The 72089-nt window shown below is 39.4% G+C and overlaps 2 protein-coding genes across 10 annotated transcripts; one reads left to right on the top strand and one right to left on the bottom strand.

The window, feature by feature from the left end:
* Window positions 1–20371: 20371 nt before the first annotated feature.
* Window positions 20372–39434, bottom strand: nmur1a (neuromedin U receptor 1a). 2 transcript variants are annotated; one of them, XM_039598609.1, is made up of 4 exons: window positions 39383–39434; window positions 32224–33083; window positions 23886–24824; window positions 20372–22169 (listed from the first exon to the last, which is right to left on the bottom strand). In XM_039598609.1, exons 3-4 carry the CDS (start codon window positions 24796–24798, stop codon window positions 21790–21792), a joined length of 1293 nt encoding a protein of 430 aa, XP_039454543.1. In that variant the 5' UTR covers window positions 24799–24824; window positions 32224–33083; window positions 39383–39434; the 3' UTR covers window positions 20372–21789. The 2 variants fall into 2 exon arrangements, with proteins under 2 accessions (XP_039454543.1, XP_031615181.1); XM_031759321.2 differs by lacking the exon at window positions 39383–39434 and adding an exon at window positions 34324–34489.
* A 3265-nt stretch (window positions 39435–42699) lies between these two features.
* Window positions 42700–48633, top strand: hykk.2 (hydroxylysine kinase, tandem duplicate 2). 8 transcript variants are annotated; one of them, XM_039599447.1, is made up of 7 exons: window positions 42703–42775; window positions 43543–43644; window positions 43979–44033; window positions 45616–45924; window positions 47215–47357; window positions 47520–47700; window positions 47919–48633. In XM_039599447.1, exons 4-7 carry the CDS (start codon window positions 45621–45623, stop codon window positions 48332–48334), a joined length of 1044 nt encoding a protein of 347 aa, XP_039455381.1. In that variant the 5' UTR covers window positions 42703–42775; window positions 43543–43644; window positions 43979–44033; window positions 45616–45620; the 3' UTR covers window positions 48335–48633. The 8 variants fall into 8 exon arrangements, with proteins under 8 accessions (XP_039455379.1, XP_039455383.1, XP_039455380.1 ...); XM_039599450.1 differs by having other exon boundaries at window positions 42711–42775; window positions 43524–43644; XM_039599445.1 differs by having other exon boundaries at window positions 42700–43644.
* Window positions 48634–72089: the final 23456 nt, after the last annotated feature.

Genomic DNA, 72089 nt, shown 5'->3' with positions numbered 1-72089 from the left:
TGCAGTAATGCTGAAAATGGGTCATTTTAGCCCACTGGTAACACGGTGACATTATAGTATGAGTTAAACAGTACCTTTAGTAACCTTCAGGAGTACGAAGCTTGATTTAGAATTCTGTGGGAAATCTACATCCTACCTTATGTAGTAATCATTTCATCCTTACACTGCAACCTTCCACACCATTCAAGTGGAAGGCCATTCAACCTGGCATGTAGCTACATATCTCAGGAGGTGCAGCTTCTGTAGGTTTAGGTGAATGTTTAAAATGGGATTCCAATCCCCAACATAGATCTGACACACATGTACATTTATAATAAGATGCAGCTCAACTGCTGAATGTGTAGGAGGAGTTTGTGGATGAATAGGCGAACAGATGAAAGTGGTGGCTGTGCCTCAGGAAGTAGATCAGCGGGTATTTTAATTGGAAGGCTGGTGGTTTCATCCCTGGCTGCTCCAGTCTGCATGCCAAACTATCTTTGGGTAAGATACTAATAGAAAGCTCTTACAGTAGAAAGATAGGGAAAAAAAGACATAGAAAAGGTGTTTGGATGAATGTGTGAGGGAATGATTTGAAAAATACTATACAAGAGCCAATCCATTTATGACTACAGAGGGACACAGATGTACAGTCTATATCAAATAAAAAAAAACATATTATAAGTATATTTATTTAGTAATAAAGAGTTATTGAGGAATCCTCCCCATATTTTGTCTGTTACATATTAAAGCCTTCAAAAAAGGGAAAAAAGGAGTTGCTAAAGGGCTTTAGTAGATGCTTGTTACTTAATAACAGATTAATTATGAGAGATTGTTCCTGGTGATATCAGGAAACACTCAACTCTAAGCTCTGTCTTTAACTTGCAGTGGCTGGTGGTGGTTAAATGGTTGGTAGTCCCAGTTGCAATGCAGGTGAATGCAATGTGCATGTAAGTTCAATGAAGCTGAGTGCATTTTTCATTTATTTGCTTACTTTGTCTCCTGATTGACAGACGTTATTACAAAGAACAGCACCAAATTCTCCATACAAAAGGCAGCTCAGAGCACAACCTTAAAGTGGTTTTGTCAGGCTTCCTTTTTCCCATTTTCAATACATACAGGACATCAGTGATGGCCTTTGAATTGAAAAATTAGATGCCAATTTACTAAACATTACATTCCCAGAGGGCAACGTAAGGAGGAAGCATTACCACAGAGAGCTATTTACTCTTTTTTGTTATAGATGGCTGTTTGAAGGGCACAGTGAACAGGTGCATTTTTCCTTCACCTTAGAGTTTATTGAAATATTGTCCGGTTTCTACAGCAACCATGATCTCTACCATTATCTGTTAGCCAGAGACAATGCTGTGTAAATTGGTAATCTTTGAAGTGTTAAAGAGAGGTATCTAGGGAAATATTTATCAGGATTAGGAGCTTCTTTACAGAGATGCTTTTGGCATGACTCATAATCATATCAGTCAAGACAAATCCACACACAGTATTGTGTAAGTCTTGAGCCATCCTGTCAGCTCTTTAATACTTTCATACACATCCTGAACTTTCTCAGACAAGTTTCCTTTAAGTAGTGTTCAGGAATAGTTCTCCAGGCTTATTGAAGGACATTCAAATCTCTTCTTATTTTTCTTTTTTGCGCCTCTCTGCATTCAGTTATTTACATTGTCTTCCACAGCATGTCTTTTGTCCTGTCTTCATCCCCTAACCCCAACCGGTCGCAGTAGATAGCCGCCCCTCCCTTAGCACGGATCTGCTGGTTTCTTCCTGCTAAAAGGGAGTTTTTCCTTCCCACTGTGGCCACAGCTTTGCTCATATGGGGCCATATGATTGTTGGGGTTTTCTCTGTTTTCTTTGTATTATTGTAGAATCTTTACCTTACAATATAAAGCACCTTGAGGCAGCTGTTGTTGTGATTTGTTGTTGTGATTTGTATAAATAAAACTGAATTGAATTGAAATTTAATTCTTTGGATGTCGACTGCTTTTTGTTCTGTTCTCTCAAGATGATCCCACACTGCTTCAATAATGTTGCAGGCTCTGGGGGAGGATAGTGTTCCAGGTATGCTTTTACTGCACTGGCAGTTTGTTTGGGATCATTTTCACGCTAAAAAATAAGGCTGTTGTCAAACAGATGTTGTACTAAATGTTGGATGAAAATCTGACATTAGTTTTCTGCTTTCATAAATCCATCAATTTTGACAAGATCCCAACACAAAGTGTAACAAAGTGTCTAAAAGTTCAATTTAAAACGTCTTTGGAGTTCATGCCTTGTGTTAGATAAACAAATAAACGAACAAAACTTTTTGGTGAGAAGCCGACAAGAAAACTCACCACTGCACTAGTGCCTTGTTTTACTGGTAACCTTGGTAACGAGACATTTAAGACCTTAAAGTTCAGTGTGTCACGTTCCATTTGTACCATGGTTTGATTTTTATAGCAGCAAGAGTGTTTTTTATTCAGTCCTGTTTTGTAGTCTATCTTTATGTGTGCCTGCCGAGTCAATAAAGTGCATCATTGTAATTATGTATAATGTAACTTAATTTTACATGACCAAAATGCAAAATAGTCTCTCAAAAACACAGTCGTTAAAAGATAGCAAAGAGGAAACCATACTTTCTCTTGCTTTGCTGGTTTTAGCCAGACTAATTAGTCTATCCTGTAGCATAAAGGTATTGTAAATGTTTTAGTTATTTATTTATTTATTTTTAGCCAGTGTCTGGGTCTGTGTCTGAGCAGGGGTGGGTTCAGTGTCCCTCATGTGGACATTTTGACATCAGTCACAGCCTATACTGAGGGACCCAGCTTGTCTCCTTGATGCTGAAATGTTGAAAGTAGGACAGGAAAATAAGCCCCTTTCACGATTCACCAAATTATCTCCTTTTTTGGTCCAAGATGCACCAGATGTTATTACGGCTTCTTAGTTCTCAGTGTCTTTTTCTCATATCTCTGCATTTTGTTCCTAACTCTTGTCTTAGATCATAATGACATCTTTAGAGCACATAAGGGGTGATAGGTTTGTAGCTTGAACCTATTCGCTGGAACGTTGAAGGCAATGTGATTACACAGCAAGCAAGACACGAGTAGGCAACATTCTTTATGTTTCACGTGCACGGGAGAGAACTGGACAGGCGCCGTTCCTTCGCTTGACCCCAGTTGCTCTCGTCCGCTCTCCCGTAACACTGCTCTTTTATTGTGGTTACATGAATATGCATAGGTTCATTAACATATGACATCTTATATAGGTATGCATGTGAACAAAGAATACCCTGTGTGTGTGTGTGTGTGTGTGTGTGTGTGTGTGTGTGTGGGGGGTCAAGATGTAACCCCAGGAAGACTCCCCAAAGCTGGTGCCAGGAGTCTAGCGGTACATCACAACAAAAGGCACTTAGCCTAAAACAGATATACGTATGTTTGCTATACCATATATCAGCAAGAGAAGATACGACCTCTCCTAGGAGGTGTGTGATCTATGCCAGAACACTCTGAAGAGGAGTGAACGCACTCCCCTCTTCATGCTACACAGAGTTGTTACAGACCTCCTAGGATGAGACATTCTTTCAATCTACAAATGATTATATACTTCTAAGCATATATGAGTAAATATTTCTAAGCATAAATGACAATCACAATACAAATCTAACATTTCCCCCCTTTTGGCAATTATGCTAGAAAAGTCCCCAGTTATGATCACCTCATGCCTGACAGTATCAATGCAGCCATTTTACTAGCCATTATACTCAGCATATGTAAACGTACACAGGTTCACAAATGTATTAGCAGTTATCCAAGTTCTCACCCAATAGTAAACTGCATCCTACGAGCAAACAAATGAATTGTTAACAGTCAGAAGAGAAATTAACATTTTCAAGATCACTCCAGCTTGGTGGTGCTCCTCTGCGAGACATGTAAATCACACGTCTCTCTGCAGAGTGGTTTAAGTTCTGCAGGGCGTCATGTCTCTTCCAGTTGTTTCCATCACTGTTCATAGAACCAGAGTGTATGTAGAATAGACATTCAAACATACCAGTTGAGTTTGCCGTTTGTCAACATGGGTCTCAGCTATTGTGAGAGCTGCAGACCTCTTCAGCACTCTAGTTTTATGGCCTCTACCAACCCCCATCACCTCACTTCAGGCCTCTGTCCTGTGGGGGATATATATGACTCCTCCATTGTCCATCCTCTACAGGAAAACCCTCTGTGGAAAGGGTGCTGGATCCAGTTATCTTACTGCTGTTATGGTCCCAGCAGTCTTCACTGTGCCACCGTATGCACAGTACAGTGACACAGCATTAGGTGATGTTCATAGGAAACTGCTGTCATCACCACCATAGCTTCTGGCTCCTGTGCTTTTCACAGAATCATGATGCCATCCTTGAACTCTGCCTGCGTTGTCACTTTTGGAGCGTGGCATGTTCCCCTCATCCTTCAGGTGCCCGTCTGTTGTCCACAATCTCCTCTGTTGGCCTCTGGAAAGCCCCCTTGGCACAGCTCTCATTCCAACGCAGCTTCGTGGTCCTTGCTGTGGCTGTGGAATCTGATCTCCCAATGGGCCCCAAACAGCTTGACCTCTGACCTCAACCACTGCCTGGGCTGTCAGCTCTGCCTGGAATGGGTTCTCGTTTCTCACTGGGCCTCTGAAGATTTCTCAGGAGATTCCTTTCAGCAATACTTTAACTGCTGCACCTGTATTTCCTTGCTAGGAGGAAAAACTCCTACTTGGAAAGCATGTCAATCATCATCAAACCACATTCTTTAGTTCAGTGAGCTTCATTTATGGACCATCAAAGCCTCATCTGAACACAGATGCACCACTTGCATAGGTTTAATACCTGTTGACTAACTGTTAATCACACAAAAATCATAAAAACATAGTTTAGAAAACATAGAAAACATAGTTTCATGTAATTCTGGACCCCTCCTCTTGACGCATGGACACTCCCATGAGTCAACTCATCAAAACCAGATTCCTGTCTGAAAGAAAAAGGTTAGCTAGATCATGTCCCAGGCAACATCAGGGCATCTCCTCTGGAGCAGCACCATAACCCTGCAGTAAAAGATGTTAGTGTGTTTTGCATATTAAGTTTGCTTAAAACCTGGCTCTGCCTGGAGCCATCATACACACCATCATGGCCTGGAAAACAAGATCTGGAAGTAAAATCAAACTTCACACTTATAAACAATTGTATCATTAGAGTAATAAAGCATCAACAGGACAAGTATCATGTGCAGGTTTTCTCAAATCAGTAGACTACAATTATTGGCATAATTCGCCCCAAACATGGATCATCCCATGTACTCAGTTAACAGTAATGTAATCGGTGACTTCCCTTAAGCAAAGTCACTCCATGTATTTAACACTAGGAGCTCAGTAGTGGCCAGCTAATGAGCCCCATATCAAACTATTCCACAAACACTGCATCTCTTAGTTGCTTTCTCATGTTACTTGTCCATCTCTGCTGAATCCTCTACATGCACTTTTAGAAAAACAAACATTAGCAACACACATGGATAATCCTGGTGGTCAGGCACAAATTGACAGGGTCCAGAGGTGATATAAAAAGACCATAAAGACCATAGCTGTGGACAGAAGTGGCACTAGTTTCAACACAGGGAATGTTTTACATGTTATTCACATCGTCAAAGTAACCTTTAACATTTCCCCAACAACACAGTGTAACAGCATCACCAACTCATAACCTGTAAACACAGTTTTCTTCACACATGAACCCAGAAATCCTGTAGTAGGAAAACATCAACCAGCTATCCTGGTATAAATCACATGATCAAATCACATGAAGAACTGTAATGCTGTAGAAATGTTAGCGCTCCGCAGGTGTATACACACTTTCTCACAGTCACCTCCGTGAGCAACACAAGGTAGTGAATAACACCCCTGGTAGATGCACAGACACAGAAAGTGACATTTAAAAGGTTAAATCGGTATGGCCAAAGCTCATGCAACCTCAAATGTTGTTGTCATCTTTCTGCTCCAAAAAAGAGAAACACACATAGATTCATCTGCACCTTTGTCAGGTGGGGGTTAACTTCGCACAGTGATGTCAGTCAGTCTGTCAGCTTCTGTCCGCTTTTACCAGTCAGTCAGTTTTATTTTCTCTCACTCATTCATTCATTCATTCATTCATTCATTCATTCATTCATTCTTTGCTGACAGTGGAAATTACCGTCGCATTTTCATTTCCACTTCTCAGCAAAATGACGTCATTTCAAAAAGAAAAGAAGAACTTTATATTGGATTATCTCGCTTAATCCTTCTTTGGGTAGGGACCTATTTTCTAATTGTCCCATATAAGTGGCTTTCTCCAGAGCCCATTGCAATCTTTTGGAGAAACTCACTTGCAACAATTTTCTTGACGACGCGTCGTATAGCGCTTCAGTTCTAATCGTGCAGATCTGCTCAAACAGAGGTTATCAACCAAAACTTTCAGTGCACTGTGAAAGTATCAAAATAAAAAGGCCTCGTTAAGTCATGACACACGCTCCTCATCTCAGGAGGGTAAATCATACCATTAGCATGGTTTATCATACCATCATATTAATTGGCAGGCTCAACTTCACAACAAAAGAAAAATCATCAGCTAGATAAACTCCAACCCAACCATCAGCCACACAACACACAACATAAGCCTCATGTCTCATTAGCTATGAATTTTAATCCCCAGGACTGTACTTTTTACTCATTTAGGCCACAAATTTTATTTAATTTTCCTTTTTCCCCATCATCATAAAACATGTGACATGTTGTCATGCATTTCGCAAAAGAAGTTTGTTCTTATATATTCAGAGTTGTGTATCTGGGTACAGGATTCACTCACACATCACAACAGGAAACTCAGTGTTTTAGAGTCTCCACTCCAACAAACTCCAACACATCCCATTCACTCGTGCTAGAATTCAGTCACCTTTCATTAATCTAAGAACCATCAACTAATTTGCATATCAGCTATTAACCCACTAAGATGACAGGACAACAGAAATGCATGTTCAAAATATTATCTCAAAAATAGAATTTTCCCTCATACAGTAAATTACTTGTGCTGCATCAGTCAGGCAGAAAGCATCTCCCAATTTACTATATTAACAACTAAATTTATTGTGTGATCACTGGTTGGTCAACCCAGAATCTTTTCTTTTTTCCCACAAAAATTAAACTGTTGTCCTGCAACCTAGAGAGTTAACTGTCATCATTGGATAAATTCAGCATTTGATAAGTCTCTGCTAAATTGACACTATTTTAACACTGATGAGAGATAACAAGCTGATTTTCATTGCATGTGTGTTTGTGTTATTAGGCAGGTTTAATCAATGTCTCTGGAGCTGCATCTCCAGCAGGGCATGTTCTTAAAGCTGCCTTTCCTACACACTTCTCTGCTATTCATTGATCCTTTCTTAACCAATGTGCTATGAGTCCACTGGTCTTTGCATCACACGAGGTGACTTGGACAAGATGATAAACAGACTCACATGCTTAAGATGGTGTCTAATCTTCATGAGCTCTCTTGTTTGTGTTAGTAGGGTTAATGCATGTTCTGCTTGTGTGTGTGATTTTGTATATGTTTCTTTTTGCAGTGGTTCAGATTCCTTCACAATTTTCCACTTAAGCAGTCAGTTTTCTTTTCCCCAGGTTTGCTAACCCAAATTTTGATTTCCCACATTAAACAACAGCTTTCCTCTGTGTTCTTACCTACTGCTCTCACTCTGTTGTCCTCTCCCACTTCAACAGTCCAACAGCCGGCAGTTCTTCTTCAGCTTTGTCCTGTGTTCCACTGTCTCTTCTTGCCATTTTCTCCAAAGGTGGCAAATGTCAAACTCCAACAGTCTCCTCAGTTTTCCTCAAACGTTCTTTTCACAAGCACAGTGACTTTGCAGCCAGTGTTGCCAACTCCTCAGTAAGGAAAATCGCTATTGGCTGTCCTAAAAGTCGCTAGAAGTCGCTAAATGACGTCATCACCTAATTTGCATAATTGGTCACGCTAATGTAATTGTTGTTGGAGAGAGAAATAACATCGCGGAAGAGACATAAAGTGAGTAAAAAACGTCCTAAGTGCATTTAGAGTTTATTTAGAACTACAAATTAAATTTCTTTTAGCAATTATTGTTTTTTAATGTCACAATTCCAACCTTGCTCCTTCACCCGGGCTTGGACCGGCAAAGTGACCGAAATAGGCACTCTGGTGGCGTTACTTTGTGTGTGTGTGTTTATAAGTAGTTTTAAACCTTGTGATCCACAAAACAGCATAAGAGTAAAAGAGTAAAGAAGAACTGAACTGCGTTACAGCACCCGCTGCTTGTTGAGAGTAAAAGCGATATGCACTTTCACGTCTTTTTTTAGCGACTTTTTATAGAAAAAAAGTCGCTAGGGGGTCTGAAAACTCGCTAAATATAGCGACAAAGTCGCTAAGTTGGCAACACTGTTTGCAGCTTGTTGGAAACACAGTGTCATTCATCCAATCAGTCAGGATGATGGTTTGCTCTTCTTCTCCGATGCTGTTTGTCCACACTGCTGCTGCTTGCTGGGTCTCTTTGCTCAGGACTTGCTGTTGTCTCTGTATCTGCCATATATTGCTCTTGGAACTGCATTCCTTGTCTTCAGGGAGGAGTGAGAGCTCGCTTGTGAGGTTGAGGGACACATGGAGCTGTACATAAGTTAGCCAAAAATTGGCCTGAACATTTCCAATGGTCTTAAACTATAACTTTATTCTGACCGCTGCATATGGGAAATTGGTCCAGGTCTGCTTTAATCTGAAAGTGACAAAACTAAGCCATTTTCATTATTATTATCACTGCTTAACCAACACACAGAACTCTCCTTTCTTAAAAGCAGAAAATGAGATTATAGTTGTTCTTGGCTAATAAACACAAAACCTTTTTCCTATTATTTTTCATCTACAATGTAGATTTTGTCTCTTTTTTACTCTTTCTTTCTTTACACTAGCTGGTGACCTGCAGAATCACCGCTCTCACAATTTGTGACAATTACATTTACACAGCGCACACACACTGTGACGTCAGGCACATTCACACTCACTTTTTCATCTGCATAAATAAATCATATGGCTGATGATATGTGCCATGGTGATCCATAAGTATGATCACAAGTTTATTTAATTATTTTTCAACCTAACAAAGCAAATAAACAAAAACATGATGCTGATGCTATGAACACTCTACACACATGAATCAAGATCCAGGAAAACTGCTGCGCATCTGAGAGAAGAAGCTGAACTCACGGATACGCTACATACTCAAGTTATCATAGTTCTGTTTCTCTCTCTTTGATGAGTTCTCAGCCAGCTCCTGATCTGATAATGTGTAGCTTACTCATCAGCTCAGAAGAGACAGCAACACAACCTCACACAGTGGTTGCGTGCTTTGCCCACAGTGGCAAAGACTTACATTTTCATATTAAACTCAGCTTCTCCATCATGTAGTTTTCAGCTGTTTCACACAAGGTCAAGCATAATAGTTGTTTTCACAGGCATGCTCTACATCTCAACAATGGCTCATATTAGGATGACAGTTTTCAAACAGGTCAAGTGCCTCTATGCACGTAATGAGGTAAAATATTTGCCTATTTTACTTTATCTCATATGTCATTGTACTGAATTTGAGCAACCCTAAGCTTAATGCAGATTACTTTTAACAGCTGGTTAAAGTAATGGTCTGGAGCACAGGCTGTTGTTGATCAGGGCAATCTAAAGAATCATCTAAACATTTTGTGTCAGCACGGGGTGGGGGAAAGCCATTCACCAGAGCATAGCTTAACTGCTGCTGATGTGGGCTGGCCTTCTCCACACGCTCTTCGAGGCTGCTGTTTTCCTGAAAACTTAAACTCTTCCATTTATAAGCCTGCGATTAACCGCACGGCTCAGGTCCGCGTGAAACCCGCGCAGCTAAGGAGCCGTCACTCTTTTTTTCTTTTATAAATACTGTGCGCTCCCAGGAGTGAAGTCCAACATAAACGTCTGTCACGCTCGGACGCACTCTTGGTTGCTTAGGAACCCATGATAACAACAACAACCGTGTCACAGACCATGCCTGCTTCGCAGCATTCACACAAACACATCCACCCAACAGCACAAAATAGGCCTACTCCGGACCCACACCGACCGCTGGGACACCAACCCAGGTCTGGGACCCTAACCCAGTTCTGGGACACTAACCCCGCCCACGACAAAGCCCAATGAAGGGACGCTTGGGACACAAACCCAGGGCGATTTCTCCAAAACCTTCTCTCTCGACCCTAACCCAGTTCTGGGACCCTAACCCAGTTCTGGAACACTAACCCAGTCAACTCTTCCAACTTACTCGGCGTTGCTTAGCGTGTAATATCAGCCTCGGATCCCGCCGATCGTCATTCGTCGGGGAGAGAAAACAGACAGCTAAGCCACCGGCCCGATGACAAATTCTCACGTCTCGCTGACGTCAGGGTTCTCTCCTCGGTGAATGCCGACTCCAGGGATCCGGCTCGAAGGACCAATTAATGATAGGTTTGTAGCTTGAACCTATTCGCTGGAACGTTGAAGGCAATGTGATTACACAGCAAGCAAGACACGAGTAGGCAACATTCTTTATGTTTCACGTGCACGGGAGAGAACTGGACAGGCGCCGTTCCTTCGCTTGACCCCAGTTGCTCTCGTCCGCTCTCCCGTAACACTGCTCTTTTATTGTGGTTACATGAATATGCATAGGTTCATTAACATATGACATCTTATATAGGTATGCATGTGAACAAAGAATACCCTGTGTGTGTGTGTGTGTGTGTGTGTGTGTGTATCTGTGTGTGTATGGGGTCAAGATGTAACCCCAGGAAGACTCCCCAAAGCTGGTGCCAGGAGTCTAGCGGTACATCACAACAAAAGGCACTTAGCCTAAAACAGATATACGTATGTTTGCTATACCATATATCAGCAAGAGAAGATACGACCTCTCCTAGGAGGTGTGTGATCTATGCCAGAACACTCTGAAGAGGAGTGAACGCACTCCCCTCTTCATGCTACACAGAGTTGTTACAGACCTCCTAGGATGAGACATTCTTTCAATCTACAAATGATTATATACTTCTAAGCATATATGAGTAAATATTTCTAAGCATAAATGACAATCACAATACAAATCTAACAAGGGGGATGAAATGAGCCCCTAATACACTGTGTCCACCTTGTTTTCTTTTTTGAACTCAAACAAGATCTAAGCTTATGTCAGCTGTGTGAGATTAATGTTGTTCCTATTTGACAGGCCATTTTCAGCCGAGGGTTCATCTTTTGTTTCCACGCTCCCAGATGGGTTAAGTGGTTGCGTTTAAGGTTGTGCGTTTGCATTTTACAATCTACTGACAGACTGTGTGTTGAGAGTTGTGGCGATGAATTCATCAGGCCTTGTTTTACTTGTCTTCACCTCTCCTCCTGGGGATAGCTGTCTATAGCCGTTTTCACACATGCACGGGAGCCGTGAACCTTTCTAGGCATTACCTGGCAGAGCTGCGTGTGTCGATGAATATCTTTGAGCAGTCTTTGCAGCACTAGCTCCCTGGTACAAAGTCTGTTTAATGTCTGACTGAGCCAATATGGGAGAATAGCAGATAATATATTCAGAAAATTCAAAGCTAGCGGGTGTGATGTCCTGCCTCCTGCACGCTCTATCCAGGCGTCACACCGTGGCTAAATCAAACAGAGGATTTCAAGTGGTGAGAACATGCCTGATGTCAGTCTACTCCTGTGTGTGATGAAAACCAGTGCCCACATCTGTCCCAGCATCAGGTCTTCAGCCATTTTGATGTGTCAAATGACACGATTTCTGACTTTTACAGGATAAAATCAGTGACACCAAGTAAAAAGGCCTAATTAAGCAATCATGACATAAGATTTTATTTGAGTTTGTGCACATTTCAGTGACTATGTTGTTAGATATACATTACATTCGCTACACAAATTCACAGATTATTTCATAAGAACATCTGTTTAGCTGCTTTATAATATGTCATTTAGCCAATCACATGGCAGCAGGTCAGCGCACTCAAGCATGTAGACGTGGTCAAGGCAAACTGCTGATGGACTCAGCAGGTTAAAATGAGAATCAGAATGGGGAAGAAAATGTTATTAGTGCCAGACAGACTGGTGTGAGTGTTTCTGAAACTGGTGATCCTCTGCCACTTCCACACACAACAATCACTATGGTTTACAAAGGATAGACTGCAAAGGAGAAAATGTCCAGTGAATTGCATTTCTCTGATTTAAAATGACTCGTTGGTGGACTAATTGCTTTGAGCTGATTGAAAGGCAACGACAACTCAACTAGCCACTTGTTACTGGAGAACATGTTGAAGCTTGGAGCGGATGAGCTACAGCTCAAACTCCTTAAGGAGGCAGCACAGTGGTACAGTGGTTAGAAATGTCAACTCACAGTAAGAAAGTTCTGGGTTCAAACCCTTAGCTGGAGCCTGACTAGGTGCAGTTTCCATGTTTTCCCTGTGCAGGACCTTTCTGGGTACTCAGACGTCCTCTTAAAGACATCTGTATGTGTTAGGTTAACCAGTAGTTCTAGTTTGGTCGTGTAAATATGAGCATGAATGGGGCATTAATCCTCCGATCCACTGCCACTCTGTACAGGGTTCGTCCTGCCTCTCAGCCTTTATGGCATATGGCATCTTAAAGTAGGCTCCAGCCTAGTTTAAAGACATTTTCAATCCCCAGTATGCAAATTTAGAGTCAATGAAAAATGAGCATTAAAGAAAAATGAGCAGCAGGCTTCTTTGGCAGACAGGTAGTGCTTTAATAGACTGTGCAAGGGCAATAGAATAATAGAATAAAAGTGTTTCCTTTGATCTTCAAGATGCATTTTTAAGTGGCTCATTCAAGTTGACCTCGTGTCCTGCTGAGATTTCATTTTCAGTGATTTTCAGACATTTTTATTGAGGGGGAAGGTGAAATTCTGACTTCTCTAACATGCATAATTTGAGGCCTTTACAAGCTTTAAGGGATTTAAGCTACATCCTTCAGAGAAGTGCCATCATTACTCACCTCGCCGGGGGGCAAAAAGATAAAACAGGCAGCATCCAAGATGGGTATTTGTGTCAAGGAAAAGTCCATTTCTTTTCAGGAGGCATGTGCAATAGTATCAGAATTAAATATTTAGTAGAAAAATACATGTGCACTGCTTAAGACTGAGGGTTTATCCATGCGCTGTGTCTCATTAGCTTATTGCAGAGACAGATAAATCTTCCACACATATCTAGTAATCAGAAATGAAATCTTCAGATGTTCATTAGTCAGTAAGTTTATTAGCATCATTGTTCATTCTGCAAATGAGAGAATTTAAACTGATGGTGTGATTTACTTTTTAATTTCCATTGTAAATTGCGACAGCTTTAATAGAATGGTAAATGGCCTGTATTTATATAGCGCTTTACTAGTCCCTAAGGACCCCAAAGCACTTTACACATCCAGTCATCCACCCATTCACACACTGGTGATGGCAAGCTACATTGTAGCCACAGCCACCCTGGGGCGCACTGACAGAGGTGAGGCTGCCGGACACTGGCGCCACCGGGCCCTCTGACCACCACCAGTAGGCAACGGGTCTTGCCCAAGGACACAACGACCGAGACTGTCCAAGCCGGGGCTCGAACCGGCAACCTTCCGATTACAAGGCGAACTCCCAACTCTTGAGCCACGATCGCCCCAGAAAATGTAAAATTGATAGCATTTTAGTGAATGGCTTTGCTTGTTTTTCTTTGAACCCTCCAAAGACGTGTGAGCAACAAAAAGTGATTACTTCAGTTTGAAGGAGGTGATAGCTGCATGTCCATTATGAAATAATTTCAGGTTCTTCACTTTGTCATACAATTTAAATGTAAAACCATTACAAAATGTTTTACAGGTGAGGCAGAATGAAACAAAAATGACTAAAAAAAGTCAAAATCGTGGAAAGCTTTTCATAAAAGCATCTTTTCAAACATGACGTGACTGACTCTGACATCCTATAGGTTGATACAGCGCTTCTGAGGTCTGATTGCAAACACTCTGTCCCCTTCTTTTCCCCCGGGCCGTGGAAAAAGACAACAAACCTTTGCTCGAGGATCTCCAGGTATGAAGTGGTGTGGTCAGTAGATCTTCTTATGCTTCTGCAGAACCAGAAAGTGTATTTAGTTAGAAATAAAAGATGTGATTGTGAGACATGAATCATTTTAGTTCTGTTGCTATGAAACAGATGAAACAGATGTAAGAGCAAAGCAAAGTTAAAGATGCCTCCTTAGTGTAGTTATCTTGTCATCCACTGCACCAGCCTCCTAATAATTTTTGCATGACTGAGTGGACATAACTATTTCTCTCTGCAATTGTTCGTAACTTAAAGTAACTTTATGAAGAACTTACAGTTAGAATAAGGTAGCACAGGGATTCAGAATACTGACGGGGAACAGAAAGACAGAGCATGTTCTCATATCTCATATTTCCAAGGATGTAAGACCTCATAATATCTTACAGACTTGTATAATGTCCAGTTATCTCAGTAGGGCAGGATTATATGTGTTTTGGACTCCACTCAACTCCCTGTCTGGCTTCTGGAGACAGGCACTCCCTGTACTTTTAAGATTAGGCTTGAAGGTGTACTTTTGAAAAAGTTTATAGTCAGGGCTGGATCTTTTTTCCAAATCAATTCAATTTTATTTATATAGTGCCAAACTGCTTGACTGTAAATTATGCTGTGGTTATGCTGCTACAGTCTCGTGGCGGTTTTCACAAAGCCATACTTAAGAAAAGGAGAACAGGGGGGAAAGGCTGAAGTATGTCAAATTACACAAGAACTGCACTGAAAATCCATTGCAACAGGTCTTACTGATGCATCTAGACGCTAGCGCTGAACAGCCTTTGAAGCATTGTGGGACTGTCTTGACCGAAAATAGAACAAAAGGCAGAAACATCCAAAGAAGAGCTTTGAAGAAAGCTTGCCAAAGAAGGTTCAAGCAATATAAAAGACTGAAGGGGGGTCATACTAAATATTGCCTTTCAGGGTCACTAGAATTGTACAAACTCTGTTTATCCGCCTCTATATGGTTTCCATATATATTTGATGAGTAAAATGTAAAGAGATGAGGTGTGGATCAAGACTTTTGCACATATTACAAGACAGAGAGAGAAAGAGTGTATATTAAAAGTTCCAGTGAAAGGCAAGTTTTCCTTTGATATGAAGGGTCCTTATGTGGTCACATGTCCAGGCTTCTGAATAATTACCTTTCAGCAGGCTCATTTCTGGGATTAAAATCCACTGCCAAGTTAAGAAATATTTAACAGTTAGAAGGAGTTCTGTGTATTTTGTCAAGATAATGTCTTTGTGGTGCCATTAAACATGGCAGGACTGCAGCTGTGGTTAAATTATTACCACTTCAGGTGGGTGGTACAACGATTTGCCCACATCATCCCATCAAGGTAAAATTCATCTTATCTGTGATATTTAATAGTCTTGCTGCTAAGCCTTGGGATGATGCAGTTAGGCTAAGAACTTTAAACATTTTGCTACTTTATATTATCGTATTGCAATTTTATTACTATGTTAGAGCAATGAGCACCATTAGACAGAATACTTTAGCTCCTTTATTTGAATCTTTGGCAGAAGGTTTGTTCTAAGGCATTTGTTAAGTGTAAATAATCATATTAAAGCTATAGCTTTTTTGTGTATATGTCAGTACTGAAGATTTCCCTTTAGAGGTAACCATTTCCTGAATCTCCCACAAGCTACATTAGTTACAATAGTATAGGCAGCGTGAGTGAACCCTCCAGGAAGAAGGTGCACTTGAAAATTGAAATTGTTCCAGGGTATTTTGCAGCCAACACCGGTAATGATGATGGCGATAATACCTGTGGTCTAACAGAGCATTAGGAAGAGAGGTAATGTGGCTGACTGCTGGTCAGTAGAAATGAAAAGCCAATAAGCTGCAGGAGTCAAAACAGCAGAAACATCACATTAACACCAACAGAATCAACTGGACATTGTCCACTTCTCTCATTTATGTTTTTTCTAAATCATCACGCTGCACTTCCAGTTCCTTTTCATGTGGTATTTGCAAGTCCCATCGCAAAAGAAGAAAATGGACACAAATAAAAATGTCTTATTCTAAACACAGGCTGCAGTTATTAAAAAAATATACTTTTAATTTCTGAGCTGGCCTTCGTGAATGCACCAACTAATCACAAAGAGTGACTAATCAACCAAGTGCAGTTTGTGCTCATACAAACCAGCAAATCAGTCATGAAACATGTTTGTTTTCTTCCCCAATATATCAGGTGTATCTGTTACATTCTGCCTGAAGACCAGACGATACTAAAAACACAAAATTAGTCCTGTGTGGAAACTTTACAGAGTAAAATCTGACTATTTTTTTAATGATTTTCACGGATGTAAGATAAAGATAAAATGAAGAAATGTGAGGATAGAGCCAAACCGCCCATCTATTCATTTTCTGAAGCCTATCCTAGCTGTCAAAGGACAAGAGGTGAAGTACTACCAGGACCAACAACCACACACTCACATTCACATCCACAGTCTGTTTAGACCAGTTAACTTCATAAGCAACTCTTTGGACTGGGAGGAATGACAGCGAGGGAGAACATGCAAATCAAAGCACCCAGGTGCTGAAACTTCTAAATGGGAAATTCCTTTTCCCATAGTGTCAGTATTAATGTTTAATAAATGCTTCCTTATTGCATGCCCCACAGCTGATCCACATAGTTTTATTCATTTAGCCATCCATCTGTTTTCTTCTGCTTCTACAAGCCAGGGTTGTGGGGCTGGAGTCTATCCCAGCTGTCACAGAGCAAGAGGAAGCATACATGCTGGACAGGCCAGCAGTTTATCAAAAGGCTTACACACAGCGAGAGCCAGACAGTTACTCATAGGCACAGGAAGAGCACAAAAAGCGCCAGCCAGCCAGTGGATTTGAACCTAGGACCTTTGAATTGATTAACACAGCTGATTATTTTTAGCATCATCTGAGTTGCTGATGTTGGACCTCACTCAGTTTCCCAAAATGCTCCCTTTTCACACCTCCACCTGATGTTCACCCTGGGGTCCCATATACATCAAGGATAGGTTACAAGGCTACATGACGTCACCTGATCAGACTCCTGATTACTCTTTGGTTCACACTGGCCCAAAGAGTAACCCCAACCAGGCAAGTGAGAACAAAGGGACCAAGTTTTTCTTGCCTCATCATAGTCTTTGGTTAGAGCAGGATAAGTTTGTCCAAGTATGTAGATATTTCACTACAGCTGTTAAATTACTGCATGTCCCAAAGCTAATTAAGAGGAAATAAAAGGCAATCAAGTCCCTTTTATTTAACTGGACAGAGACCGGCATGATTAGTGAGAACAAATGGACTCCATTCACCACTACGTCGTTGGATTACTCTTACATGGCTGGATAAGCACAGTGGGAGCCCCGACATTATTTCACGCTGCTGTCTGGATGGGGCAGTCAATTAGACTTAGTCATCATCTTAAATTAGATCAGAAGACCTCCTCAGGTCCTACACTGATTTAAATGTAAACTAATTTTATATATAGTTATTACAATTCAAATATGAAAGGATAAAAAAACCTTGAATTATGAATTGCCATAGTAAATATTTGTTTTGTATGCACTGTATAACTTCTATTTCTCATGATATGATTTATCCATTAATGTGGAAACGTTCATAAATGTTCTCATATTAAATTTGATCAAACATTATATGTAGATATGTTGGGAAACTGCATACTGAATATCTACAATACTTACACGTCTCAGTAATGAAGACCTGTGCTGCTGTAACATCACATGTTTATCTATGGTGCCTTAGTACAGTTACAGAGTTGTGGGTTAGATATAATATGAAATCTAGTAAGTGGATGAAAGTCTGAGGATAAAACGGTCTGTATTTCTGACATTCGTAAATTTTCCCCTCAAAAAGTCAGATTCAAGTAGCATTATGAGAAATAACTCACAAAACTACAAGGAAAAAACCCTCCCCACTCTCACCCGTTCTCTCTTTTGCTCTCTCTCCTATCGCACAAGTCGCCTGACCTCTCACACAGTGTTACAAAACCTCCTCCACAAACTACACGTGTATTATAAAAGAATTTACCTTTTTCAACTTGTTCAGATATGTCAGGTAGGTACATATGAAAACTGCAGATGTTCCAGAGAATAATGTGGCTGATGGTACCTGTTGGTAATGATTACACTGATCCAGCAGATCCCTCAGGAGAAACGTTCTGCCTGAAAACCAGATATCGTTTTAACAACAGCTAAAACTATGCCCCCTCCAGCCCTGAGAGATTTGATTATTTTGAAATGGCTTGAAAATCCATGACCAATGCCTTTTCAATTTTAAGGAAGAGGCACACATTGTTAATACCTGTAAATACACATTACTTGTGTGAATTTCTTTCAGTCTGGCCTTGAACGCAAATAGCTTGCTACACAAAGCCAGATAGAGATGTTTAAAATTGTTTTGGGGTGTCATACAGTTATTTTAGCAAAATAACAGTCTGACAGGAATGAAAAATGCCAGTGTTTTGGGATGTCACTAAAAATCCAGGTTTAAAAAGAAGACCATTTGAGAGGTGATGGCACATACTGTGAACAAATCTGCATTCCTTGAGTTTTTAGTGAACAGATTTGAAGTCATTAGATGCTCTCATTCTGATGTGCTTCCCCTGATCCACAGGCCTCATTCAAATCAATTCAGTTTTATTCATACAGCGCCAAATCACAACAACAGTCGCCTCAAGGCGCTTTACATTGTAAGGTAGATCCTACAATAATACATACAGAGGAAAATCCAACTATCATATGATCCCCTATGAGCAAGCACTTTGGTGACAGTGGGAAGGAAAAACTGCCTTTTAACAGGAAGAAACCTTCTTTAGAACCAGGCTCAGGGAGGGGCGGGGCCATCTGCTGCGACCGGTTATGTGCTATTTGTGGTCATGTGCAATGTGTGGTAAAAACTTTAACTGAAACTTATATTTTCCATTTTTCTAAATGTTCCTTTTTGAGATAAGAATTCCTAAAAGCACACCCCTTCACAGTTTCCCCGTCGAGCTACGATGAATAGATGGAAATGGAAGGATCTAATTTCAGGAGGCGGACTGTGAAATTTGTTTCCTGCTGTTGTTTGTCCCCACTGGTTTAGTGTTGTCATGAAAAGTGTTGAATCCCTTTATTTTAATTGATTTCACCCTTTTGATTTTTTTTAAACTTTCATTATTTTCCCTGCTGTGCCACAGCAGGCGGTAAACTAATAAGAAAAACAAACCGCTGTATTGCTCATGCCATCTGTGACCATCAGCTGCATTTCTCACTCCTGCTGAGCTTTTGACTTGTCCGAGGTTTCATTCTAAAAATTTGGCTCAACTTAAACTTGTAAAAGCAAAAGCACAGCCTGCCAAAATGTCAAAGCACTTACCCTATTATTTTCTACTTGCTACCCCACACTGCCGTCAGCTAGACATGTGGTGTTTTGCAAAGCAGCGCAACACTCAGCATCCCAGGAGCCTGCAGCACTTGCTAAAAGGGTCCTCTGTGGAAAAACAATGATGTTAACACACTGAAATCTGGACTGCAGCTTTTCTGAGTTATCTTCTAATGTAGACCTTTGAAAAATCTGAAATGTAGCCCTGTAGGTGCTTTGTTATGTGATATGTTGTTCTGACACAGAAACAAAGTACTCAAAACTGTTTTTTGGGGGAGAATAAAATGGTAAGTGGCTGATTAATCGACATGAGGCCAACTTTTATTGAGAGTACCATGAGTACCATGTGACACGTGCCAGGACACGCTGACTTGAAAATCATGTGAATGTCGACCCCTTCATCTGTGTCTCTGCAGATAAGATTGTTTTAGCTGTTGTCTTTGTAATGATGAGAATGTGGATCCTATAACTTGTTATGTGTTTCTTGACCACAACACGTAGACTTCTCTTTTCCTTGTTTCTGTTACACACAGGTGGCTGCAGGAAATAAAGTTAAAGTGAGGAGATTTGGGTTTCTTTGTCTTTTTCAGGGTTGGTGAGGCTGAAATAAGGACAGTAACGTGAACTGTTGTGACGCATCATCACTCACTTAGTCACTATCAGTATGAAGTCCCTTTGCTAATAACAGGAACGACAGGAGAGTGTGTAAGTGGGACCTTAACTGGTTGGTGAGAGAGTTTAGGTGAATTTTCACTACATGCTTAATCAATTAAGATATAAAGTCAAGCCTCGCCATTCCTACATTTCACAGTGGGGCTAATCACTGTGAAAGTAACATTTCATTCCTGATACAAAACTAAACAAACAAATTCTAGACTCACTTTAAAAATGGGTTTGAATGTGTATTTTTAACACATTTACAGCTAAGATTGAATATGTTTTGTTTTCAACATAATACTCGGAAAAAATCCACTTCAAAGGTTTGAGTGTAAACGTTACATCTTTGAGACTTTGAACGGCAACAGTGAGTAAAGAACATTTATATTACCACTCTTAAGAGTACACAAAGCATTAAAACACCAGTATAAGAAGTACACATACACATTTTTCAAATGCTCATCAAGGTAGTTTGTGATTATAGAAATAACCAATAATTTGATATACATACAGTGTACTTTACCTCTTACATCAAAAGACATTAATATTTTACATTCAAAATTGTATTCATAGTATTTTAACAAATAACATAAATTCAACACAACTGGTCATTTTATTATTGTGTCTGCAAACTGTATATCTAGATTACTCCTCAATAATTTAATCATTTAGAGCATTTTCTACTGTACACACAAATATGGCTTCTTTCTGACTTTCACATTTATTGGTTCACAAGTCTGACCACTTGGCAGCCATCTTGGTAATGTCTATTGGCAGATATTTGGGGAGTTATGTTTGAGGCCCTGCTTAAATAAACTGTTTTTTCAGTGGCCTCCTGCCATTATTATATAAAGAAACCTGTAGATTTCAGGACTAGTTGAGTTCCACACTTCTCTCTTGTAGTGCAAGTTGAGAATGCAGGTTCTCAGATTACACCGATGTCATCATTTAAAAGCATGCTGCAGCGAGAGTACTGATGGGGACTAGAAGGAGCACATATATCTAACGTAATGGCTTCTCTTCATTGGCTCCCTGTTAAATTCTGAATCTAATTTAAAATCCTCCTCCTAAAATACAAGATCTAACATAGTCAGGCTGATCTTAAAGACCTCACAGGACCATATCATCCAAATAGAGCACTTCACTGACAGACTGCAGGCTTACTTGTGGTTCCTAGGATAATCAGAAGTTTATATTGTTAACTGGTAATTATGTAACAATGTGCTTTTTGGAGTAACATGAAAGTAATGTAACCACAGCAATGTAGTGCATTACTTTTTTTGCAATGTATGGTAGTGACCTGTATTGAGCACTTTATACACGGAAGGGGCTTCAGGAAACTCAGGCTGACATTCTAGTGTACATTCATGGAACATATTTTATAGCTTGATTGGCATAAGCCTCCCCTCTTAAAAAAGTTTAGTGTTCATGTGGGGTGTGTGATTTGCTGAGTTATGGGTTAAGTTTTCAAAACAGACAGCGGTCTGACAGCTTCAGCAGAGGAGTGCACTTTTTTTCTGCAACTCTTCCACTTAAGACTATTTTAGATATTTTGCTGATGCATCTGTGCAGACTGGATGTTGATGACAGCTGATGGATGCACTGGCTCAGAACAAGCAAGTCTCTCTTAACACGTGTCCCCCATAACATGACATAAAATGTGTTTGTTTGTTTTTAACAAGAAAAACTGGTCTCATATTTCATTCTCACTTCTTCGTCTTCTGCCTCAACAACAGCAGCTCCGTTGCTGAGCGGCGCGTCGCTCAGGGTACTGCGAAGCGTCACCCGGGTGACACTGAGCGAATGTTTTCTGGGAGTGATGGGATGTGGCCGATGGCACATGACCTCCTTGAACATTTCTCTAAAGCGTGTTGACATGAGGTTATACAAGATCGGGTTGACTGCTGAGCTGAGGTAGAAAAACACTCCGGAGGTGATGTGCACATACTGGAAGATTTCCAAGTGGGTGTCAGTCCAGTCACTGATGAAACTCCACATTAGCCGGTCAGTGTGAAATGGAGCCCAGCAGATTCCAAAAACCACAACCAAGACAACTGAAAAACAGCACGAGAGAGACAAGGACACAATGAGAGGGGATGTTTCAACATTAGTGTTTTTCTCATGCTTAACCGATGCAATATATGAGTATTTGAGCCTTAGGTACCTGTGTTCATTTTTAGTCCGTTCCCAGCCAAATAACAGTCGTGACTTAAAACAAACATCTCAAACAAAAGGCTGAATAAGACAACAAGAATTTTTCAAAATGCCAGACCACATTTTCACCTTCTCTACTTGTGGTTTGGACTTTAATTATGCATTCTACTTAGTTGAGACATTATCCTGTCTGGCAGAGCTCTCGACTGGATTATTGTGGCTGAAAATTACAACAACTGATAAAAAAATGAAATGAAAAAAATGATATTTTTGTGTTACTTTGAAGCTAATTTCAGTTTTCTTGTGTCTTAACAGACTCTAACCGGCAGAGTACAAGTTTTTTGAGGCATTTACATTTCCAAGGAAATTTATTCACCAAACTTGAGGATTGATTTTTATGTTAACAGAACCTGTCACATCCTTGAATAAAAATATGTTTTAAAAAAGTGGCAATATTATAGATGTTGAGGAAAACTGCAAAAATATGAGACACACTAATGAAAGAGGAAGTAAGTTGAAAAGAGAACAGTTACCAGAACAAAAAACAATCTTCTGCTTTGTTTTGGCCCAACTTTTCTAAGGTCAGTTAAACTGTATCCAGAACATTCCCAGGGATTTATATCATCTCCTCAAGTGAATTCAGTGAAAATACTTCTTTAAGTGCTGCCATGTTCAGAACAACACTCTGACTTTGTTATTCCAAAGGTGTCTTGTACAGTGTGCATATCTTACCTTTGCACAGACAGTGAATGAACATGAACCCTTCCTGAATTTGGTTCAGTCTGGTTTAGAATTTTACGCAGCATATAAGATGTACATTGAGAAAAAGCTGTTAATTAAAAATAAACTGACAGAACTAGCTTGTTGTATTTGGCTTGAACTATCCAGAATATTGTTTGCTTGAGAAAACAAGAAGCACACTGATGTTCATAATCACACAGTTCAACAGGGTTTTTGCAGGCTCTGACTCCAAGTCCCCTGCTGGGTATCAAAAGCTGGAGCTGTTTCTGTTGCTTTCATCAAAAGCATCCAGTGACTTTTCTTGACAGTTGGGCACGAACTGCCTACCTTTCTTTGAGCTCCTTTGATCTCTTCCTTTCAGGCATATTGATGAAAATCTTCCAGGAATACTATGACCTTTTAAAAGTCACAATGCTTCGATATTTTGCACTTTGTTGAAGGAATATGACCTGAGATGAGGATGACATAACCCTAGAGGTCTTACTATCAACGCTGCTTTGAAATAGAGGTCAATAAATTATTTATGTCACATCTGAGAAAGATTGGCAATTTAACTTCACCTTCACCACTGAGTGTTGCAAAAGCACATGTGAGCCATGACAAACCCTTTCAAAGCTGTGTTTCTGATAGAATTTGATTTAACCTTTTCTTCTTGTTTTCCTTATTATTATAATTATTAAAACATTTATTTTATTGATTTACATCAGACTACAGTCTTACTATCCATATGGGGTGGGATTATGTGATCACACCAGCAGTGACCCTAAAGGTAAAGTTAACTAACTCTAACTAAGCACTCAATTCTGCACAAACTACATAACAAGACTGTGAACTAGAAGGTAAAAGTTGGCACATTAGCAGATCCATATACTTACACAACATTTTAGTGACTTGCCGGCGACGTGCCTTCTGCTGCTGTGCGCGGATGTTACAGCAGCTGTCTTGTCCGAAACCAGATTTTGGCTCCAGTTCCTGGTGCATCTTTTCACGCTTTAGCTGCAGCCCAATGAGCATGTAAAGAACACTGATTGTGAGCATGGGCAGAATAAAAAAAAGCAAGGTGGTCATCTGGATTGTCAGGTTGTACATCCAGCGTGGTTTCACCAACGTGCACATGGCTGAGTCAGGAATCTCCACATTTATGGTTCCAGCAGGGTCTGTGGAACAACTGTGCAAGAAGACAATCCCATGCAGGCTTGTATTGGGCACAGCACACAAAACTGATACACCCCACACAGTGAGAATGACTCTCTTAGCATGAGTACGTGTCACATAATACTTTGCTCGCAGCGGGTGGACCACAGCGATGTAACGCTCTATGCTCAGTGCCGTCACGTTTAGGATGGATGCCAAGCAGACCGTCTCAAATAAGAAGGTCTTAAAGTAGCAGCCTCCTGTTCCCAGAAGAAAGGGGTAGTTCTGCCACAGCTCATACAGCTCTAACGGCATGCCAAGCAGTAGCACTAACAGGTCTGACACGGCCAAGCTGAACAAGTAGTAGTTTGTTGGCGTCCACATGACTTTGTTGCGTGCAATGACGGTGCACGTCAGCACATTCCCCACAACGCCTACCAGGAAGATGATCAGATACATCAGGCAGATGGGGAGGAACACAGGTGATCGACGAGGACCCAGATATTTTTCCAGGTACCCTTGCTCTGTCAGATGTGTGAGATTATGAAAGGTCCCATTCATGCCATGAGTAATATTGGTGCATGCTTCTCCTTTAGGACAAAGCCACTCTCCGTTTTCAGTCATTAAATCAAAAGAACAGTTGAAAGCTGACATCCTGCCGACTTAGCCGAGCTCACTGGCTGGAAAAAAGTAGAGGAAACAGTTATTAGCATCAATCCAGTTGAACACACAGTAGACAACACTGAATAGTGAGACTAAATAATGAGTTTCAAAATAAGTAAGGAAAGAATCAAGAACTAGGTGATAATTATTAAACTAAGAGTATTTCCTGCCTCACCCTGAATGCAGGACTATATCGCAGATAAAGAAACAGTTACTTCTGGCACTTACCATATCACTTAATTGTCAGTTAATGTTCATCTATATGTATATGAGAATCATTACAGGACTGTGCAAAAGTTTTGAGCCACCTCCATTTCTTTATATCTGACCTCCAAGGAGCCAGACTTTATTGTCATTTTTAAAGTAATCTTGAACAGTATCTCTCCAGAGTTTCTAAAGGTCCTTAAATCTGAGGAAACTGGACAAGTGGAGGACAAAAGAAGAAGTGGAAGGCCTAAAACTCCATCTAAAGCAGATAAACAATATCCAAAAAATCATATTTTTCACACTGTTATCAATATGTACAGAGAAGGTTAGGAGAGAGGTACAACCATGACTGTTTATAGCTATCTGTAGAACAAGGTAGAGGCTCTGTCATGGGGTGATCTATCTAAAGGCCAGACCGCAACATTACTGAAGCACTCAAAAAAATCTAGCATCCAAAGAAGAGCTCTGGATCGCACTTCAGGAAGCCTGGGTAACTATTCCTATTTAAAGAAATTACAAGAAAGCTTGCCTTAGAGAGATTAGGTTGTTTTGAAGAAAGGTGGCTATACTGTACCAAATACTGATTTTCAAACTCATCAGAACTATACAAATGTTTTTTTCCTTATACACTGTTTTCCTATTCATGTTTGCTCCTGTTTCAGGAAGTAACCTCACGCTGCAAAAAAAAAAAAAAAAAAGAAAAAAAGAAAAGAAAAATATAAAGAAACCAAAGAAATCAGAGGTTGTGCAACGGACTATGAATTGATTACTGGATTCCTCATGTATTTGTATAGCAATTATAACCAAACAGATATTGAGTAATTAGTAATTCAATTGACTTTAAGCAAATGATTCCTCATCTTGATTAGCTTAAAAAGTCTGGTGGTCTCACACAGCTGATTGCTACATTATCAATTAACCATTATTAACCTTTATACCCTAAAGTGTTTATTTTAACCTTTTTGAATCTGTCTCTCTCTTTCGTTCTCTTTCCCCAACCGGTCGCAGCAGATGGCCCCGCCCCTCCATGAGCCTGGTTCTGCTGAAGGTTTCTTCCTGTTAAAAGGGAGTTTTTCCTTCCCACTGTCACCAAAGGGCTTGCTCAGAGGGGGTCATATGATTGTTGGGTAAAAACCCAACAATCATAATAACAATCTGTATGTATTATTGTAGGGTGTTTACCTTACACTATAAAGCGCCTTGAGGCGACTGTTGTTGTGATTTGGCGCTGTATAAATAAGATTTAATTGAATTGAATTTTAGCGAGGTTGGACTGTTGAACTCATCTTCACTGTGGCCAAAGAGACTTTTGTCACTGACTGATGTACGTGCAATTATCTATCTGCACTTTTTATTTCTCCAATTATTATGCAGACAGGAATATTTAACATCAACCGTGAAAGCAGAATGTGCCTTTCCACACAACTCCATGGTCAAATATTTCAGCTGACACTCACACTGGTTTGCCAACTAAAAACTATAATGATGAAAAAATGAGTGATTTTTCACTGGCTGCTCAGTATGGTGTATCACACTAACAAAGGCGGCAGAGTAGATAAATTACTGATGAGTTAATAAGTAATGAGTGAGTCTGTGTCACAACACTTTTGTCATGACATCTAAAATAGATCCTATTTTAACAACCTTTAATTCATCTTTCTGCATCTTTCCCCACCAGTTCTCTCAACTGTAATTACATCAGTTGTTACTGTTGTTTTTACTTAACTTCTGAGTGGTTGAATAAGCTGAAATTGCTATCTGTTTCCTGAACATGTAGATCTTTAAAAGCTTTAAGATGTCTGGTGATGTTCTGGAAACTAATGTGAAAGGTAACATCCTCAGTCGGACTGTTTTGTTGACATCAAACACAGCTCTGTGAAATAGAGTCAAGCACAAATTCTTCTGTGAGAGATGTTTGAAAGAGGGACCAACAGACGCTAAACCTGTATTTTTAAGGAAGCGACTGTTTCCAGTCTATATTTTGCTGCTATCACATTTTGTTTTTTTCAGTAAAATAACAGACTTGAAGTTTTCAGACACTTGTTCTTATTCCTTTTATTATTTGTGTTTTTCAGGTCCGTGATGTTTCTGTTTTGGCTTATAACCACTCTGCCCTCTCAGAGCCAATCTCAGCTGCAGTATGCGGCTCTATCCATCGATAATGCTCTGTTAAGCATCCACTCAGCCAAGAACCAAAAAGGACAAAAGACAAAATTAGTGGAATTTTTTTTAAGGAGCTGAATATTTTTCTTAGAACTCAGTGCAGCTGAAAACAGCGCAGAAAGGAAAATACGTAATGAACAACATTGGAGAATCACCACTACTTTTAACCCAAATGTATGTCTTTCCAGTTTGCTGCTACAGTTATTAGCAAATATTACTTGAACAGGCAAAGGATTCAGGTTGCATTTAGCAACACTTGCAGTATAAAGTAATTGCAAGTTTGTGTCTTTTCATGGGATTTATTGACATTCAGAAAACCCCCCCGATTACAAGGACAATTCATTAGTCTATTTATAATTTCTTTGGATTTATTTCACCTGCACAGGCCAACAGGTCTGCACTTGGAGGCAGGAGGAGCTTGCAATACAAGAAGTGTCCAATCTGGCATTCTTCTGTTTTCCATTACCTTGGCCCTTTGATGTCAGGTGGGTGGAAAAGACGAGGATTAGCGAAAGTGGTGGGACACAGTTCTCTTTGAATATCCACATAATGGTAAATGATGAATGACACTAATTTATTTTGTTAGTGGGGAGCTATTTAACATTGACTGTACTGTATGTAATTACGGCACACATCAAACGGAACATATCTAATGCTGAGACCGTGACATTTTATTGACTTTTAAAAGATATATGCTAATTTATGAATTCAGTGCCAGTAACAAATTTCAAAAAAGTTGTGACAGGGGCAAAAGAGAAGAAAAAAAAAAATAGAGTCGCTAAAGAGCAAAACCGGAGTTTACTTCATTGGATCATCTTCAAACTTCAAACAATATACCAGGCCTTGCAGATTACCTAGGTAGTTCATTGTTAGCACCTAAGTTCAAAGTTGACCTTGAAAAAAAATTCAGAGAAACCATATTGAGTAATATATCACATAAAGGGGCACGGAGAGAGCTGTACAACACACTTATTTATTTATCAATATGGCATCCAGTGATGTCACAAAGATAGCTTAAAAGACTGAGTTTGTGATGGGGGTATTCAGACTGAGTCATGTGTGAAAGAGCAGGAAGTAAACAAGCTTCCTTTCTAATTTTCAGGGTATTTGTTACTCGTCCTTTGTGATAATTTGTTATTTTCCGGTGGATAAACAGTTAAATATTTCCAAGGACACTATAATAGCTCTGGTATTAGCTAAAGCACCTGGTGTAGCAGTTGAATTTAAATTTCTGAGATGTCGGTATGATCTAATATTCCAAGTGGGTGGTGTTAATGAAAGGAAATGGTTTCTTTCCCAGATTCATAAAACTTTATTGGAAAACACCACAAGGAGTCTTTTCAACAATTACATGTGATGGAGGAGCCCCTACACCTCTAGCAGAGTTTCTGTGCAGTGCATTGCATTAAGTATTATGTATTTTACTTGGTGATTAAAACCTTCTGGGACATGTGGACAGAAAATGTGCTGAGTGATCTGGCATGTTTTCTGCATACTACTGCACTGGACACATGTAATGCATTACAATGAATTGTATACCGCAAACTATTCCCCTGTAACTGCAGAGTGTACTAGCTTGCCATAAATTAGTTGTAGTGTCATAAGTATTTCCATACTCTAGTCCCTGACGTCCAAGTTAGTTCTATTTTATTGGAAGAAAAATGCTAAAGGATTTTACTATATTTGCATTTTTAAATTGAAGTTTTCGAGAGAAGCTTGGATATAATGACACAGAATATGTTGATTCTCATTCTATTCCAAGAAATAACACAGTGTACACAGTGCAATGAATAACAAATACATCCTGCATCCATACAAGTTTGGATATAGAACTGAGAATAGATCTGGTGCTTATAGCTGACCTATTGTCTGTCTACGAATTTTACAAGTTATATATCTGGAAGATTCTGGTCGGATTACCAATTCATTTTTGTGTGATATACTGTTCCATTTCTCCATTTTCTTCCATTAAACCAATTCAAGATCGGGAGGCGCGCTGGACCCTATCTCAGTTGTCATAAGGTGGCGGTACACTCTGGTATACAGTGTTACAGTTTGTTCACGCAAGACAAAAAAGCATGGACGACCTGTAATATTCTACTTCTAAAGTTAGAATAAACTAAAGTGTGAGAGGCATGATAACCAGGTACTCTGGATGGTGTTACCTTGGCTAACCTTTGATACATTGACCTGTATGCCTCACATATACAATAAGGTCCTATGATTGCTTTCTTTCACACTGTGCAAAATTGTCATCAGTATTGTCAATTATTGTAAGTTTTTAAATCTTGAATATTATAATATTAGAATTTCATATTATATGTGATATATATTAACATTAGTCCCAATGACTCCCAGAAAGGTCTGCGGGAAGACTATTGGCATAAACTAGACAAAGACAATTCTAGCACCCTCTTTCAGGACTTCCAGCAACCTCCAGGCACCGCTCTAACTAGTCTCTTGGCCTGTGTGACTGATGGCTCATAGTAACTATGGCTACCACAAGATGCTCTGCAGCACGCAAAATTGACCATTAGTAAAATATAGCCATTTTCAACTTGCACTAATTTAACATTATTCATTATTAAACTCTGGCTCTCTTCCACAGTGTGCCCCAGCCGGCCACGGCCATTGGCCTGAGCCTGGTTTTGTTCGAGGTTTCTTCCTGTTAAAACTGAGTTTTTTCTTCCCACTTTCACCAGAGCGTTTGCTTATAGGGGGTCATTTGATTATTGGGGTTGTCTCTGTATTACCGTAGGGTCTTTACCTTACGTTATAAAGCACCTTGAGGCAACAACTGAGCCCATCAATAAAAAATTATTTATACTTTCCCGTCCTCTCTTCTGTCTTTCTACATCTTTGAGTTTATCACATTTTAACATTAATAAAGTTTTTCATAAAACGAAAATATAAAATGCCATCCACTGGGGCCAAGTTGCATGATGAAAACATCTTGTGTGTTTAGTGGTATTTGCTCAGCACCTTAAAGTGCTGCATTTAAAATTACCTACCACTTCAGATAAAAAGGAAATATTTTTACCTTTACTACTCGTCTATAGGTACAGTAGCTTTGCTGGATATGAGAACAGTGATTGTGAGTTTACTGAGATCTAAAGGTAAGAATTCATAGACAAGGATGAAAAGGGACAAAGTTCGTGGTTTGACTGCAGATGTAGGACCTTGGAGTAACATTACTTTCTGTCTCTTTGACTGAATATCTGCCTGGCAGCTGCAAAACATGAACCCACTTGACATTGCTATGTATAAAACTTGCAAATGGACTGATTTATTTAGTTTAGTGCCAGAACAGAAAACCACATCATTCTGGTTGACATAACACCTGTGTGTACACTGCCCTGCACTGTAGTTTGGTTTTTTTTTAACCTGTCCTGTCGGGCAGCTTTAGCAGGCACAATCACGATCTGAATGCCCCGTTGTGCCAGACACATTTGTTTTGTCTCTAAGTCTCTATAGACAATATCTTTTTATTACATTTTTTTATTAGTCAGACAAATGTATCTACTGTGACAATGCCAGACCTCAAGGCGGGGAGAAGAAACTCTTTAATTCAGTTTAATGGAATTAAGTTTCAATTCAATCTATTACAGCCCTGAAATGTATCAAATTAAACTGACGTGCGTTAAACTGAATTAAACAATAGATAATACAATATAGTTAATACAGGCCTGAACTGTTTTAAACAGAGTTGCATTAAAGGAATTCAACTTTACAGAAGACACTTAATAGGTGTAGAAAGCCATGATGAACTATGGAAGTAACACGTATTGCCCTAAAATGAGTACGAATAGCTTTCTGAAAGATTGTATATTTGATCACACATTAGGTACTTACAGAAATCACTACGGAAAATGGAAAAGCATCCTTTTTTGAATGTTAATTGGTCATTGTTTAAGGCCAGTGAGCAATGAAATCAATTATCTAGTCTGCAGCTGTTAACCACAATCCATATGTTACCCAGAAGCTTTTTCCAGTTGTCAGAGCTTTTGTCCCTGAAATAGAGACTATACTTTTCACTTTTCTGCTATGATTTAATGAATAAATCATAGCAGATAGCATGATTCGGACTCACATGATTCGTGAGTCCGAATCATGTCAGTGGACAAAAATAACCTTCTGTTTCAGCAAAGTCGCCATGACAGCGTCTCTTATGAACGTCAAAAATGTCATTTCTTGATGGTATGGAGTGTTTTTTCACAAGCTTTAAAACTGCATGAAGTCAGTACAGGTTTGCAGGAATTATACAAAAGCCAAATGGGGAACTTTAATGTCTGACTATAAGCCATTTTAAACTATGACTTTAATCACAGTGCACACTTTTCACTTCAATTGGGGGCACTGAGAACACAGACAAAAAAGAAAACACAGAACATATCTCCTTTTTCTGTATTTTTTTCTGTATCTTGCAATATTCATGATTTATTTTTATACCTCACTGCTTTTATCATTTTTCATAACATTTTCATTCATTCAACACGTTCGTTGTTCTAAACAAGTCAAATCATGTAATAGTCTCTAATGGAGTTAATGGCACAAGAAAAAGACCTGCAAGTGTTTGAACCTCATTTATTTACTTTACAATATGTAAAGATGTATTGACAGATTGATTGGCTAATTAACAGCTGATGCACCAAGATACAAAAAAGCCAGAAATGCATTGTTTTGGATTCAATAAAAACTTGTATGTGACACTTGTAAAAGAACTTATGAGCTGAAAGAAATCGAATCTCCTCCTTTTCAAGTAAATATTGACTTGATCACATGTAGCGTATAATAATTTGGGAGAATTAAGAGAGAGATCTGCAATCCTCAAAGGAGACACTGTTAAAGCACTGTTACTGTGTAAACAAAGGTAATTACAAAGTAGTAGTTTAATGAGCTGGTTGATTACACAATGACACCCGAGATTTTTTTAAGTCTGAACGATGAAGTGCCTCCTATATCAGATAGTGGATAAACATTACAGTGATTTACTGTAGCTCTGCACTGGAGCATCTCTAGCTTTTTACTTGATATAAATGCTCTTACCTCCGGTGTGTTCCTGTGTTGTTATTCCTTTGCGTAAACTCAGGTTGAAGCCTTAAGTCTGAACAATGTGCGGCTCTTTCACTCCACTCTCCTCCTGGTCTGTCGCACTCTCCTCCAGCCTCACTCGCAGTTACACACATACATACATACTGCGCGCGCACACACACACACACGCTCTCCCCCTTTCTGTCATCCTTCCGGCACGTCAGACTCTCAGACATGAATGTTCAAACACAGGCAGACATTTAAAACCACATTTATAGTTCTTTCCATTGCAAACACTTAAATTCAAATGACTATGATGATATTAAAGTAGGAATACGAGCTGCGCTCCCTTCACTCAGATCCCCCTTAAGGTTGAGAATAAAAACCCTTGCAGATACTCAGCTTTCAGTTTTAATTTAGTAGACTGTAAAACATACTTTCACACAATGCTGTGTAGCTGGTAATTTTCCTTAAAGCTCATTATTAGAGTGGTGTAGCAGTGGTTTTCACAGAGAACTTATCAGTCAGAAATTAGTTTTTGTTCATCTCCTCCACAGCTTGGTGGACATATCTATATGTGACTATACAGGTTGCCTACACTAAGCTGTTTTTGCATGTTTGAAGTGTATTTCTCGTCTTCGGTTTTTGCAAACACAGTTTTATGGATTAATATTCATGCAAAAGCAATGTATACGTGAATCCACCAATAACAAGGCCTAAACTGACTGTTTTACCTGACTTACCTGGCTTCTATTCCCTTTGTCTTCTAATGCTGCTTAGTACCACGTCTAACGAGCCAAACATAGCTCTCTCAAAGTCCTGCGTTGCCTGGTTACACATTGTATATGTTGCAGTTTCACTATGGACCTGCAGACCTGCACAGAAAACAAATAACAACTTTTGTTTTAAACAGACACATTTTTCATGTCTCCCAACAATTCAGACACCAATCAGCGGTCTTCAGAGAAAGAGCCTGTAGTATCCCCAAAGACGACACAACAGGAGATGAGCGTGATCAGAAGCATGCTTCTTGTTTTCTTTGACATTCCCAGTGGTGCAGAGTGAAACTGTCTCCCAGGGTCAGACTGTCAATGCAGAGTTATAACATAATCTTGTTGAGGTGTCTGAGGGAGAACATTCCCTCACTAACAACTTGAACTGTGGTTCACCCCACCGTGCCATCAAAAGCACAAGAGCTGCACGTTTTTTCAAATTATTTTACTCTTTTTATGCATTCTATTTATTTATTGTTGTTTTTATCTTGAGAAAACCTCAAACTGAATTTCGTTGAACACCTTATGATGACAATAACTATTCATTCAATCTATTGAAATCTTTTTGTTTTTTCTTCACACTAAAACAAGCGTTGCTACCATCTGGCATAATTGCCATCTTTCTACTGCAAAGTGAATTTGAATTTGAAAGCTCTGTGTGTGTGTGTGTGTGTGTGTGTGTGTGTGTGTGTGTGTGTGTGTGTGTGTCCTGGTGTATAATCAATACTTAAATGTGCCAATATCTGGGAGTGTTTCAGGGCACTGTGCAGCTGGGGGAATTGTTGAAGGTTCAGTACCGTAGGTGGAGGTGAAATGTATGCACACCTAACCTTTCATATGCACCAAGCATATAATCAAAACCATAGTTAGCTTCCACCGTGAGCACCCCCTAATTTTGCTGGGTGACTGGTTTTTCTGAATGGGAGATAAAGAGGACCCACATTCACAACAGGTGGGTAACTCTATGTGTGCTGTGCTGGATTCTGATACATAGCTGACTGATCCTGCTGAGAACGATTTACCTGTTCCTAATTTACCATTGTGTGGACAAATTTGCATCCCACTTTTTAAAATATATATATTTTAAACAGTTTTACAAAAATAAAACAAAAACCACAAAAAATGGTGAGAAATAAAGGAAATATATGGAGACATAAATATATGGAGACAGTTATTCACCCTGACCAACAATAGTCCTTCATGTTTGGCATTCATGCCTTACTGAATTAACATAAGTTGAAGGGGTTTGCCTAAAGCTCTTATTTGTGACTATCTAAAGTGACCACACTCACTGGAAATTAAATGTTGGGCCAAGTACAATAAGCACTATGTTCGGACTTACTCAAGCTTGTTTGTGCTTGTTTCTTTAAACAGTCCAAAGATATTTAAAGGTTTCAGATTTTTCACCAAAACGTCTGTAAACTACAAAATACAACACCTAACATCCCAACAAAGCACCCTAAATCTCCTCTGCAGCCTCAGTAAAGTAGCATTGAAGCGACGCATGACGCCGCTCTCAGCCCGCTGCTGGTGGGAGTCTCCAGCTGCTGTCTGCAAATACCCTGACCATCCTGTGTGTTGGAAAATAGGACACAGGAAGGGAGGGCGCTAACTGGTGAGCGCTAACTGAACTTTCAAAATAAGAGCGTGGTCTCTCTCTCTCTCTCTCTCTACATATACAGTATATATATATATATATATATATATATATATATATATATATATATATGTGTGTGTGTGTGTGCGTGTTTTTACTTTATGATTAACAAAGCTAACACATGATCCTACCCTACTCCTTTCTGTATAATAAATGATAGCAATTTTCATATTGTTTTCAAATAATGTGCTGATGGCCCATATAGGCATACAAGTGTATTCATACCATTTTACTGATACAATAAATTCAATATTTTCTAACACAACGTTGTTGAGGCTTAATTTAAAGTAATCTGTCATGTTTTCTAAAATGCATTTCAGCACGTTTCTATTTGGTTGTTCATTGTGCAGCCCTGTGATTATTGAGTCTGGCACTGGCCAAAAAAAAAAATAAAAAAAAAATGACTTATTTAAATCTGAAATTGACATCATGCACATAATTTGATTGACTAAACATAAGAAGTAACTGCCTGGAGTTGTCTTACATCAGCTTGAATTTTTACATATATTTTATATTCATTATATTCTTGTTATTTCACATTTTAAAAAACAAGCACTTTTTAGATTTTGTTGTATAGCAAAGTTTGTGTGTGTGTGTGTGTGTGTGTGTGTTTTTTTCTTCTTTTTTTATGTAACCAAAGCATTAAATGTGACCTTTTCCAGAACTACTCATGCAGCAGCTACTGTTTATTTTCTTACTTTTGATGCATCCGGGTAAGAACTGGCTACAGTGGCAACATATAGTCTAACAGTTCACTGTTTATTGTAATAATCGGAGACATGACACTTTCAAGTCTAATTAATGATATGCTGGCATTTTACTCTTATTGTTTGCTTCATCCAATTTAAGGTTATTTTGACCTAAACCAGGATGCATGTGTGGTTTCTTGTAAATGGTGGTGAAATACTAATAGCACTTTCATCATTATTTACCCATGTTAATGGTTTTTTTTTGTATATTTTGTATTGATTCAAATTATACCTAAATAAGTGTCAAAGACAAGAGTAGACACTGCTAGAGCAGCTGAAAGAAGGATCGGAGAATAATTTTTTTCTTTGTTGAATAGTCATGCATGCGGTCATTTGAGTCATGAGTCATCGGTGACAATGAAGAAGGTATTTCCCATCCATGATGATAAAGTGTACCAAGTCTCAGAGGAAGGACACAGGACACATATGTAATCTTCAGATAGTGTGAGCAATGTGAAATACAGATATATGACATGTGTGTAGTAAATATACAGATGCCATATCTGTATTTCACATTCCCATGAGACCAATCATATTTTCTAATCTGTTCAATAGTACTGTTTCAATCAGAAATGTTAATAGTTGCGCTAAGATCAAACAGTACTATGGTAGTCAGTTTGGCTGAGTCTGGATTCAGGCAAATATCATTTAATATCTTTACAAGAGCAGTTTGTGTGTGGTGATATTGATGAACACTGAATAGCTGAAAAGCTGAATGACCAGGTTTAAAACAGCAGGTAACTGCATCATGATTGTTAAATTGTTCCATTTTATACAAGTAAAATAGCAGGAACTTAGCAAATATGGAAAATAAGCTTTTCTCTCTTCTAATAATATCATGTGACTTGACTCGTGTCAGTTTTATTTCATGAGCATCTTAAACCACTAAAAGTTGTATGACTTATAGGCGTGAAAACACTCTTTTGTTGTCATCAGAGGAGCAGCTTTGTCACCTGCTTCACCTTAGAAAACTCTTCAAAGAACGGAGCCAGATTCAAAGTGACAATGAAAAGATGTGGCTGAATCCCATGACATACCTCAATTACTTCTGCTCAGTGCATTCATAGAACCTCTGCAGCATCCTGCATGTTTTTAATGCGGTTTTCCACTTTATCCATTTTTCTCCTGCTGCTTTGTCTCACATTGTGTATTATAGCTTTGAAGCCTTTAATGTGAACATGTCTATCTCGAACTGCATGCTGATTCTCACCATAATAATCTTTTGCAGTATAGTATCATATTTACTAAGCCTTTTTATGCAACATTTTTTCACATGTGTAATTGAATTTGATTATTAGCTCTCATAGGCACTGTTCTAGAGATGGCATGTAAAGGAAAGTTGGGAAAACACACAGTATGTGGGGTTGAATTTAGATGATATCCAGCTGTTTGAAAAAGAATATGTTCTTTACTTTTTGGAGTTAAGTGGTTAGTTCCTGAAAAGACGTGTAAGATTAATCTGAAGTTGGGAGTAACTGGGCAGATGAAAACATCTGGATCAGTAAAATGACACAACAATATCCTCACTCAACTCAAAATGCTAATGCCAATAAAAACAGCTGTGTGGCAGGAACATTGTAGACCCAAATGCAGAACTTGGAAAGCAAGAATAAAAAACTGCTTTAATGCTGATTGCTCACCAAAGCACAAAGCACACAGCTACAGTAAATGGGCCAACTCAACAAAGGACAAGGGAAGACACAGGTAATAGTGAACAGGTGGGGAACACAGCTGCAGACACAACTGAGTCAGGGAAGTAAAATTCAACACACAAACAGGAAGAGAGACAATAGCATTGGGAAACATGATTAACATGACACAAAAAGACAAATTCAGAGACAAAGACTAAACCTGACATGGAAACACAGGGGAGGCAGGAATAAACAGAGGCTCAAGGAATTAAACACAAACCAAAAGGAAACCAAGAAGAGAAGATGTGAACTGAAACCTGAAAACAGAAATATAAAGAAACAAACCAGGGAAAGAAAATAGAAAAATTAAGACAAAAGGCTCTCAAAGAAAGCAGCTCAAGTGCACGAACACAGTGTCCAAAGTTAGTGTTGCCTTAGTACTTTGCTTAGTAAATTGTTAATATAAAAATTAGGTTAGCCAGTTTTTTTCAACTGGCCAAGGGATAGTCTAGTAAGAATCTTCCATTTCATATCTTAAAACTATATATACAGGCATCAGCCATATCATATCCATTAAGGTCATGGGCTACAGCACCAGAAGACCTCATAAGATGGAACTTCTGTCCACTGAGAGCAGGAAACAGAAGCTTTCATTTGCACGGCTCACCATAATTGTACAACAGAAGATTGGATTGATGATAGGGTCAAAAACTGGCATGAACAAATGAAGGCATGGACCAATTCTGCCTTGTAGCAGCACTTCAGCTTTCAGTTGGTGGTGTAATGATGATGGGATATTTTCTAGGCACACTTAAGGCCCTCTAAGACCCCACTGAGCATTGTTTAGTCACCTCAGACTACCTGAGTAGTGTAGTTAACCATCTCCACCCCTTTATGTATCCTTCTTCTGACCCCTGCTTCCAGCAGGATAACCATCATGCCATTAAGCTGCATGATGCTATCATGTCAGTATGAACCAAAATCTTTCAAGCCCCTCTGTATTTATTTGAGAAATGCAGAAGTGATTATCTGGAAGGCAGTTTTAACTCGTGACCATATAATTAAAGAACTTTTTAGAAGTATTTGTTCAATCATTTGCAAAAACAGTTGGGGCCAAAAATATTTAATTTCCAATCCACTGGAAATTAAATATGCTAATTTAGACTGATGAAACATTTCAGCCTCTGATCAATTAAAACACGAGGCTGAGGCAACATAATTTCATGTGAAAGCTTCCATTTCACTGAGCAATAAATCAGATATGGCTCTTTGAATCTATTCCAGCAATCACACAGAATCACACAGCTTGACAGAGCCTGATTCAGTGAACATTTGGACTTTGGAAAGTAATTTCATTACCAGGATTTTAATGAACTCATATTCCTCATTTCAGGAGAGTAATTGAATGATTTAGTAGCAGGCACGCGTCTCATGGTATTTTAGTTTTTCATGAATGACAAAGACTTATTGAACAGCTGTTTGCCTGCACCTGACAGGACAGATCCATATTAAATGATCACCCTGACCTTTTGCTTGTTCTTACTGGGGAAAAAACACAAAAATGAACAAGAAGGAAAAAAGGAGAATATCTTTGTCTGTCTTTTTTGATAATGGTTAAAAAACAATTACCAGATGATAGAAAGAATAGCAATGTGTGATGTTGATATTACACATGTCCACAGATGTTCCTTAAACATTACAATCAGGGGTGTTTTATGTATGCCTGCAGCTGTGCTCAGTAGGGCAAAAACATTTAAATAAAAATGAGTTCCTGTTTTCAGCTCTTGGAGCCAGTGTTTTATCCTGTTAATTCTGCGTGCTTTCCGTGCAAGTCCCTCCAGTGACACTGAAAAGAAAGACACGCTGAGCTGGATTGTCAGAGTTATTGTTTTAGGCACTGTGGTGTCAGTGTGGATTGTGTTATAGCTATGACAGTATGATAGCTTGTCCTTTCAGTGAAATCCAGCAGTTGTTGACGTCGTTTGACATATCAGCTGGCTGAGACGCCTAGAGGTTATAGGCCACCCTAAATAGCTGATGACAAGTGGCTTTTCATTACAAAACACAAACTACAAATTTATTAGAAAATCTAGATGTCCAATTTTAGAACTGAACAAAAAAGGCTGATGAAAAATTAGATTTCTCTTACTTCTGCTTGTTGTTAGTAAAAGAGAATAGTCTGCCTTTGGCATGATTTTAGTCAGAGGATGTGCTGCAAGTTGTTGATGTAGTGTGAGCATATTATTGCTAATTTATAGAGCCAGACTTCTTTGTCAGTGTGCTAGGCATATCTAAAGAATTGGACTTCAGTTTAGCCTTTTAGTTCCCAATCAGAACAACTTTACATCTTGGACTTAAACTCACCAGCTCCTTCAGGATGTTACATCCATGAATGTTGTCACAAGAAAGTTTGCTGCTCTGATATCAGCTTATAGGCCATTATGTGAAGTGAGCTGGAAAGAGATCAACATAGTGCCAGGCTAGGTATCTGCTATTTGTGTCAGGAGGAAGTAGGAGGAATAATGTCAGAGCCATAAAAATTGTGCTCCAGCAGGTTACTTATGAGAAACTGAAATGTTACAATATGCCTAGCAAAGTCGAAACTGAACAAGGGTTCATGAGCTAGCATCAGTGTGAGGGTAAGAACACTGAAAAAATACAAAGTAGACATTTTTACAAAAAGGATGGCACAGTTGGGGGATTAGGACAGCACATTTTGTCCCACAGGCATCAGCTTGTCAGCTTTCTTCAGGCACACAGGTTGAGTTTATTCACGATGAGTCAGTCTTTACCGCCTAATGCCTTTAGCCACAGGATTGATCACTAAATAAGCCAGAAAGGCGGCATGTGCACATGTACATCCGCAGATTTAGCAGATCTAAGCAGGACCTTTTTACTTGCACATTTCCTTCCCTATTTTTCTGCTTATATACAAAGTCAAATGGGTTCATTTGGGTGTTTTTCCCTCTTTCATCAGTGAGCCTTTTGTATACTAAATTGAACCTAAATTCATATGCAGGTTACCACTGCTGTGTATCACAGGTGCCAATTTCATGTGTTATTCAGGACAAGCCAAAGGCCAAATCATGAATATACACAGAATAACAGCCGGAGTCATGATGCATTTTAATTTGTACTTTTTTCTTTTTTCACTGTTAGTGAGAAAGACAGAGAGAATATGAAGCAGTTTATGTGAGAACAGACAGTTGCTTTGTTATGCACGGCTCAAAAAAATCAAAAGGACACTTTTTTATAAGAGTAAAGCATCAAATCATTTTAACTTCTGGGATACTCATCTGGTCAGTTAAGTAGCCGAGGGGGTTGTTAATCAGTTTCAGCAGGTTGGTGTTAATGAAATCAGTAACAGGTGCACTGGAGGAGGCAACAGCGAGACAACAGTCTGATTGATTGATTGATTTTGCATTTGGCAAGGCTAAGTGTCACTGCTGGGAGCATGAGGTAAAACATGGACCATACATAGGTTGCACCGGTAGCCCAAGTCTTCCAGGATGGCACATCAATACGTGCCATTGCCCGGTCTGCAGTCTCTCCCAGCACAGTGTCAAGATCTTGGAAGTGATTCCAGGAGATAGACAGTTACTCTGGGAGAGCTGGACAAGGTCTTAGAAGGTCCTTAATCAATCAGAAGGACTGCAGCATCTGCTCTTTTGTGCAAGGAGGAACAGGATGAGCACTTCCAGAGCTCTACAAAATGACCTCCAGGTGCTCCTGGTGCACAACATTGCCTGGCCTCATGTGGTAAAAATATGCAGGTAGGTACTTGAGGATCAAGGAGGTGATACCGTTGACTGGCCCCCACACTTGCCAGGAGCTCAGTGATGCCCTGGATCAGATCTGGGAGGAAAACACATGCATGATTATTTTCTGATTTGTTTTCAAGGTGGTCCTTTACGTTTTTTTGAGCATCATATATTTGAAACTCTGTGTATTGCTCTTAGTATAAAAAATAGCAGGTGGCTTGACAATAACATCGTTAAACATCAGGAAAATGGCACAGGTGTGCTCCAAATCATAAATTGGGAAGTAAATGTCCAAGATCAGTGTGTTACTGGATGCTTTGCTACTGCCAGAGGGAGCCAATAAACTGAATGTGAAGACCACAACATTAACATCACAAACAAACTAACCTCATCTAACACCAATTTACAGACTGCCCACATCACAGCTACCCCAGAAACGTGTGGAAAACCACACGGGCTTATATAACAGTTCAGTGCAATTCTTGTTTTATGCAACTAACAATCCTGGGACAGGTAATCAGACTCTAATAATAATAATAATAATAATAATAATAATAATAATAATAATAATAATAATAATGATGATGATAATAATAATAATAATAATGACTGTTTATTTAAAAAAACAGGGTTAGAAAGTGCTTCACAGTTCAAATAAAAACCACATATTGAGGATAAGTGTGCATGTTAAATCATATGGATGCATAAACACACATAATCAGCCATAACGACAGACATTCACACAAACATACATATGTGGTTTCAAACTATGGCAACAAATGAAGGGGAATGGATTAAGGAAATGATAACTTATAAAAATGAGTTTTCAGCATTCGCTTGAAACAAATAACAGAGTCACCCAACCTGACTGACTGAGCAAGGCTGTTTCACAGTTTGAGTGTCACACCCTCAAAAGCACTATCACCTCTGGTTTTAAATGGGCTTCAGTGAGCTTGTACAATGTGAAGGTATAAGATATTATTGTATTTTATAATATTGTATGGTGTTTGTTGATATGATCTCAAAATGGGTGGAGGTTTTTCTTTTAGAAATCAGGATGGTGGAGTGGCCAGTGCCTTGTTGAGAGAAATCTCTGGAGAAACAGCTGGAAACAGTGGCAGGGATCATTATAGGTACTACTGAAAACTGAGATAGCAGTTAAGGTCCTATTTCAATGGCTGGCATGAATCCAAGTGGTTCATGCCAGCCATTGCAAGGGGATGCAGATGTTATAAAAGACTACTACATGCGAACAGGGCTGTCTCTTTTTAAAAAGAAAAAAAAAAGCTCCCTGGGCTCTTTAAAGCCCCTTTGTTGAATTAAAACTGGAAGACAGCGCTATCAAATATAAAGAATATAAAGACTCAGGTGCGTAATGATGAGGGATGCAGGGTAAACTAACAAACTCTGACAGGCTGTTGCCAGATATGCAGCAACAAAACAGCTCTAAGACTGGTCGACCAGCTGATGTTTTTCCTTTGTTCTCTACCCGCTGGCTCTTGGGGAGGCAGTTGTACGCAGGTGTACTCAAATGTCTAAGAATAAAAAGGAAGAAGAAAATTCATAAATGAATACATTTACTTTAATACATCTATCTATCTATATTAGAAATTTAGTATTGAAAACCTAGGTTTGCTGCTATATCCTTATTGTATGTATTTCATATATGCATATTATTTTACAATACAATTTTATAAATAGTCAATAGGATGGTTTTGCTGGCCCTAAATATCCCTTTGACAGCTTTAACCAATCATTATTTATTTAAAAACAGAAACACAGTTATTTTACAACTGTTAAAATAACAGGAAATACTATATCTACAAAAAAAACTTGAAATAAATTGCTTCAATATGACGCTGCCTTTGGAACTTGCTTTCTTTGAGCTTTTACTTTGAAAGAACAGGAAGCAGACGCTTTTCCGTTACACGTAGTAGTCGCAGTATAATATCACAGTCCCTCTTTATTTCACAAAGTTGGCATACAGAACGCAGAGGTAGGTCTACCAGAATGTTTCCCTTTTGTTTTGCATTTGTTATTAATTATTTGGAACACGAGCTATGTTCACAAGTTATGAACTTTTCCTAAAGCGTGCACAAGGCTGTGTGTGTAAGTGTGCAAGAGACAGACAGACGGAGAGTGAGCTAAACATCGGGAAATGAGGATGATGAAGACTTAAAATTTATAAACAATTAAGTTAGATTCCTGAACAAATGCATGAAAAACACAATGCAGGGAGTTCATGAAGACAAAGACTGCTAACATGAAACAAGCATGCAGCATGAAAATATTTTTTAATGTTAGAAGAAGTCAAAGAAGTGGACAGACATGTTGGCAGAAATTAACATTAACTACTGATTAAATGCAGAGTGGTGTATAAACACATATGAAGTAGGGAAAAAAAGGTGAGTGAAAAAGTAACACTGATAGGTAGCCTCCAGCAGCTTAGACCTATTGAAGTGTAACTGCATAGGGAGGATTCAGGATCACCTGCTCCATCCCTAACTATGTGCTTTATCAGAAAGGAAAGTTTTGAGCCTAATCTTAAAGGTAGAGAGAGTGTCTGTCTGACTGGACAGACAGAGGGTGGAGATAAAGAGTCTAGATAAATATGAGTGGTATTAAAGTAGCTGTACACTATGTTATTTCTGTGAGATGGTTATGAGTACTTTTTTCTCTAACAGTTGAAATTCATGAAGTCATTACTAGTTAAGGTTTAATGGAATGCTTGCTTAACTCAGCAGAGCTCTGATCTTTTGTCAGCCTGTCTACAGTCGTGAGAGAAACCGGGTGGTTCTTACTGTCTTCTTGGCTGCTGTTGGTTCTGTGGTCTCTAAAGATGAGCCTACGCTGCTTCAGTAAAATGTAGGTTAATCTATGACTGATAATTAGGGATGGGTATCGTTTAGGTTTTATCCGATACCAGTACCAAACCGGTACTTTTGAAACGGTGCCGGTGCTTAAACGGTGCTCAAACCGGTGCTTAAAGAATGGAGAACACAAAATTGGTCCCAAAAACCTTTCATGTTCAGCTGTTTTTTTTGTAAAAAGATAACAATGTTAGCCTTTTCTGCAGCTATAGGAAATATATGGTCTCACTCTTGGCTGGAAGCAGTGCTTAATCAATGGAAAAAACACAAACTTTGTCCAAAAACCTCTCATGTTTAACTGTTTTCCACTTTTTCTTTGGTCATTTTAGCCTTTTAGGCCAGGGTGAAGGGAGTATCTGCCATCAAACAAGAAGACAGCCGCATGTAACTACGACGGTGTTTGCTAGTTCACCTTACATGCATTAATGTAATAATGTGGTTAGCGTACTCAATGTAAATTATACACGAACAACATGAAGCTACTCACGCAGAGGAGAACGGCTGCTGCTGCCATCATCATCCGTCATCATTTCTGCTACGCTGGCAGGGCTAGGGGCCAGGACTCTACTCTTCGGGTTTTTGGGGGATGTTGCTAACTCCGGGTCCGATAACAGGCACCACACCCGCAGTAGATGTGCACGGTGTGAGGTCTCGCAGCAAGCTATCAAACACGTTACTGGGACACAGTAATTAATTTGGGACAGATATTTATGAGAGATGTGATTTTGCTAGCGCTGAAACATGTCAACTTACATTAATTAAAAAAAAGACTGATGCAGAATGGAGTTTTTAACAAGCTGTGGACTTCTAAGCATTTATTTTATTTGCATTTGCACTTTGCTGCATTAATATGTCCTGAGAAGAAAGAAGCATTTGGGTCATTCCATGGAAACTGACTAAATTTAAGACCGTTACTGAGTTCCCAGTGGTGATGAGCCAGCAATTCCACTGTTGACACATTTATTAATAGGTAATCCACATAGTAATTTTAAGTTTTTTAGCTTTATACTGTTATTAGTTTGCTCATACAAAAATATTTTTGTGAAGAAGTCAGGGGCTTGATCAAGATTTTCTGAACACTGTGTTCTGTGGAGCCATTTTCAAAGAGACACATTCAGAAAAGAATTTAAGCTGTCTCTCAGTTTTTCACTCCAAATATCTGCTACAGCACTGCTGCGATAAAATCTCGTACTCTTCTTATTTTATTTGCATATTTGCTAGATTTACATGTATCTTTATATCAATTTCACGTTAGCTAAAGAGTAAATACAAAATGCAGTTCTTAAATGATGTTTTTATTTATTAATGAAAAAAAGCCACTCAAACCTACCTATGTGAAAACGTTTTTTCACAAACAAGATGGTTTTAAACATTAAATCTCTGTGTTATAACTGATTTAGTGTCCATGTGTTAATAAAGTTATTGTGCTACATGTATGGCATTGCTGTATTTTGTGTTGTTGTTTCTTTGCGAGGTTCAGTCTGTTATAGTGAGTATAGTGTGGGTGTATGTGTCTCTAAAAAAAGATGTAAAGGCTTTTGTGCTTTTTCCACATGCTGTGTGGACTGATCTCTGTGTTGTGTATTGCAATTTTCTGCTCTTTTTTTTAATGCTCGAACAAGTTTCACTTCTGCTGTTAACACCTTTATGGTTACTGAGGGCTAGAAATGTGTGGGGCTGAACTGTAAACATTAATAATGAAGACTGAAGTTTACACCATTGTTATGTAACACATAAAAGATCTGATTTGACAGTTTTAACACGGTGATGATTGAATTGTGCCTGATTAATACTGTAACACTGTATAAGGCAGATGAAAACAGGTAGTCAGGTAAAGGAAACGTTTCTCTCACTCTAACATTTTTTTGCAATTGTATTTGTTGTAATTTGTGAAGATGTTATAATATTTGTTGATTTTATAAATTAGTGTGACTGTTCTCTAATGATTTGTTTTGTTTTCCTTCAGCAATAATGTCACCGAAAAATACCAAGCCCAACTTAAGCCATTCCCAGGTATCTGAGATTGTGAAGAGGCTCTACCGGCTGACTGCATCAGTGATTCAGTCTCTGCCCAGTTATGATGACCAGAACTTCTATGTGGCGCCCAGTGAGGGTGGCGAGTATATCCTAAAGATAATGAACTCAGAGGACAGCAAGAATACCTTACTCATTGAGGTGCAGACATATGCCATGTCTGTCCTACAACAGAATGGAATTCCTGCTCAAACAGCGCTGCCCAACACCTCAGGAGAGATAATGAGTCTGGAGGAAATAGGTATGTGACCAGCCACGTTGTTCATATCTGGAAAATATCGTTACCTGACATGACATAACAGTAACATCTAAAGATAACATGTCAGAGTGTTATTTAAACCTAGGACTACGAAGCCCCAAAAAGACTTTGTGTGCTTACTGCAGACTTCTTTATGTTACAGTGCTGTGAACGTATTTGTCTCCTTCCAATTCAATTCAATTCAATTCAATTTTATTTATATAGCGCCAAATCACAACAAAAGTCGCCTCAAGGCGCTTTATATTGTACAGTAGATAGCACAATAATAAATACAGAGAAAAGCCCAACAATCATATGACCCCCTATGAGCAAGCACTTTGGCGACAGTGGGAAGGAAAAACTCCCTTTTAACAGGAAGAAACCTCCGGCAGAACCAGGCTCAGGGAGGGGCGGCCATCTGCTGCGACCGGTTGGGGTGAAGAAGGAAGACAGGATAAAGACATGCTGTGGAAGAGAGACAGAGATTAATAACAGATATGATTCGATGCAGAGAGGTCTATTAACACATAGTGAGTGAGAAAGGTGAGTGGAAGGGAAAAACTCAATGCATCATGGGAATCCCCGGCAGCCTACGTCTATTGCAGCATAACTAAGGGAGGATTCAGGGTCACCTGGTCCAGCCCTAACTATATGCTTTAGCAAAAAGGAAAGTTTTAAGCCTAATCTTGAAAGTAGAGATAGTGTCTGTCTCCCGAATCCAAACTGGAAGCTGGTTCCACAGAAGAGGGGCCTGAAAACTGAAGGCTCTGCCTCCCATTCTACTTTTAAAGATTTCCAGATTTCTTATCATTTTTTTATATTTAAACTTAAATGTTCCAGATCACCAAATATATTTTTTATTGGATAAAGATAACCAAGAAAACAAAAAATGCAGCCATTAAAGGCTGATCGGATATTGTGGGTCCTAGACCCTAAACAAAATCCTGAAATTGAAAGAAAATGAGTGAACCAGTGTCCAAAGACTTTGCATCATTACTCAAGTATGTTGGCACACTGCACATGCTTCTAAGTGCTGTGTTTCTGTGACATTGCATAAATGTGCTGCATAGTTGAACTCGACCTTTGGATGCTTGCTTTTGCAGATTATCTATAAAGATAAGGCACAGGCAAACTTGGCATCTGCAGGAGTAGAGTAGAGTAACACATCCTGGCTCAGGGCTAAAGGGCAATCTTACACAAGGAAGTTTGCATAATTAGCAGTGTTGTTATGCTTGTGCCCTTCGATATATGTTTATTAAAGCCTAAGATTATTCATATCCTTACTTTTGGCAGATTGCGGTTATGGCAGTCAGAAGTACCTGGTGAGACTGTTGACCTATTTACCTGGGACAACCATCTCCAAGGTTCCTTTAACTCCACAGCTGCTGTATGAAACAGGGAAAACAGCAGCTAAAATGGACACAGTCCTTAAAAAGGTATCATAGTAAGGCTCCTGTGAAATCTTTTCTAAAGGCGTCCACTCTGTGTTAGAATTCCAGTGAATCTTCGGGAGAGAATTTCGTGAAACTGCCCACAATACATGTGTCTGTCAGTTATTTTTCATTTACACGTGTCTTGCATTTTTGGTCTAATTAAAGATGAAACACCCCCATCTTCACGTTCTGGAGAGAGAGGGCTTCAAATGGAGTCTGTCAAATGTTGCTCTCCTGGAAGATTACCTCTACGTGTTAGACGGAGAGCCTCTGCTGGAGGTTGTGAAGTCTGTAATCGAGGCGTACAAGAGCTCTGTGGATCCCAAACGCTCTAGTTTTCGCAAATGTGAGTATACAATATTAACTCGTTACATTTATCAGTTACATGCTTATTACTTACCATAAGATATATTTATTGTCATAAAAACATAGCTGTGAAGGTTAAAGACCAATACCTGTTTATCAGAGAGCTGCTCATACAACATGCACTGTACTACTACCTGTTGTATGTAGTCAGTGTCAGTGTGTCTCTCATGTAATGACTTTTCAAATTTCTTTTTAAAGGCATTAACCACGGTGACTTCAATGACCTCAATGTCCTGGTACAGCCTAATGACAAAGAAGGCTATAGGATCACCGGAATTCTGGACTTTGGTGACATGAATAGTGGCTACTACATCCATGAGCTTGCAATCACCGTCATGTACATGATGACTGAGCACCCTAAACCCATCGAGGTGGGTGGACCCGTCCTTGCTGGCTGGGAAAGCGTCCTTCCTCTCAATGAGGCGGAGAAAGATTGTCTATATGTGCTGGTGCTGTCCCGCTTTTGCCAGTCCTTAGTTTTAGCTCGTTACTCTGTGACCTTGCAGCCAGAAAATGAAGAGTATCTGATGATTTCATCCAGGAAGGGTGTTAACATTCTGCAGCAGCTCTGGGAGTTAGGAAAGGAGCAGGTGGAGAAGCTGTGGTTTGAATAGAATAGAATAGAATAGAATAGAATAGAATAGAATAGCCTTTATTGTCATTGTACAGGGTACAACGAAATTGGAGTGCCACTCCCTTGGTGCAAAATGCAATAATAAATATAAATGTAAAATATAAAAGGTACAATAAAACAAACGTAAGTACTCAACAAAAGTAAGCATGATATTTACAGGATAGCAGCATTAATATAATGACAGTATGACAGTATGAATAGCAGCATAATATAATGACAGTGACAGTATGGTATGGCTAAGCAGGTTCAATTGTTTTTGTGCTTATTTACAACGGTGATAGCTCTGGGAAAGAAGCTATCCCTGAATCTGTTTGTCCTGGTTTTATGTGACCTGTATCGTCGGCCTGACGGTAATAGTTCAAACAGTTGATTGCTGGGGTGAGAATAGTCCTTGATGATATTGCCAGCTCTGCTGAGGTACCGAGAGTTTGCAATGACCTCCAGGCTGGGCAGAGAGCAGCCAGTGATCTTCTGGGCTGTGTTGATGACCCTCTGCAGTACTTTCCTGTCTGCAGCTGAGCACCCTGCATACCATGTTGTTATACCATGTTGAGACTGCCACTCAGCTCAGTGACAAAAGTGAAAGACAGGAACAAACCCACTGATGAAGGGAGTGACTCCACCGAGTCACAATTTGCCTTAATTAAATAAAGTTTTAAGATTGAGTTAAAAAAATGAAGATTGTGTTTAAACAGTTAAAACAGTTTGAAATTCCTTGTTGTTCTGTCTGAAATAAAAGTTTAAAAGATATAAAGTGTCTCAATCAAACTAGAGGAGTGCAAAAAGTGTGTCTGAGAAGATACTTAGATACTGTATAAGAACTATGAATGAAGTACTGTAAAAGAAGAGGTAGTTATTGGCAAATGCATGGATGAGAAACTGAAAAAGGGATTATTAACTCCCAGTTCAGTGCTTGACATTTGAAAAAAAAATGCAAAAATAAACAGTTAAGTGCCTCAGATCTACTTAAAAATGAAAAAGTAGCTGAATTGTCATCTTATCTTACAGATTACAGTAAATGACAGAGTGATTGTGTAATCAGATTGTTTAGAGATGCTTAAATGAATCTGAATTACACGCGTGCACATTCCTCTACACTTTAGGAAATCGCTGTTAACAGGTTAACAGATTTGTTTACACATTTACAGTCTCATCACAGACACACAGATCCAAGTGCAGACACATGGATGTGAAGACATGGATTTGAAATCACACAGGTTACACAGTTCATGTGGCTTGAGATACACATGCACAAATAATTTGACAGCAAAATAGTAATGGAAAAACTAAGTACACTCTTATTGCTTCCGTAGGAATTAAGATGGTAAGAGGTAACCAGATGCTGCTAATCAAATTCAGAAGTTGTAGCAGTTTGCTTGTTTGGAGCGTTCAGTTGTGTGTGTGTTAGTACACTGACTTGATCTGGATTGTAAAACTCTGTGAAATTGCTGCACTTTTAAAAGACAAAACATCTCAATTTACAAATAAAGCATTTCATGTTGCATTTTTATTTCTGTGATTAAAGGAGTTTTGGAACCAAAATAGTTTTTGGCACAGACTCTCTACCACATGGACGGTATTTGCTGTACATCACACAAATTTAATTCAGATAGATCGGCAGCAGAATATATTAGGAACATAATTTTTTAATAAGACTCGATGACTTTGTGTTCTTTACAAGTTAGAGCTCTTTACATGAGTTACACTCATTTCTCTTGCTGCAGTTTTAACTCATAATTCATAGCACCTGATCTAACAGATGCTATCATGCAACAGCTTTTAAAATGTCCATCATTTATTTTCTTATTTTCTCCTGACATTATTGTTGATTAAATCTAGTGTAATACTGCCCCCATGTGGTTGTCATTAGTGAAGCAAGGACTCTTTACTGTAAATACTAAAACACTGACTGTTAATCACTGACATCCCCGACAGTCTGACCAAAATAATATATCATATCATCAATTTTTTATTTTATTTCATTGTAATTTTTGTTTCAAAAAACATGTTTTTCCTTTGTAGACTAATGTTACACTGACATACACATACCGGCCACTTTATTAAGTACACTGTAACAAGTAGGACTCCTTTTGCCTTCAGTGCTGCTGTAATTCATCGCTCAAATCCATCAAAGTGCTTGAAGATTTGGGTAAATATTGACATGCTAGCTGCAGATTTGTTGGCAGCACACCCATGATGCAAGTCTCCTGTTCCACCTGCTTTCAAACGTACTCTGTTGGACTGAGATCTGGTGACTGAGGAGGCCCTTTGAGTACAATAAAGTCATTGTCATGTTGAAGAAATCAGATGTGAAGTGATGCTCAGAGAGTTCTAAGGGGCTCAGAGTGTGCCAAGGAAATCCGCCACATAGTTACACCACCACAGCCAGTCTGAACTATTGTTCCAAGGCAGGATGGATCTGTGCTTTCATGTTGTTTATGCTCAGTTGTGACTCTACCATCTGATTATTGCACCTGAAATTTCTCTTCAGAAATCTTCTTGTCCATTGTTTTCAAATTTCAATTTCCATTCTCCAACATTTGTGAGAGAATGGGTCTCTCTCAGGACCTCTGTGATAGGATGCCACCTGTGCAACAAGTCTAGTTGTGAAATTTCCTCACTAAATATTATTACAGTTAGTGGTATTATAACAAAGTGGAAGCGGTTGGAACGACAGCATTTTAATGACGACGTGGTAGGCCCACGTAAAATCACAGAGCAGGGTCAGCTGATGCTGAGGTGCATAGTGTGCAGACCAACCAACTTTCTACAGTCAGTCGCTACAAACCTCCAAACTTAATGTTGCCTTCAGACTAGCTCAAGAACAGTGTGTAGAGAGCTTCATATAATGGATTTCCATGACTGAGCAGCTCCATCCAAGCCTTGCATTAATAAACACAATGCAAAGCGTCAGATGCAGTGATGTAAAGCACACCACCACTGGACTGAGCAGTGGAGGCGTGACGAATCAGGCTTCTCTATCTGATGGACCAGTGTGGAGATTGCCAGGAGAACGGAGCTTGTCTGACTTCATTGTACCAAGTTGAAGTGTGGTGGAGGGGTGATTTTGGTGTGGGGTTGCTTCTCATGAGTTGGGTTCGGCCCTTTAGTTCCAGTAGAAGAAACTCTTAGTTCTTCAGCATATCAAGACATTTTGAACAATTTCTGCTCCCAACTTTGTGGGGACAGTTTCGGGATGGCCCCTTCCTGTTCCAACATGACTGCACACCAGTGCACAAAGCGAGGTCCATAGAGAGACGAGGGAGTTTGTGTGGGCCAGTCTTCAACAACAGTGCTGACCTCATCCCGACAGCACACCTTCGGGATAAATTAGAGGGGAGACTGCAAGCCAAGCCTTTTCATCCAACATCAATGTCTGACCCCACAAATGTGCTTTTGGAAGAATGGTCAAAAATTCCCATAAACACTCCTAAACCTTGTGGAAAGCCTTCCCAGAAGAGTTGAAGCTGTTGTAGCTTCAAAAGGTGGGCTGATGTTTTATTGCACCCCATAGATTACGAATGGGATATCGCTCAAGTTCATAAGTGTAAAGACAGACGAGGGAATACTTTTGGCAACATAGTGAAGATTTTTTACTCGGATCCCATTGATGATGCCCATTTTTGTTGAATTAATTAAACAAAGAGTAATTCATAACTCTGCACTTTTTAAAGCACAAATGGATGATGCAGTGAACACAGAGAACATCTTGTGTAGATAAAGATGACTCAAAGACTTTAGAAAGACATCATGTTTTTAACACCATTCCCTCCATAAACAAAGCTGTGTTGTTACATTACACGTTTCAACCAATCTGACCCCTGACCTGACCAGTGATTGCATTTATAGCCACATGTCATCCCTCAACTGCTTAAAACAATGCAAACTTTATACTTGGCAGTCTTTCTGGAGATGGCACCCATCCAATTTTAGGTGGTCAAGCTGATCTAGTTCAATAGAGAGAAATCATTAGAAGGAATTGAAAATTCAGAATTCAATTATGCTATCGGGCGATTAGACTCTGATGGCCCACAGCAGAATGAAATCTCAGTGGTGATAAAAATTAGGGCAGGACTCTCCAGAGGCTAGAGGTTGGTGGTCATGAAGATAAACTGGAGGCTTTGATGGAGTGACTTGCGGGCAGAAAGACGATTGGACAACAGCAATGATGTCACTATTGAGTTGGAATGTGGAAGTCATGTAATGAATAGACTAGCAGCTAAACACCTGGGAAAACAGACAGATTAGTGAATATAGATCTTCCTTATTGAACTTGATTAAACCTCTATAAACATGACTATCTGGGGCTGAAATGCGGTCTTACACGTCTCGCTGCAGTTTTCTCCTCCTCTTGTCACACCAAAACCCTTACCCCGTAAAACCTGTGTCTGCTTCCAGACCATCTAACATAAAGATCTAAACAAAAGGAATAAACCATAAAAAAATCACGAAGAAAAGCTGTAACACCTTTTCAGAACAATTAACTTACTAAACTACATGACTAAACTTTAGTTAATGAGTGATTTAATAGCTGATCAACATGTTGGTTATTTTTGTCTTACAGAAAGTTAGTTGCAGATGGAAAAATATATTCATTTAAATAAATCAGCACCCATGTGCTGTACTGACTGCCAGAACCCTCAAAGCACAGACTGAGGCAGATGATTTCATCAATACTGCTAAAAGTAAAAACATCCTGTATCAGAGTGATGCTGGAAAACAGTGTCAGGCTGTTCTCAAAGTTCCCCAGAAGGGCTTCAGTTGATCCAAAATGCTGCAGTGAAAGTACTGACAGGGACTAGAAAGCAACACCATATTTCGCCCATACTATCTTCTCTCCACTTTTTCCCTGTTAAATCCAGATCTGATTTGAAAATCTTTCCCCTCACAAAGTTTTGAATGATCAAGGGCCGTGTTAAAACACGTATTACACTACCCCAACAGAGAAGGCTTATTCGCAGTTGTTAGAGTTTCCAAAAGAAGAATGGGAGGCAGAGCCTTCACCTATCAGAGCCCTTTTTCTGTGGACCCGGATCCCAGTTTGATTGCTAGAGACACACAGCTTTCTATTTTCAAAGATTAGACTTAAAAATTTCCTTTTTGATTAAATTGGATTCGATGACCCTGATTCATTCTTTAGATTTGCTGCTATAGACTCAAGCTGCAGGGGGACTTTCACAGTTAGAGCCATAATTTATGGACAAAGACACAACAGTGGACTTTAACTCTATGAAAATGTGATTGAAGTGCAGACTTTCTGTTTTAATTGAAATTATTATTTTTTTTTCTTTTTGGGTGGGCAACATTTTTTTGCCAAAGGGACAGACTGACTTTGATACACTGAATAAAGGGCCACAGAGGATAGCTGGAGCCTATGCCAGATGCTATAGCTTAAGAGGTGGGGTACACCCTGGACAGGTTGCCAAACAGGCAACTCTTCATACACCTAATTTAGAATCACCAGTTAACCTAACTAAGTGCATGACTTTTGGACTGTAAGACGAAGCTGGAGTACCCAGAGGGAACGCACACAGAGACTGTGCAGCCTCCATGCAGAAAGGCCCTGGCCAGAGGGTGAATTTGAACACAGGACGTTTTTGCTGTATGGACACCACTCAACCACCCCACTGACAACTTTATATTTAAAATTACACAGAAAAGCTATAAAACACAAATTCAATACTTTGGCCCAACTTCAAATATTTTACTTGTCGTGATATCCCAAGGAGACAGACCTCATCTGGTTATGGAACTGGTGGTCTGTCAATGTATTAATTTTGAGCCTCTGAAAATTGGCAACTATATATAAAATGCTGTAACTCCTAAATGGTTCATGCAGGTTTTTTTTTTAACATCTTTGATTAAAGCTGAAAGCCTGCACTTTGATTGTATCATTTAAAATACACTGCTAACGCATCATGTCATGAACTTTCTCCCTCAGTTTTTCGCTTCACGTTTTCTCTCCATGCTCTCCTTTATTGCTCTTCTCCTTCCCCTCATTTGCCAAACTGGTTGCAGCACATGGCTGCCCTGGTTCTGTCAGAACGCACTTCCTGTTAAAAGGGAGTTCTTCCTTCTCCTAGTTGCTATGTGCTGCTCATAGGTGTTTTTTTTTTCTTTCTCTCTAACGTTGTAGGATCCCTACTTTACAGTATAAAGTGGCTTGAGATTACTGTTGTTCTGAAATGGTGCAAATAGATAAAGTTTAATTGAATATAAACCTCTTTACCACTAGATGGAACCATCATCCCACTCATCCACCGTGCTGCATAATCCGTCCTTTATGAATCAGTTCTTCAGACCTGTGGGCTTGAAAACTTTACTTTTGTTTTGACAGCTCGGTGGCGGCAGAGGGAATTTATGTCTTGTGTTGTAACCGTGTAAAATTTGTGTTTATTCAAAAGCTTATGAACTTAGGCTGATCTCTTCAAAAGCTTGAAACATCTACATCACGGCATGCAAATCAGAGATACGGCACATTAGATGCAGATGTAATGAGGAAACCATGGTTTGCGTAGCAAGATGTTGCCCTGAGTTTACTACCAGTCACCTCATCCTTAATAAGTCAGATTACAGCTTTGAAAAAATTCAGAATAACAGCACAAGCATATGAAATTGTGTGAAGCTGATTTTGTGTTATTTTGTGCAGAATTTCACCTTCATGTGCTGCTGTGCTGCCCACACCTCAGCCAGAATCTGGCTTCGCACTCCCTCTCTCACACATACGCATGCACACTCTACCTTCCTACATTTCAACCTCCTACCTCAAAGGCACCATCTGCCCTCTGCCCCCACTGCAGCTAGTGATATGTACCTCCAGTCATGCAGAAAAAGTCACAGTGTGCGTCTGTGAATATCTGCCCGTGTTCACGTTTGTACTCCGTCTGTTTCGCTGTAGTTCACTGTTGTTTGAGTACAGCGAGCCCAAAGAGACATCTAGCTGAACCCTATACTGCTGTATCCTTTATACTGTAACCCAGAGTCCCTTATTATGCTTTCTCATCTCCCATTCCTCTTTTTTTGTCTTTGTAATACTTTAATTCCACATCCCACAAATTATAGTTGAAACAGAAATGGCAACACTCAAAGGACTTAGCTTAATACACCGACCCCACTTATCAGTGCCATTAAATCCTCTTGGCATTTCAAACTCAAGCACTCTGGGTATGCTGAACATCTTTATAAAATACAGCACAGAAAATTAAATTTACACTCCAAAGATCACCAATATGGTGACTTTTTTTTACTGTTTCAAAAAATATGCTACCCCTGTTGTCAGGTTTCTTGAATGTTTTTTACAAGTTGTGTAAATATTGTGTACATATTCTCAAAGTTCTTTCCGAAGGCTAAATGATGAGAAAAGATGCAGAAACATGAAAAGCAAAGTCAGCAGGTGGAACAGAAGATCAGCTACAACTAAAAAGTAGAATCTCAGTATTGTCCAGCCTCATTACTTCAGCATGAATTGCTCAGATGTTTTTGAGATTTTAGACCATGTAAACATACCTGGACGCTGCTCCTCAGTTTTAGAGGTAGGGACATTTCTGGCTTCATGATGCCTGCTGGATTCTGCTGCCACTCTAGCTGGCGTGAGGATGTCTTCTACACTATGACAGATATCTGCCCATGTTTACAGTGACTGACTTTAGATTGATTATTTAAAAAAAAAAAAAAAGAAATCTTTGTTTTAGCTGTGATCAATGGGGCTGTTTTTTTTTTTTTTATCATTTAATTATTTATACGTCTTTCAGGTCTTATGTTTCTGTAATCAGACAACATTAAATGTGTGATAACAGATTTTAAATACAACCAGGCAGGCTGATATCATTTTTGAAACTCTAGATCAGCAATTTCAACCTCATTTTACATTGTGGGCCACATACAGTATCCAGGTTTTTCTGCATGATAAAGTAATGCTGTTGTAGTAAATCAGAGAAATCTGTCAGCACGATTCTTTGCACCTAAACTGTTTGAAATAAATGTAAAGTAAAGTGTAAAGTAAAGTGTAAATTTTTTTTTTTTTTTGTGTGGACCTGTTGTTAAAAACTGAAATTTCTTTGGTGTAGTACGAAAGGCATGGTGAATGTCTTTATCAGTAGGGAAATATGCAAAACTTATTTAAATAAATTTAAAAGTCCATAAAATCCTTCATATTTTCCAAAACCATCCACTGAGTTAGATTGGAGTCTTTACCCGACCGGTTCTTGCCCCTACTCCTTATGTTGGACACCCCAGCTGTAGATGGTTTGAGTGAAAAGTATTAGTTGGCACACATGGTCCATTTCATTCATTACAATGAATGAAATGAAAGCGCTTTGCTTTGTCTTTGATTGTATGTCTTTGTTTCACCGAAAACAACAGTTAGTTTCCGCCTTTAATAAAGATTAATCTGACACAAAGCACTTGGCTGCCTTTCCAAACTGTCTTTGCTGCCAAACTGACCTGTTAGCACTAATCCACTTCATGGACCCCTGACAAACTGTTGTGTAATGCATATTAGATCTGTGGCTGGATGATCCGTAGTGACCACAATCATCAGGGTTGACAAATAGCTAATGGGTCTTTTTCTTTACAGCATGGGAACTTGGAGGTTTGGCTATCGGTTATGTGGACAATTTGGAAAGATCCCCAACTAGCAGATTTTGCACCAAATTGTATATTCATTACTTAATTGTGTATCACTTTTTAATGTGATTAACAGTTTTTGACTGATCAACGTTTATTTCAATAGCACTATCACATGCAGATGAATCAATTATGCTAATTATTTACTTTATCTTCTCATTTGTAATCAAAAGAAAGAACGCTTCAAAGATAGCCACCAAAAAACTTGGACAGCTTTTTAACAGAGGCATATGTAAAGTGGTGCTCATCCTGTGAAAACAAAGGGGATGCACCTCACAAATGGGAGTAAAGCTCAAGAGGAGACAGTGGCCTCAATTAGTAAGCTGATGTGTTAGCTCGGTGGCTTCTTTAGCCTCATGAATTAATTTCTGAATGCCTGGTCTTCTGTCACGAACTGTTCTCCATTAGACCTACAAAACTCACCAATGAGGCAGCGAAAGAAAGCCTTAGGCATAAATTCATTACAACTTTCACACATTATCACGTTGCCTTTTACTCGATGTCTTCTACGTTTGCTGTAGAAGCATCATGGTGGCCTATCTGCACCAAACAGGTTGAAGGCACAGCGGTCTCTCGGAGATCCAACATTAGGGGAGGTGCGTGGAAACGGATGGCTAATCGATTAGAAAGGGTTTACTGAGCTGACTGAATCACAGGGTGACTGTGGAAGTAAAGACGGAAATCTGTGTGTGTGTGTGGGTCTCTGTGGGTAAGGAGGAAGAGGAGAAAGTTGTCTGACTTACTACCTAAATCATCAATATAAGATAGATCTGGAGTGAAGTATGTGCACTAATGATATGCAGTGAGAGAACATTAACAGGACATTAACGACAGAAAAAAAGCAGGATTACCCATTTTAAATGTTGGACAAATTATTACAGACTACAACAATTATGGATCAAGTATTTGCAATAAAATCATTTTACGAAAGAGCAACAGCTCAACTGATGTAGTAAACTTCATTTTCTAGCCACAGGAAGCCAAAATCCATATCCTGCTTACTTTCCAGTCATACAGATGATCTTTTTTTGTCCTTTTGTAACTTTTTCTGTCCTGTGAATCACATTCTTGACACTGTCTGACTTGACGGTATTGTAATCTCGATCCACCCACGCGGCAAATGTACAGCTGAACTCAGGATATAAAAATGTACACAATGTCTGACACTTAAACATAGTTTCAAACACCCCCACATGCCCCACGGCGGTATAGTGGACAGACAAATGTAACTCCTGTCAGTTGCATTTGTCGTGAAAAACTCGACTCTCGCTGCAGCCCAGCAAGTTTTGCTTATACACCGGCAAAGATTTAGACACTGTTGATAACATTATTGACCTACAGAACATTCGATTAGACCAACCTCAAACTTTCTGATACTTGTAGTGTCGCTTGAGGACTAAAGTCTAAACTTTGTGCCCGCTTAGTACTTTACAGCTGTTGATGGTGAAAAGGATGTATAAGGATTGTTCTTCATGCCTTATGTACTGGAGGGGAGATGATGAGAAGTTGAAAGGCTGAAATGGAGAATCAGCTGACCAGTCGGTCCTGCATCACCCCCGGCTGATCGAGTCAAGTTTATATCCCAGAACCTGTCCTACCCAGTGCCATAAAACAAACAAAACTGGAGAACCTTGCTGGGACACAGGAAGAGCTCTTTTTTCTTTGGCTATCTCAAAATACTTATTTTACCATAGCTAACATAAGCTATATTTAGATATTTTCAGGCAACAAAGTAACCATTTAGATTCCACTGATGTGTTCTAACAGTATCTTTAAAAAGATAAAAAACATTTTTATCTTTCAAGTCCTTTGAAAAGGCCTTAGGGTGCTGCCAGCTCTGATGTTTGTGGAGGTTTGACATAAAATATAATTGCCAAATTGGAAAGTTCAGATATTATACTTGCTGCTGGTCTGTCTCAGCAGACTTCCATTGATTCAGTTTCCCAACATGTTGCTGTGGTGCACAAATAAATGGGTGTGGTCAAAGGAGCCATGAGCTAGATTAGATGAGCAGAGTTTAATTGTTAAAAAATAAGATCTACAGTGTAGCTTAATGGTAGAATGACTTTTAGCATGTGCGTTCATACTGACGGATAGATTTGGTTCACTGATTTTCTTATTTAATCTTTCTTTTCTCCTGTTTGGTTGCAGCAGAGCGGGGTGTTATGGGACAAGAGGAATTGAGGTGTGCTAGGGCGAAACCCCCCTATAAGCGGCTGCGTACATTTCCCTTGGAGCACAGCTGAATATTCTTTACTGTCTGACACTGACATCGTGCCAGGCACAGCTCGAGTTGAGAAACATGTTCAACAGAGAGTGCCAAGAGCAGTGACTCAAAACACAGTGTGTCCAAAATCCAAGTAAACTGTGACAATCCAGGAAATGCATATCTGAAAAACAAACAAGAGCAAAATAAAAAATAATAAATACAAAACAAAGGAATTATAATTTTATATATATAATATATCACAGGAAACGTCCGTTATGATAAAAGCTATTCACAAAGCAACTCACACTGCCGGTCAAAGGTCAGCTGATGTAGAAACATTGCAGCTGATTATCATTGTGTACTTAGCTTTACTAGCTTTACTTTGGGTTAGTAACCCAACTTTTCCACTGCAGCTGTCAGATAAATGCAGAACATTAGTGTATTTTCAAGGGGAAATCTGGTAAAGTATCCACAGAAAAGTAATGAATACTTAAGTAAAACTAACTCAAAATTTTCTTGATGCCTTTAGTTACCACCAATACTCCTCTAATACCTCAGGTTTACACGGGCTGTGAGGTACAAGTCTACTGTTAATAATACAATCCATTTCACAGGAAAATTGAAGAGTTTTGCTGTGTTTGTTGCTCGGGTTGTTTTACAGAGACGTGTGCTTTGTTGTAACAGCTGGTTTGCTGTCACCACGGAAAGCAAGGTTTCCTTTTCCTTCACCTCCAGCTATTCCGCTTTTTTATTAAACACAACGTCGAGCGTCTGCTTTATGTCATGAGTTAAGTTGCGTGTGTGCTGAAATCATGGGATCACCAGATTGTAGGACAACAAGTAACAAACCCAGCTCACATTGCTCTCACAATCGAGGGCGTTTACCTGAACGCTATTTGCAGTATCGCCTTACTTGAAGTTTTAGATGCATCACTGGAGTGAACGTAAACACACTTTGCGATTCAGTGGACTCTGAATTAACTGAAACATGAGTTGTGGGCTGCACAAATCAAGCACCATCATCTCGTTCAGCTTAATGTGTGTGTATAACAAGGGGTTGCGGAGTATGTAGCTGTGTGGTTGGCTGAGCTTAAAGTCAGTGTCTCTGTGTGATCAGCAGTTTGGATGGCCACTCATGACCTTAATTGGGAGAATTTCTGCAGAGAAGCTAAACTTAAAGTCATGTGAAAGTAAAAGAGTTAAAAAGTCCAAAAAGTTGTTGAACCTAAAAAAAAAAAGAAAAGAAAAATAAGCCTAATGGTTTTGCTGGAAAGCGTGTTTATCTCTTTCACTTTTGCCATCCATTTAAAAAGAAGTTGAGAGATTAAGAGAAAAGCTCAGGGAGAAAAGCTATTTTACTGAAACAATAAAGTAATGCAAGATTATGCAGGGTGGCAAGAGCAGTTAAGCAAACAGAGAGCTTTTGCCAGCACTCCATAATACACTGTCTCTGTCACAGGCCCTCTGTTTTTAGATAATATGGGCTTTTAATTCAACATGTAATTTCCAGTAATTCTGCAAAATCTGCTCACTCTTTGAGGGGAGAAATTGAGGTGATGCGGGGTTGAGTTTTTTTCCCCCACATCTGCTGGCAAGATTGAGGAAACAGAATTAAGACTTTTTCATTTTTGTTGTTCATTAGTTTTTCAGCACTTGGTATTAGTTTGGGGGATCTAAGGAGTCTCCACCCAGGACACATGTTTCTGATGAGAGCCTTGATGTGATGGTGTGATGTTTGGCTGTGCACGCTTGTAATTATGGACACATATGCGTGCATTTGTTTACAGATGGATAGTCTGAGAGTAAATGACAGTGGAGACAGAGACGGAAAGAACTCGCCACCAAAGGGAAAGTGATGGCAAGAGATCAGGAGAAAGAGAAGTGAATGAGTGGGAGGTGTAGACATCCAAACTGTGAGGTCGGCATAACCCCTGATGACCCTCTCACGGCCCATCTACATGCAGAATCTCTGAGGTCCACTCTTGGCTTCCCTCACTCTGCTGTTTGGCCAGCATTGGCTAGCACCCACGTGGTCCTCCTGCTAAATGTACCCAAATTAGTTAGCCTCGACCCTGCAGGACATTCTGATTTACAAAAATATGCCGATCATCGGAAAGGATTTCATACCGCTTTGGTGTTTTGAGGGTTTTCACTTACAATAACTGAAAACACATGGACATGGGTCCGTGGTCAAGATTTTATTTAAACTACATATGAAATAGAAGAAAACATTTCTGTTTAAAAATTCTGTTTGTCTGGCCGAACTCAAACGCAGGACTCAGGAATGGAAGTTCATTGAGTTTATATATAGTTTTGGTGCAGCGCAATATACAAAGTCTTTTTGAAGTGTTTGGTTCAAAAGTCCAAGATGTACAAAATCCAATGTGAGGAAGGGTCCAAGTCCCCAATCCTCTCAGTGTCCCAAACAGAAACAGGTTTCAGCTTAACTACCAAACAGCTGATTGAAAGATGATCCACAGGTGCTTTCAGGTGTGTCCCAGGAGGATCCCGCCCCTGTAAGGCAGGTAAACACACCAACACTCAGTGCAGCAAACACACAAACAGAGAGAGAGAACAAAGGGAAGAGAAACAGTGGGGATGCACAGTGAAGACTGGAGGACCCAACACATTGACACTGTTTTATAGTTGCTTTAATCACAAGACTTTTTTTTATCTCATACATCAAAAAAAAAAAAAAAAAACCTTCACAAGTGCAGATAAAATTAAGACTGAAAGCTGACTTTGAAGGTGAACATATTAAATTGATGAGTACGCCATGTTTATTATTATGTTTTTCACATCATGGATAATGAAGTTGAAGACATAACAGCCAAAGTACCAAAAGCAGATCTCAATACCACAGTGGGAACGCTCTACCCACTCTTCCCAGAGATTTGGGAACAAGAACAAACACCAGTAGACTAGAAAGAAGCCTTATTATCAATCTTTTCCAAGAACTAATAAGGAATTAAATTAAATTGAATTGAGTTTTTTTATATAGCCCAGAATCAGAACAATTGTCACCTAAAGGTGCCTTGTATTAAAGTTAAAGATCCTACAATAATACAATGAAAATCCCAACAACCAGATGACCACAATGATAAAGCACTTGGCAACAGTGAGAAGGAAAAACTTCCTTTTAACAGGAAGAAACCTCCAGCAGAATCAGGCTCATCGATGGTCAGCCATCTGTAATTACATTTCTCTCAATTCCAGGGAAAATCCCTAACAGAATAATTTTGGACAGACTGAAGGCTGCTGTTGATCTCCTGCTAAGAGATCAACAAGCAGAAGAAACGGATCATGTCTCGGCCAGATTGACACCCTGCGCATCATCATTGAACGAGTGGAATCAGAGTATGTACAGAACTTTATGGATCATGAAAAGACATCTGACACTGTGGACAGGGAGACCTAGTGGAAACTGCTAAGAAACTATGCCAGTGAAGCTGGTTAACCTCATCAAGAGGTGAGACAACGATGCCCACGTTCACCATTCCTGTTCCTATTAATGTTTGACTGGGTGATGAAGAAAACCATAAAAGGAAGAATTCAGTGGACACTGAAAAACTTGAATTTCACTGACCGTCAGTCTTGGAGGACAACAGTGGCTACCATCAATAAGATAAAGACCATCACAAGAAGCCACGTAGGGAAAGTTTTTATGATCTATCAATCATTCTTATTTGAAAATGCGAAGCAAATAAATGTAAAAGAAGGAAAAGACAGAAGAAGCTGTAGATGGACAGGATGTAAACTGAGGAAACCAGGCAACAACATCACCAGACAAGCCCGGACGTTAACCCGAAGGGGAGGAGAAGAAGAGCCAGGCCAAAGAATACATGGCAGAGAACTCCAAGAGGATCCTGAGAAGTTGGGAAACAATTGGCATCAGATTAAGACAATCTCAAGAGTGAGCACTTTGGAGGACTCAGGAGGGGTGTTGAGCGTAAGTAAGTGAGTGTTTGCTGGTGGGAAATCTTCTTTCTCCAGTCTCAAATCACAGACAAATGCTCATTTACTCATGTAATCACCAGATGATTTTTCCATAAGATATAATTTCAATAAATCAAGCTTTGAAGATTTGACATTTTATGATGCATCCCCTGTATAAATGGTCAAATGCATGCAGTATGTATATATAAAGGGTGGTTTTTTTTGTCTTGCCAATTGGTCCATGTTTAGCTTTACTGCTTCAGACCTCTCCCGCTGCGCTTTCTTGTTTTAGCATTAATATTCTCTTTTGCTGATATTTTGGCTGATTGCTCATTTTAGGTTTTGCTTGACCTGTGTTTTTGCCCACTGTAACCCTTTTTATATGGCTTACTGAACACATCTGACATCCTTTTACAAGACCGGTCGGGTCTTGGAGCATTTAACCTGTTAGATCTGATATGCCTGTTGCCAATTACGTGCATTCTTTTCACAGTAGTAATGCTTCTCTATTCCTGCGGGAGCTTGTGTTTGCTTCTCATTCAAAACCTGTTTCTGTTTTTTCATCATTGCCTAGTACTGTTTGTGAGGCTCCCTTCTGCGGATATTCTTTCTATTCCCATGCTCATTTACTTTTCCTGATTCATACTCAGGAGCTGATTTTATGATCATTTGTGAGCTTTTCTTAAAAACAAAATCATTTTCAGTTTGCCTCATAGTTAGCTTCAAGGAAACTGCTGCAGAGATATTACTGCATCAGTGCAATTCAGATCAGCTCTGGTAACTCACCAGTATACATAATAAATGGTGTAAAGTCATCAAAGCTTTCAGGCTGTGTTTGTGTGGTGGTATGCATAAAATCTTGTCACTCTAGCACCAAAATATGCCAAAATATCCTCCAAAATGTGTTTTTCAAACACAGTGTGACACACGTAGGTCTATTGCTATGGCACCAACTGTAAAAAAAAAAAGAAAAAAAATCTCTATTCAACGTCTGTTGACAGACAGAGGAGGAGAGAACTGTGGGAAAAGAGGTCAGAGACGTTGTTTTGGCTGCATGCAGCAGCGCCATAAATCAGAAGCTGTATAAACTGACTTTTCAGAGAGGACACAGAGGCGTCTCTTGGCCTGCTGGATCAGAAGCAGGCAAACAGAAATAAGAACTATGTTTATGCGTGTGTGTGTGGGGGTGTTTATGTATTTTGCTTTTAAGTTTAAACATACTTGTATGGTTAATTTCCCCAAAGGGATCATTAAATCTCAGCATGTCTTATCCTGTGTGCATAAGTGTGATAATGCAGCATGAAAACAGCTAATATTCATGGATTTTGTCATTCTCATTACTTTTAACTGTCTTCCTTTGATTTAAGAAATTTGAAAGTTGTGAGAGCTTTATTTACCATAATCATGTGGTTTTATAAACAAGATTAAAATTTGCAATTCAGTTAGTCACAACGAAAAGTTGACATTTTGACTTACAATTGTCCATCCATCAGTCCGTTTTCTTTCTGCTTAAGTCAATTCCAGTCAGCCTTGCCAGAGAGGTAAACAAATATCCACACTCACAAACGCACCTACGGCCCATTTAGAATGATCAGTTAATGGCTCAGCCACACTGGACCAAAAATAGGAGCTCAATCTCCTTGCAACTAGTGAAAATTGGTGACTGCCTACAGACTGCCTTGAATTTTTTGGCATTCACCAATTGATTGCAAGTACTTGCAAATATAGCCCGGTTGCAGGCAACATGCCGCCAAACAAAATCGGAATGACTGTAATCCCTGTTAGACGGATTTGAATCAATTTATGCTGATGAGCACAACTCGTTTGTGGTGCTTCTTTTTGCAGCAGAGGACTCAACTGAAGTTGCTGAGTTTTTTGTATTTTTGTATTTTGATTATATTATATTAGTGAGCGCCTATGTCACTTAAATAGCCGTCCTGCAGAAACTACATCATCGTGTATGGAGGAATGTTTGGATTTCTTTTTCAGATCAATGACGTTCTTGCTGTAATTTGACTGTAAATAGTTAATGTGAATTTCTCTATATGTAGGCAGAAAGGATTTGCAATGTTTTGCCAATTATCAAAAGCAGATTGTGTGTAATTACCAACTTGACCCAATTCAATTACAAACTGAAAGCAGACTGATGTTTTATCACCATCTTGACATACCAAAGTTGCTTTGAAGATGGCAGCTGACTGTAAGTGGTGACAGACCTGGTCCTCATCTTCAGAGCAACCATTTCAAAGGCAATGAGATCACAAGTTTATTGCACATGGTCAGAGCACAGTCTCTAACCACTGTTTTCCCTAGTGTGACTGTAGCATTACATAACAGGCTTGTATTTTGCACTGTGGGAGGTAGCTGGAGTACCTGGAGAGAACCCACACAGGCACATGAAGAACGCACAAACTGCTGGCCCGGGTCCTTCTTGCTGCGAGGTGATAGTGGTAACCACTGCACCACTGCACCCCTTGCCTACAGTTGTTTACATTGTAAAAAGTTTGCAGGAATACCTACTTTTCTTCTCTTAGCCTAACATCTCCATATGGTACACATCTGCTGGAGTCCAGTCAGGGTGCAGGTGACATCAAATTGATTTCTTTGTGTACATGTGACTGATCTGATGCTTTGGAGTGCTATTGTGAGACATGTTTTTTTTAATTGTTGCAAAAAAAGAGATAAAGCTTGTTTCTTGTCCAGTGAGCTGCCTTCAACATAGTTTTTAGTGGCTCTTTGTTTCTTTGCTGACAGTAATGTTGTTCTTTGCTGTGTTGACAACCCTTCCTACTGGCAAGCTTTGTTGCTTTGTTGGTTTAATGCTTTAGTTTTTCACCAGCAACATCACCTGAGATACACTGTTACATAACTACCAATTAACAGGGTAATGTGAAACCTAACATGTTTCACATTAACACTAATAAGGACAATATACACAATCTTTCCATTATACTATTTAATAGCCCATAACCGCAAAGCAAGAGTTAGTGAAAACCATCCCAAAGACCACTTCAGAGAAAATAAAGTGGTGAAAATCCCCAGTTACGTGTTTAATAGATTCAAGACAAATGCATGATTATAGTAATGGAGTTCTTTGTAATATGTGACCCTAATGTTGTATGAATTACTGACAAAGCAGCATATTAAGTAGTGTCGCAGACAGAAATGATGCCAGTGTTTTTTTTGTCATGTCCCGGAAGAGCATAGCTAAAGATGTGACCACACAACAAGTGCTCTTCTTTCCTATGGGAGCTTTAAATTTGCAATAGTGGTACGTCAGAGCCTTTGCAGTAGTCATGCAAACTGACAGCTTGCACGACTCCAGTGACTGCTACAGAGCAGCTCACCACAAGAGAGAAAGAGCTCAGTTTTTTTTATTTATGACAAAAGCCTAGGAGGAGACAGCAGACTGACTTAATCTTGACACGCAACATCTGAGACCTGTCCCTGGCAACCTGATGTATCATTTGATCATTTTTTATTCCTTTCAATAAGACTTTGACAAAGGGAGAAGGAAGACTATGCTGAGCAGACTACATGCATGAGCAGTATGACCAGTCCAAGCAGTCTTCTTCAGTGCACCATTATAAAATTTCATGGCCATAACCTTTAATCAGTTTGCAAGAAGCACTGCCACTTTTTGGTAGCGCAGTAGGTTATTGCATTTCCAGCATGTATATAGTTTCAGCATGCAGATTTTCTGTAGAAAAGTGCATTTGAATTTGTGTGTGGCCACAAGGAACTTAAATAATAATACAAACTTATTTAGTCTAATACTAAATAAATCATTAGTGGCAGCATCAGTAAAGTAACATTTCACCTGCCTTATAGTTAATAGTGGATTACTTCCATAACAATGTTTATTATTTTTGGCCCAGGCTGCTTTTATCTATCTCTTCATCTTCTGTCAGTAACAGGAAGTGTTTGAAAGTCTTTGAAAACAGTTCTTGCATCCCACTTATACAAAAGGATAATGCTACTCTTACCAATGCCAATCACTCTGAGAAAACAATAGAACTATCTGCTGTAAATGTTATCAGAAAAGCTCCCAAGGATAAGACATTAGAAGTACCAGGAGTTGAGCACCAGTATAATGAAACTTGGTTATCATTTCACTTCAAGTCATAGACTGGCGAATTGGTACTGAATCTAAGTGATTGCTTTACATTTCCCAAATAACCTGAGTAGAAATGCACAAAAATACTATCTAGGGTTTTAATCTGCAATCCTAGGACTCCATTTGTATTATTTTTCTGTTGGAGCCATGAAGGATAACTGATTTAAGATAAAGTTGTTTTCGATGATCACTGGAGATAGTCCAGTGTATGAACCTGTGGACCAGTTGGCTCCTGGGTGAGTATTGACCTATTTCTTGCTACATCTAAAGACTCAGTCACTTCAAAACTATTGAGGTACTCCTGAATACTCCTGACAGCCCTGAATCGCTTTCCAGGCCATGCTTGGATATTCCAAGGTGCAGTACCAGGATGAATCCTGTGACTGCCTGGTTGATTAAAATGATTCATGATGGTATCTCCAGAAAAAAAAGTCACAGTCAAAATCCATTTATATGGGTCAAACCCCCTTTTATTGTGTTGGAGGGGTTTGTGTGTCCCTGTGATGCTGGGAGCTGTGTGACCTGGCGAAATCAAATGAGTAGTGAGGATGAACTGGGAACACTTTGTGGAGGAATCTATCCATGGAATCTTTAACTTCCATGTCCAGGATGCAAGAGATACGTGTCAGGGTTTGCGAACATAGATAGCAAATTGAGGACTTTCTGGGCTTGGTGGGCCAAGGGGTCTCCTGAAGCACCAGATGGAAATTGGAGTACCAAAAGGGCTGTGGCTTCAGCACTTGTGGAAGCACAGGGTTATACTTCCACAGTGTTGTGCTTCCACTACTGCCTTCATGGCACTTCTACACTCGAGTGTGGAAGGAGGAGTTTGGAGAAGCCATGGAAAACGGCTTTTGGCAGGCGTCAAAGAAGTTCCCTCTGGGCTTGGTTAGAGAGACTGCCTCAAGCAAAGGAGTTAAAGTATCTTGGGATGTTATTCACGAGTGATGGGAAGGTTTGAGCATGTGGTTATGATGCTTCCTGGGCACCTCCCTTTGGAGGCTTTCCAGGCACACCCAACTGGAAAGAGACCCTGAGACAGACACACAACCGACTGGAGATATTACATCTCATCTGGCCTGGGAATACCTCAGGATTCCCTAAGAAGAACTAGAAAGTGCAGCTGGAGAGTAGGACAGTTGGAATAGTCTCCTTAGCCTGTTGCCACTGTAATCTGACTTTAATCAAGTGAAGGATAATTAACAGAGCTTTTAAAAGAGGGAGGACAAAATATGAAAACAGTAAAAATATATTATATATCAAAGATCAGCGTTTTTATTTTCATTCTCTAAGTGCGTTAATAGGGGCACATACAGGGCAAGTGAAAAAAGAAAGGACAGTCCGTGTGAAGTGGCCTGTTTAGTGTGGGATCACTTACATCGATATAATATGGTTACTTTTTCATGATGAAAATGCATAAAACTGCAATACTGACATTATATTGGTCCAGTTATTCCGAATAAACTAGTAACTGCACTAGCCAACGTCCTCTTAGCTTGTTGTAGCATCCCTGAATAACAGTCAAGCTAACATGGAATTAGACTGGAGCTAGGATGGGACTACATCAGCTTTTAGTGGCCCAACGGGTTGGTGAACTGTGTTCACCTGGGACTGATTCACAGTAAAAGCAACAAAGGGCAACAAGACATGGAGGATGTCCAAGTGTGTCAAAGGTCATTCGAAGCTAAAGTTTTAATTTTTCAGAAGTTTGAAAGCAACAGCAATCCAGTAAGAACATCTGATCTATATAATTGGTTTAAAGACTGGCTAACACCCGATCAATCTGTACCGAACATTTGCACTTAGTGGGGATGTCTAGAAAACCTCAGCGTTGCTGGAGAGATGCTCTGAGAACTAGTGGGTAACAAAATGCTTGAATTCAACATGAACTTGAACCTGAATTGAAATCAGAACAAGAAGAGCCAATACTGCAGAAATTGTTACATCATATAATGCACAACGCTTTTACCCAATAACACAATCTCAGCTGTAGTGCACTGGCCTTGGCGAAGGATGTGCTTTCCCTGTCCCTGTATGCCAACAATAAAGTCAGGTATGTTTAGGAGCTATAGTGCAAAGAATAATAACAAGTAATAGAATTCCAGTTTTCCAGAACTTTGGCCTATGAGCGATAGCCACAATAGCCATACAATTCATTAACTTTGTAGGGACATTGCCATAGGAATGTAAATTTTCCTGCAGGGTTTTCAGTTCCTACTATTCATAACTCTATAGAGCTAAAAAGAATGAATGTGGTGTGTGTCTGCAAACATGTAAAGTGAAAGAAGCTTCAAAGTGTGATGCAGTCTAATGCGTGCCTGTAAGGGCAATCATATGTTATTAATGACCCAGTTTTACCTTACTGCTGTACAATGTAACTTTGCTCACATTGTTCACTGTAACCAAAATTAACACTACATAGCTTTTCCTCCTTCATTCATAATTGACTCCGGCGCCTTGTTCCCATTTGTGATTGGGGAGGTTTATGTTAAGCTTCTGATGTTCAAAATCAGAGTCGGGAAGAGACACTGATGAGACAGTCGGATGAGTAACAGGAAGGCTCTGTGGCTCATTCTGACAACCGATCTGGTGCCATCAACAATAAAGTCCGGTAGTGGTTGCATGATATTTAACCAGACCACGAACACAAACCTCCCATAGCTTTAAACATTAAACATCATATTCCCTGCTTCATCACGTTTTCTCTTAGTCAGAGTCTGATGGATAGAGTGTTACAAGAAACCACACACAATCCCTGCTTGTTCTCGCTTGCATGACTGTTTCAAAAGTTTGTGGATTGTTGAATGTAATGTATTTTATACTGCTGGAACTCACTGTCCTGTGTATATTTTAACAAGATTTTTTTTTTTAAAGCAAATGCATTCTGATTTACTTTTTGGCACATTATGAGTCACATGTTACAGAGTTCATTGACTGCTTTGACTCTTGTCTCCATTCCCTCACAGAGTGCACTAAGCCAATCTAAGCAAATAACTCAGTGTGCCCATGAAGATGACTCTAAGGGAGAAAATTCTGTTGGTAAGCCACATGTTTTTGTTTTTTAAGGCTCGGAGACATTATTAAGAGACAGTGTCGTCCTCTGCTGTCCTCCTCTTGTGGGCGTCAGGGGCCAATCAGACTATCATTACTCTGCTGACAACATGTGTTTATTGTTCTGAAAGCAGCTGCAGGGGATTCTCCCCGAATCCTCGACTCTTCATGTGTTTTAGATAAACAAGTAAAATACAATGCTCTCTTTCTTTAGGTTATTTAAGAGATTATTGGGTAGATTTATTGATTGTAGCACACTGGTATCTTCTTTTTTTCATCCAGAGCAACAACAAGTACAACATTATGCTGGAAATGCTATAAGTTACAGTCCTTGTTTACTTTTTATCCTTTACTGCTGGTTTCACACTGGGCATTTTACTGTTCATAACTGGTAAACTGGGCCATGTTAAAGCCTTTTGGAAACATTAGAAGAAAAATAAAGTTCACAAGATTGAAAGGTATGTGATATTTGTTTCATTTGTATAGTGCCAACTCACAACAACAGTGGCCTCCAGGCACTTTGTACTACAACATAAAGACCCTATAGTATTAAAGAGAAAACCCAACAATCTGATGATCTCCTATAAGAAAGTATTTGGTGACCACAGGAAAGAAAAACTCATTTTCAAGACCTCCTGCAGAACCTGGCTGGGGAAGTGGCAGCTTGGGGGTGAGGTGAAAAAAATAGAGAGACTAGAAGAAACTGAAGAAAGTTACTGACATGCAGTAGTGTTAGAAAATGCATCAGGTGTGAAAAGAGAGGAGAGTTGCTCATTTATGTCAGTCTGAACTTATAGCAGCAAAATTGATGGTTCAGAGTCACCAACTATGAACTTTACCAGAAGGAAAGTTTAAAGCCTAATGGTTAAATTTGAGAGAGGGTCTCCCTCCCAAAGTCAGACTAAGCGCTGAGAGGGGACTGACAGCTGAAGGCTCTGCCTCTCACGCTACTTCTGTGGTGAAAATGGCTGTTTGCAGGTATGGCAGACTCACTCAGCGCAGTTTGCTTTGCCTACTACACGATTCAAGTGGATGCCAAATGAATGAAGGCTCAGCATACATAGAAATACCTGTGTAAGCCATCACACTACACTAAAATTCAAATAGATCTGCTGACCCACATTCACTGGAAATATGTTATAAAAGTTTTCTTTAGGTTTCGTGCAAAAATGATATCTTATGTAACTCCTTTGTTATCACAACCATTTTGAACAGTTAATGTAATTACAATATAAAATAATATTTTCCCTCAACTGTAACTGATTTTACTTCAGAATTATGTTTATTTTGTTATTGGGTTACATAACTTTCTTAAATGCAACTGGTCGCTCTATAAAACTGCGTTTCACAGTAATACCTTTACCATCTGCAAGACTTAAACTCTTCCAACTGGCACGATTACATGGTCATTCATCAAACGTTTGCTAACGATTAAATAATTTTGATACTGTATCCATCTTCTCCAGCAGGCCTAAAATTTTGGCCAACAGATCCTACTGCATCAGCGCTCGCAGAAACCTGTGAGTAACAAGAGAAAAGACTTTGTTTGTCTTATGAAGTTTCTTAGGGACATGGGTGATGAAACCATTAAACAGCTATGGGAGAAGCAACCCCACTGACACTGATGGCTTCAGAGATAGGTGGGCAGGGAACACACCAGGGATAGATCATGAGAAACCCAACCCACCTCCTGAAAGCCCTGCTCCAACCTCGCCGTCCGTGAACAGGGGAAATGGACTTCTTGAAATTCCACTCTGGCCCTCCGCCTGACTCCACTCCCATCTCTCTTCTTGGTCT

Source organism: Oreochromis aureus, linkage group 15 (assembly GCF_013358895.1).
Source record: "Oreochromis aureus strain Israel breed Guangdong linkage group 15, ZZ_aureus, whole genome shotgun sequence".
Taxonomy (NCBI): domain Eukaryota; kingdom Metazoa; phylum Chordata; class Actinopteri; order Cichliformes; family Cichlidae; genus Oreochromis; species Oreochromis aureus.
Note: the sequence above shows the minus strand (reverse complement) of the source record. Positions and strands in the feature narration are given on the sequence as shown.

Bases quoted from the DNA above. Each gene is read 5' to 3' on its own strand.
- nmur1a (XM_039598609.1), bottom strand. From the start codon at position 24,798: ATGTCAGCTTTCAACTGTTCTTTTGATTTAATGACTGAAAACGGAGAG. The intron at 22,170-23,885 runs GTAAGTATATGG...GCTGTTTTTCAG, and splicing joins GCAAGTCACTAAAATGTTGT to TTGTCTTGGTTGTGGTTTTT.
- hykk.2 (XM_039599449.1), top strand. From the start codon at position 45,621: ATGTCACCGAAAAATACCAAGCCCAACTTAAGCCATTCCCAGGTATCT. The intron at 45,925-47,214 runs GTATGTGACCAG...TACTTTTGGCAG, and splicing joins AATGAGTCTGGAGGAAATAG to ATTGCGGTTATGGCAGTCAG. The intron at 47,358-47,519 runs GTATCATAGTAA...GTCTAATTAAAG, and splicing joins TGGACACAGTCCTTAAAAAG to ATGAAACACCCCCATCTTCA.